General features: G+C 42.8%; 1 long non-coding RNA gene across 1 annotated transcript; it reads left to right on the top strand.

Moving 5' to 3' along the window:
- The first annotated feature begins 23,237 nt into the window (after positions 1-23,237).
- On the top strand, positions 23,238-47,841 carry LOC144338449 (uncharacterized). The gene is made up of 6 exons (XR_013412625.1): positions 23,238-23,398; positions 37,018-37,214; positions 39,306-39,426; positions 39,598-39,801; positions 47,534-47,612; positions 47,702-47,841. It is a non-coding gene; the product is annotated as an uncharacterized LOC144338449 (long non-coding RNA).
- The last annotated feature ends 24,248 nt before the right edge of the window (positions 47,842-72,089 follow it).

Raw genomic sequence — 72,089 nt, 5'->3', positions numbered from 1 at the left:
CCTGGAGATGCCACAGGTGAAGAAAGGAGACACCACCCCGAGGGGTGGAGAGGACAAATATTGAAGTGTTTTTGATGGGAGAAAAGCCAATGTGTAGAACAGGTCTCTTGTGTTACCTGTGGCAGCTGTGGAAGGTGCTGGAAGCTGTCGGCTCCAGCACTGGCACTTCTATAGACCTAGGCAGTTGGGAGCCTGCCAAGGCCGGGAGTGGGGGGGTGACATTTTGGAGAACAACACCTGGAGCCTTTTTTCCCCAAGAAATAAAAACCACATGTGTAACTAAGGGGAAGCAGACCATTCCACAGAGAATTTCCTATTCATACCTGGGTGGAATTGGAATATTCTGTGAACTTTGTTCCTGCCTCTGTGTCCTTATGCTAATGACACTGGTGTTTCATTGTTTGCAGAGGCCACAGGAAGGAACTGTTCATGCTTTGGAAAGATGGACCAGGTTTAGGCAGGGGTGAGACAAGCGAAAGGACACAAGCTCCTGGTGGGTGCAGGGAAGAGGCAGGACTCTGAACTGAATACAGGCCCTGCTCCAGTGATAGGAGCTCTGATGACATCCATGGCTTCTGCCCCTGTAGCCCTCTGCTCCCTTACTAAATGGGGCTGCCAATCTCTGACCTGACTGCCTGCCTTTTCCTCAGGGCCAGGGATCAGTCGAGGCCAACATATCACTTGATCCTGCCCTGAAATGCCTCTCCCAATCTGTAGCCACATCAGTTTAGCCTACAGTCCCTCAAAACTTGCTACCAACAAAAACCTCTTCCCACCCCGACCCTGTTATCCCTTCACACTCCCCCATTTTCAAGGCCTCTGCTGTCTGTTGCCACTTTCAGAATTCAGAGAGACTTTCTACTCCTTTTCGTAGGTGTTCTACTGCCCAGAGCCTGCCCAATTCAGTGTGTGAATCTCCTGTGGCCCAGATCCAACCTGTCCCATGCTACGGGAGTCTTCTTTCTAATTGAGGTTCCAGATGAACTGAACTCATAAGTGAATAGGCATCTATGTGCACTTTATCTCATGTCAGGCCCCCTAACCATCCTCGGAGACAGATACCATTGTTCCTGTCCAAATAACCTGGATACCTGGGGCTGAGAGATGTTAGGGCACTTGGTCATGAGCTATAGCAACCTTTCTCAAAGTGGGTTCAGTGGAACACTAATAGCATGGTGAAAAAAGAGTCAGAAAACATCATTTCACATACTATGCCTCCCAACTGGATTCAAAATGGACATACTCATTAAAGGCTCTGAGACCTGTCTCACATTTTTAAAAAGATGAATTGACATCCCCTGACCACCTCTAACATTCCAACTCTTTTTCATCTTATTTTAAAAGCACAGCATTTCTCTAACTTATTTGACCATAGAACATTTTCTCCATGTAGCTTGGAGATTAAATTACCATACAACAAAAATTCACTCCGTCTCTCTAAATTTTCATGGGAAGAGTAAACTTCCTTGTCTCATTAATGAAAGGCTTGGCCATGTGACTGGCTTTGCCCAATGGGATGAAGGTGGGGGTGATCTTGTGCCAGTTTCAAGCCTAGGCTTCAAAAAATATCACATGTTTCCATTTGCCCTTTTTTGACTTTCTGTGCTCAATGAGAAAAGCACACCCCAGGGGGCTGCTGCCTCACCATCCTGATCCCTGGAATGAGACACATGGAACATAGCTACCCCAGACAACCTGCAGATGCACAAGTGAAGAATGAATGCTGATCATTGTATGCCACTGAGGTTTGGGATTGTTTGTTACACAGCATCATTATCAATGATGCTGATACACAAATATACCAGTCCTATTTAATATGCCATAGAATTATAGCACTCAATGGAATCCTCTTTGGAAAATGCTGAGTTGAAGTCAGTAAATGGCCAATCCAGAGTTGCACTCAAGGCTTCTAAAGCCAAATTTCGAAGGCCTGCTTTTCTCACTGCATCAAGCTAACAGACATGAGTAACATCTGCCTCCAAGGTTGAAAAAGTTGCCCTGAGACAGTGTGATTTTGGGGATTTTTTAAAATGCAACAAGAAATACAGGGGATGGGGTAGGTGATGTTCATGGAGTCTCCAGGCTGGCACTCTGAGGCAGGTCGGGAGCCCTCGGGCAGGTGCACCAGAGGCAGGAAACATGTGCTGCTGTGGTCCCTCCCAGGCCAAATCCTTGGAAGCACTGCATCACAGAGGTTCTCATCTCAGATTCTTAGCACTGCTTTTGAGTTCTTTCTTTCCTTAAACCTGCAGAAGCTACATTATTTTCCAAGGTCCTTGTCAGTAGCCTAAATTCATACCAACTTGCTGAGTTGGTACAAAGTGCAGAATTGATGGTACAGAAAGACATTAAACAACCTACAACCCTTTAGACCATGTCTACAGATCATCTGTAGCCTCCACTGAAGAAACATTTCATTAAATCCTTGCAGTTTCTCCCCAAAGAGTAGGAATGCCCTTCTGTCTTTTAAAAACAGATGGAGGCCTGGCATGATTTTCATTCCAGCTGGGACAGTGGATTCACCTGAGCTAAGCTCCAGAGAGGGTCGGTTAATCTTCATTCAAGAAATACACCTTGAGTACCCTAGGCCATGGAGAAGCTGGAATACATCATGTCTGCAGGGAGTGGGTACAATCCCAGCCCAGAGGGGAGAGAGGCAGGCCAATGACAACTACACTGCAATGTGCTGAAGGAGTGTCTAAGTCTGAAGGTTCTTTGTAGGCAGAAAAGTACCTATCAGGGGCCATCCGTATATGAAGGTAATTGTGAAGCCCCCCTCCACCCTAACAAATAGTGGCTACAGGGCTACCCTCACAGATAAAGTGGTACAATGTGCATAGAATGGGACTGATTCGTTATATATGGGGTGAAGCTTCACCCTGTGATGGTGATTGGCTGACAGAAGAGTGAATGAGCTCCAAAATGCCAGCTTCAGCTGAATAGGGGTGTGCCCTGAGAGGCAGCCCTGGAATGAGATAGGAAATTAGGAAATGCTAAGTTAACAAATCAAATCCCTTGTCTCGTGCTCTGTTTGGAAAGAGACTATGAAAAGAAAGAGGCTAATCAGCCATGTAGGCCTCCGGAAAAGTGAGACCTTGAGGCAGAGGCCGGAGGGACCCACTGAATAACTCCAGGGGAAAGAGTGCCTTGGCTCAGGATCCTTGAGTGTGTTAGTTTCCTTGGTCCCTTAGGTAAGATCAGGGCTCTGGGACTTGGGTGACTTGAGCAAGGTAACCAGGACACAGCATGTTGAGGAGGCACTCACAGTCAGGGTTGTAGAAGTTCAGTGTTAGCACTCGAGAGTGAGTGCTTTCTTAAGTTTCGTGCCCTGGCGGTCTCACTGCCTCACTTGAGCCCTAGCCTTGGCAAAGAGGCTCAAAGCAGCAGGTCCATGAGTGGAAGGTGTGTTTTGAATCTAGCCTCTGCCACTTATTATTTCTGTAATCTTGAGCCAGTTCCTTAACTCTCTCAGCTCCAACTTCCCCTTCTGTGAAATAGGGATGCAGTTTCAATCTCACAAGGGGATACAGGAGGATGATGCTTGCAGAGTACTAAACATGCAGCCTCCAGTAAATAGTTATTATTGGCTTGGAAAGATATCCTCTCCACGAGGGGAGAGTCTTTATTCAGCATTATCTGAGAGATGTCTTTTAACGTCATTGTAGTGGAGGCTGTAATGTGCCACCCGGGTTTCCCTTCAGGACCACAGGACTGCTTCCTCCAGCTGCTGAGAGAGCCACTTGGCATAAAAGCCTCAGCAGTCTACCTCCTGCGGGAATTGCCTCAACTGAAGAGAGCAACTTTGTTCAAGGTCCACTCACTTCCTGGGGCAGCCTACATCCAATGACTGGCCATGTATGGGTATAAAGGCCCTGACCTCTTGCCCCAACTTGGGACTACTCTGAAGGGTCATCTCAGCTCCAAAGCCCCCAGGGTGTCAGCTGAGGCCTCTCGGTGGAGGGATTGTAGCCCAAGGTCCTTCTCTCCTCTGCTTTGCTTCCCTCGCTCCCCTGCAGGCTCTCTTCCATAAACTTCTTGCATGTCACGTGGTAACTCACCTGGGGAGTCCACTCACAGGGGAGCACAGCCTGCGATAATCATTCCACCCCTTCCTTGTATTTCTGTGCTCACCATATTAATCGGGATTCTTTTGGTTGTAAACTTAGGCAAAAAACCAATGCATCAGATTACAGAATCCCCGGAAAGTTGAAAGCTGGGGAGAGCAGGGAAACCGTTGGTCTCCTTTCCACTATGACTCTTTCTGTATGTGCATGTTACTCTCTCTCACCTGTAGACCGCTTCTACTACATGGTGAAATATGTGCCTGCTCAGATCTTCCCAATTCTGCACCTTAAATTCCAGACCACTTGAGAAACACTGACTCATTTCAAGTTTAGAAAACTCCAGAGAAGACTTGTGATTGGCCCATCTTGGGTCAGGGGTCATCCTGAACCAATTAACAGACCCCAGTGACCATGTTAAAAAGTACTCACTCCCAAGGGAAATACCATGTTTTGGCAGTTAACAGACGAAGAAAAAAAAAGAGTTTGGCCGATAAAGAGAAAAGGACCCACTAGTGGAGATTGTTGTCAGATTTTTGGTTGCCTGGCATCTGAACACCTTCTATCTGAATCTAGGTGGGAGGTAGAGCCCACCTGTCACTTGAGCAGCTAAAAATGCATGGCACTTGCTGTAGCAGACACTGTTGTGCCCACGAATAAGTGCTTGGCACTCACCACTCCTGTATATGCCAATGTAAGCACGTGTAACTCTCAATACAGACAAGGTTAGATGGGCAGGGAAGTTGACTTCGCTCGGGAGTTAATGCCACCCTCAACCAATGATGGGTGGGAACTGGTCAATCAAAACGCCAGTTTCCCTGCCTCTCAGGTAGGATAACTCCAAGACAATCTATACTATCTCCTAGAGGTCCCCAACAAGAATGAGCCCCAGTTGCCCACAGCGTTGACATGCCTACAGTTTCATGACCTGTCCTTTATCAGCTTGTCTCTTTTCCTATCTCAATACCCCACTTCCTACTGGCACTTCATGGAATAATTCCCAAGTAAATTATCCTTATCTCAGAGTTTTTACCAGGAGAAACCCAAACTAAGACACTTGCCTTCTCAATCTTCCTGGTGGTCAGGTCATGCATGTGTGACGTAGACTCAGCCAGTCAGATATACCTGCCATAGATTGCAATCGGCAGCTAGGAACAGTGGGAAATCCTTTCTGGCAGTAGCCATGGTGGCTATAACATCCAGATCCCAGCAGGCACCAGTGAACAAAGGAGTCATGTCTGTCAGCTGTTGGCAGTACAAGCTAGTGTTCTCATTGGCTTGGGTCTGCCTCCCCAGCTGCTCTCTGACCTCTACCTGCTTTTCAAGGCTTGTTCAGCAGTTTTATCAGCAACTTCGCAAATCACCTAATATTGTTTCAACAAATCCTTCAATGCTCCAATTAAGTCAGACTTTGTTCTAAAACCCAGGCTGCCATCAGCAAATATGGCCACCCATATCACTTGTTCATAGGCAGAGAATGTGAAATCAGGCTGGTGAGAAGGTCTGGCATCACTCTGCATTAGTCTGATTAGTCATCATGGCTTGCATATTTAAGTCTCTGTTGGGCTGGATGAGTGAGTTGATCCATTCTTGGGGTGCTGAGAGCATCCAGTTTCCGAGGCTGCCCGGCTGAAGATCTGACTGCCACCCACGGTGGATTCACCAAAACGCCACCTCAGAGGAGAATGAGCAGGTTTCAACCTGGTGACCATCAGATTCTTCCCAGACATCACTTTCTTGCATTCCTCAGAATCATGGCCCTTTGTATTTGAAAGAGCAGCACCAAGATTCCCCCACCATCACTGAATCAGAGCCACTCACAGGTGAGGTTCCCTTTTCAGAGCAACACAACAAGTGCAGAGAGCTAGGTAAAGGGCCAGTGGGAAAATCTGTGGATACTCTGTCCAGAGGAGAATAAGCACAGAAAGCCAAATGTGCAGCTTTGAGGTGCTACTAAAACCTCAGTGTGGGGAAGAGAGAAAAAAAAGCAGATCTTTTCTTGCTTTTCTGCGTTCTTCCTGGCCTTGATCAAATTAACATTGCTAAGTGCCAGTCTTGTCTGAACATATGCAGAAGAAACATTAGAATAGAATAGAGTAAGAGTAGAGTAGAATAGAATAGAATAGAATAGAATAGAATAGAATAGAATAGAATAACAAACTGAGTTCATGATACAGGCAAACAATACCATCTTGCTGCTTCGTGATTCCTGCTTCAGTCTTCTCTTTCTTCCATGAAACAAATGTGCTGTAACTTTACCACCCTCAAAGAGGGTGAAAATAAGCAAAAAGAAAGTTCGCTTGTTGCCTCCAGGTGACTGTGGGAGGTAGGTCAGAAAGGCCCCCTTCCGCTGAAGCCGCATTTACACACTGACACACTCCTCTCTTGTTAATATTTGCATTGAACAAGCCATTTTCTGTGCTGACATTTTGCATCTAGTTAAATGCCAGCAAATCCAGAGAGATGTGGCTTTGACCTGTGGTTCTGCCCTTTTGGACAAGCGTCTGATGCTGTGGTACTTTCATTCTAATTTCTTATATTCCACATTTTGAATTCTTTCATCTCTAATATTTTTAACTGGATGAAATGCTTCAGACTTAATATTATCTCTGCTGAATACTTAATTGAGAAATGTTGTTAAAAAGGCATTTGGCTTAAATGATCTAAGTGTATGCATAGATATTTCTTTTCTGACAGTAAAGTGGCTTTGAATGATTTTTGTTATTATTAGGAAATTTTAAAAAATTTGCCTTAAAATGTTTAGTGTAGCATTTTTTTTTTCAGTGCATGGCTTTGCTAACCATGAGAGAGAAATTGCTATTGAGGATTTCAAAAGTCTAGGGAGATAGCAGGATGTAGCGATGGAATTGTATGGACTCTGGAAGAAATAAATCTTCAAACCGGGCACCCTGTACTCACTACATCTTGGATATGAGGAAATGAAGTGCAGAGAAGTTAGGGGGCTTTCTACCTGTCACGGTGGTCCAAGGTTTTCAATGCCAGGTCTAATTCCGTGGCTTCTCCATGACTTTGAGGTGGGGATGGGGCGAGGACGCACTCCTCTTACAGTTTACTCCACAAGCCCTGCTCTGTAGTTCTGAGATCACATTCTGTGGCCACAGCTGAGGGCCAGGAGACATGGACAGTCAGCCAAGCTAAGTTCCTTCTAACATTTTGGCATTGGGACACAATGAGTTTAGTTGGTCTCCTTAGTCGGATGCTTGCTCCGGGCAGCAATAAACTACTAGTCTTATGCAGGAGTGTGTGCAGAAGCCTGGAGCCGCTAGTAGCCTGGTAGGTGAGGAGGCCCTGACCTCAGCTCTTACCCTTCCAGCTCTTGGCTGCCATTTCTTCTGAGATCTGCTTGTGCTGCATGCCCTTGAGGCCTGTGACTAGCCTCAGCTTCTTTACCTAAAGCCTCTTTCCTTTAGCTAGCTCTGGGTCTTTTATTTTCTGAAGTCAAGCATTCTCTGATTAAGTGGTGTAGTCCTCTAAATTCCAGTAGAGTTACAAACCAGACTGCTCTAAAGCAGTTCTATTTTCTTAGCAACTTTCATCCTAAAATATATGTTTTCATCAAAAGAAGAAAAGGGTTTTTTAATAGATAAAGTTTCACGTGTTATGGTTCACACAACTTTAAAATTTTGGTCAGGCCATAGAATTCAGGCTTTGGAAACCCAAGAACAATGTGGAAATTCTCCTTTAAATCTCTTTTATTTTCCTTTTCCTTTCTTGGTTCTGAAGAATTTCTACATGCTTACATTCTGGTAACTCCAAATTCATAAGGTCTGTACCTTGGCTTCCTATTCCATTCGTTCAATCATTCAATCAACCATTTATTCATTCAACAAACCCTCATTACCTACTAAGCACCTGGTATTGTATTATGTGCTGTGAATTCAGAGATTAGTAGGAAAATTTCTTCAGGGTACTCAGTTATTACGGGAAGCAGACAGGAAATTGCTGAGTATAGCAGAATAAAATGCTCTGGTGGAGGTGGTTACAAGGTTTTCTGGAAGCACAGAGAAGGGGCATGGGACATGGCAGGTACTTCACTTATCTGAGTAGAGCTGGGGGAAGGTAGGAAACACCTCCAAGAAGTGAAGCTTGAGCTGAGGTTTGATGGCTAAGTATGTCAGTTCTTCAGAATGTCAGTATGGGAAGCAGACACCTAGATGGAATTAGACACCTGTGAAGGATACATGAAGGAAGCAAGAGGAGGTGAGGAGGACCTTCAGACAGGGAGGCAGGTGTAACCCTGTGGAAGGAGAAGGGAAGGAAGAAGAGGTGGTTTGGGAGAGCCTCAGCCAGCAGCACAGCTCTGAGAAAGTCTCAGCCAGGCTGATGGGAATCCCCAGAGCACAGACTGCTCATCAGAAAGGTCCCATGTAAGGCAAGAATGACCCAGGGCTAGTCCTGACCACCTCTCCTCCCCGTGCTTTGTCATGGGTGGGAACAGCCTGGAGAGAGGGTTGCCCCCGGTAGGAATTCTGCAGTGGATCCTGAAGGTGTGGCACTCAGAGGCTGTCAGACGATTACATTACTCCCAAGGCATTTTCCACTCAAAGGAGGTCTGGCCAGTGCCCTCCCATGGCTGCCACGCTAAATGAAGCTTACCCTGGTGGAGAAGATGGAGAAAAATGTTTCCAGCAGGAAGGAATAGCATGAGCAAAGGCCTGATGGCAAGAGTGAGCATGACAAAAGAACACACAATGGGGAAAGGACAATTTTTTTAATAAGTGATGCTGTGAAGACTGGATATCCACATGCAGAAGAGTGAAATTAGACCCTTATCTCATACCATACACAAAAATTAACGCAAAATGGATGGATGAAAGGTTTCAATGTAAAACCTGAAACTATAAAACTACTAGAAGAAAACATAAGGGAAAAGCTTCATGACATTGGTTTGGGCAAAGGTTTTTTCAGTATAACCCCAAAAGCACAGGTAACAAAAGCAAAAATAGACAACTGACGTTGCATCAAACTAAAAAGCCTCTGCACAGCAAAGGAAACAATTAACAGGGTGAAGGGAAAAAACATTTACAAACCATGATCTAATAAGGAGTTAATATTCAAAATACATAAAAATGCAAACAACTTAATAGCATGAAAACGAATAACTCTATTAAAAATGGACAAAACTGTTGGGTACGGTGGCTCACGTCTGTAATCCCAGCACTTTGGGAGGCTGAGGCGGGTGGATCATTTGAGGTCAGGAGGTCAAGACCAGCCTGACCAACATGGTGAAACCCCGTCTCTACTAATAGTACAAAAATTAGCCGGGCGTGGTGGTACATGCCTGTAATCCCAGCTACTCGGGAGGCTGAGGGAGGAGAATTGCTTGAACGTGAGAGGCGGAGGTTGCAATGAGCTGAGATCGTGCCACTGCACTCCAGCCTGGGCGACAGAATGAGACTCCGTCTAAAAAAAAAAAAAAAAAACAAAGCGCAAAACACCTGTATAGACATTTATTAAAAGAAGATACACAAATGACCAACAGGTAGATGATAAAATGTTCAACACCACTAATCATCAGAGAAATGAAAATCAAAATCGCAGTGAGATATAATCTTACACTTGTTAGAATGGCTACTATCAGAATACCCAAATATAACAAATGTTGCAGAGGTTGTGGAGAAAAGGGAACCATCTTACACTGCTGGGGGGAATGTAAATTAGTACAGCCAATATGGAAAACAGTATGGAGTTTCCTCAAAAAAAAAAAAAAAAAAATAGAACTACCATAGGATCTGGCAATCCCACTGCTGGGTATATATCCAAATGAAATGATATCAGCATATCAAAGAGATGTCTGAACTTCCGTGTTTATTGCAGTGCTATTCACAATAGCCACATATGGAATCAACCTTAGTGTCCATCAACAGATGAATGGATAAAAGAAATATGGTATACATACACAATGGAATGCTATCCAGCCTTAAAAAAGAAAGGAATCTTGTCATTTGTGACAACATGGATGAAACTGGAGGACATTATGCTAAGTGAAATAAGTCAGTCACAGAAAGATTGCATGATCTCACTTGTATGTGGAATCTAAAAAAGTTAAACCCATAGAAGCAAAGAGTATAATGGTTACTGGGGGCTGTGGGATTGGGGAAATGGGGAGATGCTGGTCAAAGCGTACAAAGTTTCAGTTAGACAGTAGGAATAAGTTCTGGAGACCTAATGTACAGCATAGGGACTACAGTTAGCAATATTGCATTGTATACCTGAAATTTGCTAAGAGAATAGAACTTAATTATTCTCACCCAAAAAAGGCAACTGTGTGAGATGATGGATATGTTAATTAGTTTGATTGTGGTAATCATTTCATAATGTATACATGTATCAAAACATCACATTGTACACATTAAGCACATACAATTTTTATTTGTCAATTATATCTCATTAAAGCGAGAAAAAGAAAAAAAGAGTGAGTGTGGCAAGCTTGGGAGAATCGCAGGTAGTTCAGTGGACCAGAGGGAAGTTTGACTTTAGGCTTAATATAAAGGGAGTAACTGAAAGCTTAAAAGAAGGAGAATGACAGAGTCAAATCTCCTTGACTGGGAGTCTGAAATGTTTACTGAAGCTGGGTTGTGCAATGGATACTTTCAGTCCCCAAATGTACCATCTCTTCCTTATGACTAAAGGTGCCTGCCAACTGGATGGAAAGACTCACACATTACTATCGTATATTGAGCACCCAATATGTACCTGGCACTATGAAGCCCCAGTCCTATAGTAACTCATTTAACCCTTTCGATAATCCTGTAGAGAAAGTCCTGTTATGTCCGCATTCACAACTGTGGAAACTGAGGCACAGAGAGGTGTAGTAACTTGCCGAGGGCACACAGCTGAGAATTCTGGGACTGAGCACACTCTGTCCCCAAGCCTCCACTCTCAACCGACATACTCATCTTTTTTCAAAATTTTGTCTCTCTAGAGAGGCATGCAAGTGAAAAATTGGCCCATAAGCATCTCCCACTAGCCCCCATCAGCCTATATAAGAAAGCTGCTTAGAAATGTGAGGGAGTTATACAGATGTGTGTGGGGGTGGGGAGTCATCTGGAGGGAAACATAGTGTTTTTTCTCCTCCTAGATTCTACTTCCCACCACACCCCTGCCACCAACCAAATAGGGTCTTCAGGAGAAGTGCTCTTATCTGTGCAATAGAGCCCGCCAGAAGGGGCACCTGGTGACCCTCTTCAGAGGCCTGATTCTGTGCTGCAGAAACCTATGGACCTGCTCAACCTGTGCACTGGAATTCTAGGGATAGCCTGAGCTGTCCCTAGGAGACTGGGAGCATTCTCCAGCAGAGACCAGCAACTGCCTCCTGCCTGGAGAATCTGGAAGGAGAAAGGGGGGCTGGAATCACCTGTGATGGCAGGTGAGGGAAAGAGGGCAGAAAAGGGCAGCAAAACTGCACTCCTAGAAGTTGGAATGGCAAGGGCGAGTGAGCTTCCGGAGACTAAGTGACTTCTGTAGAAGGTAACTGGGCTGGCACTCTTTCAAAGAGTCCCTACCCAAGAGAGCTGCCTCCTGGAGTGAGGGGTCCCAGCAGAGGGAGGTTGTGAGGGTGAACCAGACTGGGCAGGAGTTGAGAGGGTGCCTTGTTACGGTACAGTCTTATAGTAACTCATGTAAACCTCACAACAATCCTATACGGAAGCTCCTGTTAGGTCCGCAACAGAGACAGTGCAGTGCTAAGGATGTTTCGAGGCCTCCCAAACACCTGTGGAAATGCCTCAGGAGGGGGCATCATTTGGGAGCCTTCCTAGAGACAGCCAATGATGGGATTATTACAGGGTGGACAGGGAAGTATGACTGTACTCTTTTCTCCCACCTCTCTGCTCAGACTCCAATGTATCAGAGAAAACAGGAAGACCAAGAAACAGCCAAGAAGAGGGACTGAGGAATGAGAGATGGAGGAGGCAACAGATTGTCCTTCCCATTGCCAAACCTTAGGCCGAGTCTGAGGGGATCAGACTGGGCAATTGAATCCTCAGAGGTTCCTGGAAGGTATGGGTGCTGAGTAAGATGTCAAGGGATAGGAAAGAGGGAGCTGGTAGTGACAAGTGCGAATGCAGATGTTGGAGCAACAGTCTGTTTCCTATTACTATCCCATCAACTTCAGTCCATGTAACAGGCTAGTTTTACATGCATCTACTGACCAGCCACATATACAATTAGTCCTTTGAGGAACAGGATACTATTATCCTCATTTCACAAATGAGGACACTGAAGCTTAGAGAATTTAGGGTACTTGCCCCAAATCTTTAAATTCAATCACGTCCTTATCGGTTAACTCCATAAATTTAGGATTTTTTATGTCATAAAATAGGAAATGACCACACTTACGATGTCAGTGCAAAGTCTAGTGAGGCTCTGAGCAGGACACCTGAGAAGGGACACCAGGCGGTGGGCCCCTCCTGTGGCAGGGGGGCTGTAAGGTTGGAGACAGTCTAATTGCCACCCTGATAACTTAGCCTCAGCTGGGGATGCGCATGTGGACACATAGAGTGATTTCACCTCTTAATTTCATGGTGACTGATGCCAGTGGGCAGTCAGTTGTGGGAGAGGCATGGCAGGGAGGGCGCTGTGTAGAATTCACAGCATGCCTGAAAGCTACCCACTCTCCCACCCACCTTAGCAGGCTCCAGAGAGAGCAGCCTTTGCCTTCCCACATTGCCTCTGTGATCTGTTATGATCCACAGATGTGCACACACACACATATGCACACAAATGCCAACACAGGCACATGCATGTATAGCCACGAATACATGAACACACATGTACATGTGCATGCATATGAGCACAAACACATGCATACATAAGTGTCTACAAACTGGCATGCACACACATGCACACATGCAAATGCAGACCCACATGCCCGTATACATGCACACACATATGCATGCAGACACATGTGCATACAGGCACACCCCAAAGACAGGCACACACACATGTGCACCCACACCCAGGAATGCACATCCATGCATAAGCATACATGCATGCATGCAAGCTGCTTTTTGTAGCAATCTACAAATCAGTTTCATGACCTTGTAGACGTACCTCCTCTATGAGTCAAGGTGGCATAGTAAGCTCAGAAGGAATATTTTCCTTCCTGAGGTAGCTGGGTTTCCCCTGAGGAAATGATTCAGAAAAATGTTTCCTTCCCAAATCAGAACAAATCAGAAGGGAAATTTTATGCCAAAATATTTGTTTTCTTGACATGGAGACAAGTGAAGCAGCCCCCTCATCCATCTGTGCCCTTGGTTCTTCTACCTCATAGTGCTTGATGCGTGCAGCTGCATGGCTCCAGGCCCTGGCTGGATGGGTGCCCTCTCACAGGGCTCCATCATGAGCCAGACTGGGCGGCCACCCTGCAGAGAAAGACCTGGACCAATGTGTATCCTTACTGAACATGGTTATTTGATCCCTGTTATAGTTCATTCCTTCTCCTGTTCTTAGGACTACTTAGGAATTGAATGTGCTGAGACTGCCTCTCAAAGAAGCACCTCCTTAAATGAATCCAGGAGGGAAGTTCTGAAGACTGTGGTCTATGCTAAAGGAATGCAGATATTTATAAATGGTCATCTGCAGTGAATGAACCAAGTCCAAATGACAGTCAAGGAGAACTGTAAACAGAGGAAAAGAGGGCTGAACCCACGCTTCCAGGGAAGAAAGAAGAGAGAGAGAAAGAGAAAGAGAAGAGAAGAGAAAGAGAGAGAGTGAGAGAGAAAGAGAGAGAGTGAGAGAGAGAGACTGACTTCTGGAATCAATCAAGGGAAGTCTGGAAATGGTGGATGGATGGAACAGAAATCCCCAAGCCAAGTGTGAACAGGTGACAGATCTCTCTCAGGCCAAGGGTCTAGACTCTGTAGCCAAGCACTGAGCACCAAATGTGAACACGATAAAGTTGTCAGTCAAAAGAAACTGCTTACCTATTGTCTAGTAAACTGCACTTTGAACAACCAGCTGGAGTGGTGGTTCTGGAGTAGCTGCCTCTTCTGGCCTGGAATGTATATAAACACCACGAAAAAGGCCCAGAGCTGGACTGGCGAGGGGTCTTTCCCTGGGGAGAGCAGACCACCCACACCATTTGGGAGACTACTTTGGGCTCATCCAGGAGGCCTTTTGATGTGTCTGTTATACTGAAGATAGTGTTCTGAGGTCCCCAATCTTTCTTTATGTTGTTGGTTGTAGTACAAAAACCAAACATCAGGAGAGAGAAAAACTGTTTTAACTCAAGTAATAGCCTAAGACTAAAAATGAAATCAATTCAGGGTTATTAACAAGAATCTATTAGATCTTCTGCAAAAAGAGAAAAAAAGAGGGAGAGAGAAAGAGAAGGAGAAGGGGAAAGTAGGGGAAGGGAGAAAGGAAGAGAGGGATGAGAAGAGAGAATGGAGGAAGGAGCGAGGGTGAAAGAGGCAGAAAGGAAGGAGTATGAGAAAAATCAGCACAGATCATCTTTGGTGCGTATTAAAAACAATATAGGAAGTTTTTTATGCCCATAAAAATTGCTTTTTCCCATTTGTGTTGACTATGTGGCCCTCAAGGTCTAGTGTTATACTCTCTCACTTTTGATAAACACATGGTAGCAAGATACAAAAACAAAAGCAAGAAAAAACCCAATATAGCCATGTGGATAAAGGACTACTAATATTTAATCTGAATGTTAAGGGCAATAGGGATGGGTGGAGACTGTGGCTGATTGGTACACATCAACCCTATCTAAAGGGGGAAGTCACCATTTGGCACCAGGCTGCTGTTGCCTTGAGTGAATGCAGAGCCTATATTGCCAGATCTGATTTTGTAAGAGATACTGAAAATTCAGTTTTATATGAAATCTCCAACTTTTAAAGTATTGAACCAGTTCTTTGTAAAGCCTATGCCAGGCTCCATTTATATTGGGGAATTCTGGTTTGTCACATGAGCTCTAAAAGGACAACTGAAATATTAAAAATGTGACAGCTATTCCTCTTCTCAAATTCTCCACTTCCCCCCCATCCCCCCCAGACATAGTAGCAGAAACAGGTTGGTGTTTCAGATGTTGGTATAATCAGGACTTTTAAATTAAGTAAAATAAGCAAAGTGTTTTTCTTTTTTAAACACTGTAGCCATGTTTAAATATATCCCCCATATTCTTTGGCACTCTTCCCATTGCACCGTGGCATCTATTATGCCCTCTCCTCTCGAATCTGGGTGGGCTTGTGACTGCTTTGAACAATTGATTATGGAGAAACTGATACCATGTGACTTCTAGGCTGGGTCACAAAAGCCTCTGACCTGATTCCCCTGGAACGTTTCTTGAATGCTTGTTCTTGGAGTGTTCAGCCTCTCATGATCCTCAGGACAGTCTCAGAACCCAGTATCTATGTTGAGAGAAGCCTGAGCCCTATGGAGTTGTCATGCTTAGGCACTCTAATGGACAGCCCCAGCTCAGCTCCCAGTCAGCAGCCAGCTACTGGTCTAGAATTGCATCCTCCTACTTTTGAAAAAGACATGATACCAAGATAAATGTTTTTCTGACTAAAATGAAAACAAAAGCAAGAAAAAATCATGGACATCCAGCCTTGTTGAACCTCCAGAAGACTCCAGCTCCAGCCACCACCTGGCTATGATGGCTGGAGAGACCCCAAGTGAAAAACACCTGGCTGAATCCACTCAATTCACAGAACCTAAGAGACAGTAACATTGTTTTAAGTCTCTAAGTCTTAGGGAGGTTTGTTAAATAGCAACAGTAACTGGCAGAAGCATCTACTCTAGTCGGTATAAGCATGAAGGGCTAGAATGAGATCCCTCTAGCACGGTAGCCTCACTTAGTGCTCGACTCATTGGTATTTGTTGTGTTCTTGCCCCAATTCTCATGGCGCTGGAGGGAGGGGCAAGGCATTCCGCAGGAAACCTAAGCCTCAGCTAGCTGGGAGGGCTGCCAAGCAGGCTAGGGGAGCCCCAGCTTGGAGCAACCTCCACGTGAGGCAATTAAAATGTGAAATGTAACCTTTAAGGAAAGAGCCTGACTTTACCTTTGCATCTTGGAGACTTGGGATGCAGAAGACCTGTCAAGTCCTGTCCTCTCCCCACCCCCCATTCTCTCCCCAGCCCTGATCACGTTTCTGTCTTATGTTTGGACACAGGACTCAGACTTGTGTACACATGGAGAACAGCGTCTGGCGCCGAGAACACAGAGTGGCTGAGAGCTGGTGTTTCTCCTCTTAGGAAAAAAAAAATGACAGGGAAAGAAAGAAAAATAGGAGAGAAGAAAAGAAGAGAGAGAAGGTAAAAAAGAGGGAGGGAGGGAAGGAAGGGGTAGGGAAGGAAAGGAAGAGGAAAAGAAGGAGGAAGAGGAAGAGATGGAGAGAAGAAAGGAAGGAAAAGGAAGGGAGGAAAAGTAAAAGAAGAAGGAAGGGAGAAAAGGAAGAAAGGAAAGAAGGAAAAAATGCAGGAGAGAGGAATGGAAGGAAGAAGGGAAGGGAAAGAGGGAGACAGGTAAAGAGGGAGGGAGGGAAATAAGGAAGAGGGAGAAGGAGGGAGAAAATGGGGAAGGAGTACAAGATGGAAGAAAGGAAGGAAAGAAGAAGGGAGGGAAGGAGGAGGGAGGAAGAAGGGAGGGAAGGAAGAATAGAGGAAATGAAGGAAGGTACAGGGAAGGGGAAAAAGGAAGAAGAGGAGGAAAAGAGGGAGGGGAGAAGGAGGAAGAAAAGGAGAGAGGAAAGAAGGAGGGAGGGAGGGAAGGAAGACAGGAAGGAAACCCAAACGTCGAGGTAGCACTGTGTGTTTGGATCACTTGCTTTACTGAAGTATTACCTTCATCAGAAGCAGATGGACTGAATCACGTCAAAGTCTACCTAGGCAGGAAGCATTGTTTTAATTTACCCAGGTCACGGCAAATATATTGTCATTCAGCATGTGAAACTGTTTGAACTTACAAGGAGTAACCCAGCAACAGCAATTACCCCAGGTGTCGGTTGTGCTCTGATGATACAAACGCAACTGGAATGGAGTCTCATAATTTCACAAAATGACAAAAAATTGAATTCTGATGTTTCACCTCCACCTGCGAATGAGCAGGGAGGTGCTGAGAGGACAGCTGAATACACAAATTCCTTGGGCCCATGGGCACTGTACGGAGGCCGGCTGTACCAGGGCAAGCTTGCCCTCCTCTCAACCTCAGGCCAGCAGCCAATGCAGAGCAGCCCCACCGCGGGCTTTTGTCTGCTGAGAGCACACCCCCTGCATTTCTTATCAGATTTACTGCGACAAGGACCGGGAGAAAAGCAAGATGCTGGTAAGAGCTCATCAATTCAGACCCCACTATTCAGAAATTTGGATTTATTTTTTTTTGTCACGGAGAACTAGAACTGATGTGAATCTTGGCACTATCCTTGAAAAAAAAATCATTCATAATAACACAACAATAATATATAACATTTACTGAGTTCTGACTCTGAAGGAGGTACTGTCTGGAGTGCTCTTCGTGGATGTCTCATTTAATCTTCAAAGCGACTCTGTGAGGAAGGTCTTATTATTCTCTCCATTTTGGAGGTGATTACTTTGAGGCACAGAGAGGTCAAGGCCTGCCCAAGGTCACACAGCTAATGAACGGGAGAGCCTGGATTCAAAACCTCAGCAGTCTGATTGATGCCAGAGCCATATTCTCAATCACGCTTTGAAAGGCAACTCCCAGCTCGGTCAAGAATTCAAATTTTTTCTACGGACCTGAAAATCATTTTAACAGTACCCATTTTCTGTTGTTAAAAAAAAAAAAAAAAAGTAACCCAATCAATGATTCTTATCCATTCATTAAGTCAAAGTTGCTCCCTGACCATCCTGTTAGCCCTTATTTCATGCATGTGAAATGAATAAAACTCCATTTTGTTCAAAAAGACCCTTGGATTCAGACTTTCTATGCTTTTAGATGGGCTTTCTTATTATTATTCAAAGTCACTGAGGTTTTTCTCGAAGACTTTGGAGACTAAACTAATCACAGCTGTCTTTGAGGGGATCACCGGGGATGGGATGTTTCAAAGCGCCATCTAGATTGGCAATCAGGGGACAGCCCGTGTCATCAGCTGTCGACTCCCAGGGCAGCTCAGCAACGGGGCTGAGAGCCCTTGACTCCCACTTCTGTTGATAGGCACAGTTGGTGGCCTCTGGCTGGAACCCAGTAGCTGGAGAGATTCTTTGAGCTGGAGATAACCAACAAGGAGCCGATGGAGAATACAGGAAAGAGCAGAGGAATTTGAGGTCCTGTAATTGGCACAGACGAGAGCTGTTCCTGGGTTATAAAATGTCTCTGGGCCTGTGTTTCGGGGCAGGTGTGGAGGAAGGAAGATGGCTCTCTCACCGTCTCCGGGAACAGATGGCTGGGCCTTCCCTGCAAGCAGCCGGCTTGCCAGCTGATGCTACAACATACTGGCTCTAAAACCCTGGCAGGGCAGGCTGAGGCTACCTGGACTTTTTAAGACCAAATTCCCCACTTCCCAGCTATGTGAAAAGGCAGAAAATTGCATTCTCTTCTACAAAAATTGCAACCACAAATCCCCCAAACCATGCACAAAATAAACAAACAAAAACACTCTGAACCAAAAACCTTTCAGAAAACAGGGATGGGAGAGAATCTGCCCATAAGCCATGAAAGGTTTCCCTTAAACCATTTTACTTTGGCAGAAAAGAGGAACGTCTAGATTCTCAGAACCATATGGTATTGGGGATCATCTAGTTTGGGGTCTAGTGTTGCCAAATATTTTTCTAGAGAACATAAATAGTCATGTTTTCATGCAAAAGTTCATGATTTTGAGAAGTTGATTCAATTAAAAAAATTTTTAAAAGCCGTGAAGGACAAACAAAACCCACCCAAGTACCTCATTTGGTCCTCAGGGCTTTGGTTTACAACTTTTGAAGAGCCCTGGCCTTTTGCAGAGATGGAGAAACTGAGATGGGGAGAGGTGAAGAGGTTGCTACACTGGAGAGCAGCAGATGGCTTACCAACATTAGGTCTGTAGCAGATACCATCAGCCCCTCACCAGCGCCCCTCCCTCTTCCCCAATTCAGTTGGCTCCCTCTAACCCTCAACAGCCAGTGTCTGCAGATCTGTGCCCAAGAATATTTTCAAAACTGTGAAAAGTGGCTTTCCCTGTGAAAGCTGGAAGCACTGAGGAAGTAATATCCCCTGGAAGCAGCTCACAAGAAGTGACTATGGGGGTTGGTGTATAAATACCCCAGCTCCCTCACCCCTTAGATGGGATAACTCTGAGGCACATGCTCTATGCCCTTTCCCAGAGCTTCCCCAGGAGATCGAGACCCAGTCACCCACTGTGGTACCTGGATTGATAATGCACCTGTCATTGTCTGCCCTCCCTTCCCTGTCTCATGGCTCCCTTCCCTGTCTCATGGCTCCATGTCCTTCCAGGTATTTCCTGCATTTCCCAAATAAACTAGCTGCACTTGAATGCTGTGTAGGGGTGTGCCTCAGGGTGAACCAAAACTAAGCACTGGTCTTATTAGCTGTGGTATGTATAAAGAAGAGAGCCTTTATCTCTGGGATGCCTTCTGATGAAAACATTATAAATTATGGAGGTGAAATATTTCTCTATATCAAGTGTCAGGTACCACATGCCCAGTGTGTGAACTCTGGGCCTGATTAAGGGTGCTTATTGGTTTCATGGAGATAAGCAGGGAGAAATAGTAGAGACTGTTTACATCTCCCCATAGCCTGGGGAAAGGCTGCCCTGGAAGAAGACATGCTGGTTCAACTGTACTCAGGAAAAGAGAATGTGATGGCCCTGCCCAGCACAAATAATTACTGGGACCATGTTTCCAAATATCACCTAAATGCAAAATAATGAGGATGCCATTTCTATTTAATAATGCTTTTATTACAAGCAAAGTTCAATTCAGTGATGTGAAAAAGCAGGAGAAATTATCTTTTCATTTCTTTTCTCCTTTTCCCTCCCCTTTCTTTCCTTTCCTTTGCTCCTCTCCTCCCCTGTCCCCACAGGAAGGACAGGCACTAGTCGCTGTGGCACCAGCACCAGCTAGATGACAGCACAGTGCTGGGGACACTATTTAACTCCTTCTTGGCCAGTGAGGATGGTGCAATGGAAAGTCTAATAGTGCATTTTCTCACCAATCCTTGTGACTTAAAGAAGTACTGATAAAACTTAGTTAGGGGTGAGTCTTAACATTTGCCATGCCATTGAACCCCTTTGGCATCTGGTAAAGCCTATAGACCTTTTCTCAGAATAATAGTCTTAAGCACATGAAATAAAATACAGAGAATCACAAAGGAAACTAACGATGTTGAAATACAGTAATAAAAAAATAGCCAGATATGTGATAAATGCATATTTACTAATGCATTAAATATGATCTGCTGGCAAGTCTAATAACTACTATAATTTCCATATAGTGCTGAGCATATTTCAAGATACCTGCAACAACTGTAATGTGATGTAAAAATATTTATGATTTCTCTTTGTGATAAACTCATAGATACCACTAATGCAACTGTGGACATGCTAAATTGCAGTCAGAGGTTAGTGCAAATAAATATGATTTTCCCCCATCCAAATTGACAGAGTCCACTCACCCAATATTAACTCCCACCCAGATATGAGGCATGAGGTGGAGAAAGTCATTCTTTTGCAGTCTTCTAATTTCTAGGGAACATGGCAGGTCTTTGTGGGAAATTGCACAATTGTCCCTTCAGTCACATTTTTAGCAACCATTTATTGAACACCTACTGTGTTCCAGGCACTTTATTTACTTTAAAAAAACCTATTTAGGCTTTCTGGCATAAGGAGGTGATTAATCATACCCCTCAGTTCATAGCACATAATAAACCCTGGTCTATGTAAGGCACTGCTTGTGTTTTATTTCCTCTCCTACCCCCACCCTACCTCCATCATCCCCAATCCTCACCTTCCTGCTCACCCCCCACCATACAAGCATCCCCTCTGTGTCCTTGGTATATGTCCTGATATATGCACGCATCCGTGTCAAATAGGCAAAGCCTTTTTGTGAGTGGGATTTTAGTTTCCATAACTGGCATAATGTTACAAATCTCATTCATTTTCTTACCTTTTTTTTCACTCAATGCATTATCATGAAGAACTATTGCCATTGTTGTATATCCATTTTGTGTGTTGCTTTTTGCTGCTGCATGGTATTTCATAAGGTACATCCACCTTACTTTCCTTATCCATTCCTTTAAGGATGGACACTCAGGTTGTATCCAACTTTCCTCCAGGTCATCACCAACAAGCTCAGTGAACATCTGCATAAAGATGTCCTTATAAACCTGTGCATGAGTTAGTTCCTCTAAGCTCTATGCCCGGGATGTGGGAGGTCACTAGATCATAGGGTAGGTACCAACTAAATTTCACTGAGACAAGCCAGATTGCTTTTTAAAAAGCCTGCACTCGTTACACACCTCACAGCCATGCACAAGTACTCCCCTCCCACATCTTCATCAACACTTGGCATGTTCACCTTTTTAGTTTTAGTTTTGGCCATTTTGATGGCTATAAGGGGTCAGGCACTTTACACACAATAGCAGATGCTTTGGGGCCCCAAGTTGCATCTTGGAGAAACTTTGATATCCACCGCAGTGGAGATGGACCCATTTGTGTGAATTCAGAGTCACATCAAGCCCCCATTGCCTATATCAAAGACTTCAGTAATCCATTTGTATTATGACTTCTCTTCTGTCCTCTGTTTCTCTCTCTTAGCTCCTTGAGGTTACCCCCAAGGAAACTACCCACAACCAAGTCCTCTGCTTTTTAGGGTACCCAATCTGAGACATATGTATTGCTCCTATCCCCACAACAACTCTGTGAAGTAAGTGTTCTTCCCACTTTAAAGAAGAGGAAATAAGCTCAGAAAGAGTAAGTGACTTTCCCAAGGTGATGCAGCTGATAAGTGACTGAGCTGGGATTCAAGCTCAAGACCATCGATCATTCTTTCATTCAGGTATGTTTTGCCATTGTGATGTGTGCTTTGAAGGATGCCAAAGAAGACTGGGTCTCAGCATCTGATGAATAATCTCACTGGGGAAACTAAACAATGTACCTTAAGCAGTCAAAGATGAGTACCGTTCTTTGTTCATTTATTCATTCATTCAACAAGAATTTACTGAATGTCTACAGTGCCCAATATTAGTGATATAGTAGTAAAGAAACACAGTGATTACCTTCATGAAGCTTATAATCTAGCAGGGGTTATAGAGAAATAATATAAATAATAATTGCAATTAATTAGCTGTGCATTCTTCCAATTACTTTCCATCAGTCTGGATTACATTTGGCTGCATAGAACAAAACCAGACTCCAAGAGCTTAAGTACAAAAGACTTTTTCTTCTATAAATAAGAAGTTTTGAAATAGGCAGCCTAGTCCTGATGCATTTGCTCAGGGAATTCGGGAATATAGACTGATTTTCACTTCTGGTTCTGCCAACCTCACATGGCTGGATAGTGGCTACTCCACCTCTCGACATTGTGACCGTGTCCCAGGAAAAATAATAGGATAAGAGTTAAGGAAAAGAAAGGGTTCACTTCTGCCAGGTCTTTCCCTTTAACAAAACAAAACCAAAAACCTTTCCTGGGAGTACTACTCAGCAATTTCACCTACGTCTCTTTGAGCAAAATTGGGTCACGTGCTTGTGTATAAACGCAGGAGAGTTTGAGAAGAAGTAGTTTAACTAAGTACATCATCACACTAGACGTAATGGGGGTTCTGTTAGTGTGAGAAGGAGCAAATCAATAGTGGGTAGTGGGTAGGCAGTATTGGGCACAATTCTATTCCGTCTCTCAATTTACATGTTGAATGAGCTTGGAAAAAGTCATTGAGTGTGAGGCAAGGAGACACCTGTGAGAACCAAAGGCCTCAACTGCTTCTCTTCTCTCAGGCTGTCTCCTCCTGCTCTCCTGGAGTATACTTGCCAACAGGTCTGTGAGATCTTGAGAACAAAGAGAGTGAGTACAGAGTAACACATTTTCAATTAAATGATGCAGAGGGGTCCTTGTCTCTTTAATTATTATCTAACGTCACAAAGATCATCTTTCTCTGGATTGTGACAATGTAGCTGATGCTGTGAGTACCCCACCCACATTCCCCTTAGCATTTACCAGTCCTGTGCATGCCAGCCTGATTTCTGACTGCAGGCAGCTGTGTCTCATAGTCTGTGGGCTTTCTCTGGCTGCTGTAGCCCACTACGCCTGCAGTAGGACTGGAGGCTTGCAGGACTGATACCCGTTCCCCAGAGCAACCCTCGACCAATGACCATCAGGAGTGGGTGGATAAATATCCCAGGTCTCTTTCCCTTCAGGTAGAATGACTCTAAGATGTATTTTCTACATTGTCTCCCAGAGTTCCCTAGTGTGATTATGTTCCACTTGCCTGTAGTGATAACTTGCTTGATAATGTACCCTTTATTGGTGGTCTTTCCTTCCTTGCCTCACTTCCTGTGATGGTTACTTTTATATGTCAATTTGGCTATTCTATAGTACCTTGTTTTTGGACAAACACTACTCTGGACGGTTTTGTGAAGGTTTTTTTTTTTTTTTTTTTTTTTTGATTGAGATAAATATTTAAATCAGTAGACTGTGAGTAAGGCAGATTACCCTTCATAATGGGAAACCCGTTATTTGGATGAGCCTCATCCAACCAGATGATGGTTTTAAAAATCCTGAGGTCACCAGAGGAAGAAGGAATGTGTGTCCAGATTGCCTTCCAACTTGCATTATGGCAAGTCCAGACAGCAACATCAGCACTTCCCTGGGTCTCCAGCCTGTCAGCCTGCCCAGAAGATTTTATACTTGCCAGGACCCACAATCATGTAAACTAATTCCTTAAAATAAATCTCTCTCTATCTCTATCTCTGTCTCTCTCTGTATCTCTAGCTTTACATACAAACATCCTATTCTGTTTCTCTGAAGAACCTTGATTAATATACTTCCTCATTTCCTTATTGGTTTTTCCTAAATAAACTATTTGCATTCAAATTCCTGTCTCAGGATATGCTTTTGGGGGAACCCAAACTCAGACAGGTCATGTGCCAACCTGTGGTCATCTCTATTATTAGTATGCATCATGGGAAAGGAGACTACACCAACACTTTGGGTAGTCATTCAGGACCACAGCTTGGTTCCCCAACAATGGCCTGGACATCAGAGCTCACTGTCTCATCTACAATAAAACTTCCCACCAAAATGCTGCTATTAATGCAACTCAACAATTAACTTACAGTTTTTGGATATCTCCATACATATTTTGAAGAGAGAGAATCTCACTCAGTTTTTATCATGTGTTTGCCCCTGGGCAAGTCATCTATGGTCAGGAAAGTAGAGACATATGGCAAAAACATGGGTATTATGTATGGTGGAAGCAAACCCTATGCATGACATGGACAATTTTTAAAGAATAGGAACTGGGCAGACACACCAATAAGCATCTGCTACGCTGATATTGAAGCAGTCTGCCAATTCTAAAACATAGTGTTATTAGCAATTATAATGACAAAGAACATGAGTGAGACTATGTAAATAGGATTGCTTATGGTTAAATCCACATCCTTATAAATGTCAAAGGACAGCTCACTGTGAGGATGGACTTGTTGTGAGGAATGATAAAATTATTGCAAATTTATTTCAAGGGAGGAGCTTCCACAGATCTGGGCTTCCTGCAGGTGAGGAAAATTAAACATATGGAAATGGAATGAAAGGTGAAGAAAGTGTTCTTTCTGCATGTGGAGAAAATATTATAAATAGATCTTAGCCAGGCAATAAGATTAAGGCATTTTGGGACTCTGAGCTTCTGTGCTTGTCATCTGTCTATTATACGATGTCAATAACATCTAGAATGCCTCTCACACCAAGTCAAGCAGGTATGGTCTTTCTCCTCTGCCTTCCATGGCGCCTCTCCTTCCTTTGAAGGTGTCCATCGTTGTGATTCTCTCATAAGGTCAACAGCTTATTTGAATTCTTGTGTAGAGGTTAAGTATTTTTGGACCTACTTTTATGCATATGTCAGTATCTCTCCCAGAGTCCCATCTGCCATTAAGGTCCCAATGAAGGGGGAAAGGTGTGTGCTTTCTTGGGAAGAAAATGGTTTTTTTTTTTTTTTTTGAGACGGAGTCCCAGTCTGTCACCCAGGCTGGAGTGCAGTGGCGTGATCTCAGCTCACGGCAACCTCCACCTCCTGAGTTCAAGTGATTCTCCTGCCTCAGCCTCCCGAGTAGCTGGAATTACAGGCGCCCACCACCATACCCAGCTGATTTTTGTATTTTTAGTAGAAACGGGGTTTCACCATGTTGGCCAGGCTGGTCTCAAACTCCTGACTTCAGGTGATCTGCCCACCTCGCCTCTCAAAGTGCTGGGATTACAGACATGAGCCACCGCATCTGGCTGAAAGAGGCTTTTATGTAGAGGAAATTCCTTCCACAGGAAGAGAACCATCTGCCCCGACAGGGGAAGCACATGGTTCAACTCTTGCTTCCCCACACTAGACTGAGATGCTGGAAGTGGAAGGGAAGATCAGTGACAGTGGGACTTTTGTGCTCTGCATTTGGAACTCAGATGTGAGAACTGCCAGACACGATGGCCCCATGATGCCCGGCTATAGCCGTATAGCTAGCAGCCAAGTAAAAGTGGCAGTGCAGTTTGATCAGGCAGTGTTCTAACTACCTACTGTTATGTAAAGAAAGCATCCCCAAATTTAGTGACTTAAAGTAAGGACCATATTGATTTTGACCATAAATGTGAAATCTGGGCAGAGCTCAGTGGGGAAAACTTTTCTCTGTTCCACAAAGCATCAGTTGGGGCAACTCAAAGGCTGGGGGCTGGAATCATCTGAGGGTTCACTTACTTACATGTCTTGCAGTTGATGCCGGCTACTGGCTGGGGCTCAGTGGGGACCGTTACCCCTATATGTGACCTTCCCATGTGGACTGGGTTTTCTCACAACTTTTTCAATAGGACCAGTTGGAAGCTGTATTGTCTTTTTATGGTCTCAGAAGTCATACAGTATCACTAAAATCATAACCATCATAATTACAAGCCTGCCAAGATCCAGCAGGTGAAAACAGAGTCCCCATTTCTTGAAGAATTAGTGTGAACTTCACATTTAAGAAAAAGATCACCTGGGGTGGGATATTTTGGTGCAGTCGTTTTTGGAAAATGCAATCTGCCACAGGCAGAGAGAGGGCAAAGAGACTGAGTTAGCACGTGGAGCCATCCTCAACTTCCTGGTGCTGTGTATGGAAGTCATAAATTCCACAGGCCCTAATGGGGACAACTGAGAGTCAATCTGGGGACCTTATCAGGGAAAGTTGCTGCTACCAGGCCAAGGGCTGAGTGAATGTCATGGCCACACCTCAAGGTGTCTGCAGCACCATCAAGAACCAAGGCTCAGTCATCCATAGGTTGCAGTGGGGTGGAGGGTGATTTAGATTCCTGGTTGCTGAGGAAGGCCAACAACACTGAGTTGGGGTGGATGTAAGAGTTAGGGAGATGCAATAGAAACAGCAGGAAGTCCAGGACTGGGGCTGGGCATTGCTAATAGAATGCCCAGAACAAATGCCAAACACTAATGGGGAGGACTGGGGAATCTGTCCTGGGCAAGACAGGTGAGAACAACACAGTTACAACAGCTTTGAGAAAAAGACGATGGGTCGGAAGCAGGGAAAGGATTCTGGTGAAAAGAGGAGCTGAACCAGTTCTCCAGGTTGAGGGATGAGGAGTCAGCTTCCTTTTGGGGAGCCCAGGAAGCAAGGAGTAGAGCACTGGCCTGTTTTCGGCATTTCTACACACAAGGGCTCCCTAAATTCTCTCTCACACAAAACTGTTGTGAGGCAGCTATGATTATCCTCGTCACACAGCTAAGGAAAAGGGAGCTCAGAGAGGTGAAGAAACTTGCCCAAGTCATTTACTAAATGACAAAGGCAGATTGTGTTCTTTCCCTCTCAGTCTTATCTAATAGAACTTTCTGAGATGATGGAAACGTTTGATGTCTGTGCTGTCCAGGATAGTAGCCACTCATCACATGTGGCTATTGAACACTTGAAATGTGCCTAGTGAGGCTGAAAATGTGAATTTTAAATTGTATTCAATTTTAATTCATGTAAGCTTAAATTTAGATAGTCACAAATGTGGCTAGTAGGTACCATATAGGTGAGGGCTGATATAGATCATTAGCAGGTCACTGCCTGCCTTAATGGAGTGGTGCCTTGCGTCTGTCTGATGGGGAGCTTTTGCACCTCTGTGTGTGTGTGCATATGCTTTCATTTTGAGAAAAAAATCAAACTTGCAGATAATTTGCAAGAGTAGTAGAATGAATTTCCATGTATTCTTCACCTAGATTCACCTATGGCCAACATTTGGCCATATTTCCGTAATTCTTTCTCTATACACATAAACATATACATATATACATTACACATACATATATGTGTTATTATCATTATTATTTTGATGACCGTAAATCGCACATATCAGGACTCTTTATCCTAAGAACTTTAGTGTGTATCTCCTAGGAACAAGGGCATTTTCTTCTAAAGCCACAGTATAATAATCAAATTCAGAAAATCTAACCTTGATACAATCTTATTATTTAATCTACAATCCATATTCAAAATTTGCCACTTGTTGCGTAATGCCTTCTGTACGTATTTTTTTTTTTTTTGGTTCCTAATCCAAGAACCAGTCCATGTGCACACATTGCATTTAACTACATCTTTTTAATTTCATTTAATCTGAAACAGTGCTTTAGCCTTTTGTTGTCTTTCATGACAAATAAGAATTCTGGATAGTAATTTTGTAGAATGTCTCGCAATGCAAGTTTGTAGAATACTTCCTCATGATTAGTTCACGTTGTGGCTATTTGGCAGAAGCATCCCAGAAGGAGTGTTGTGTTCTCAGTGCATCCTGTCAGGAGGCACATTATATCAGTTTGTCCCAGTATTAAAAGTGTTAACTTTGATCCCTTGTTAAGGAGATGTCTGCCAGATTTCTTCATTGTAATAGTATCATTTTAACTTTTATAATTAATTAGTAATGATGAAGATATATGTCAAAATTGTGTAACTATCAGGTTTCCCAGCAAACTTTCACCCAGTAGTTTTTATTATCCATTGAGGATTCTCACATGAATCAATCATTCCTCTGATGATTGCAAAATGGTGATTTTTTTTAAGCTATAATTTCTTGTAAATTTATTGGCTGATATTCCATGTGAGGAAGAACTTTTCCTTCTCCCCTGTTTTTTATTTTGCTTTGTTTGTCTATGTCAATATGGACTCATGAATTTTTGAATTCAATTTTAATTCAATTTAATAATAATTCCCTCCTGTTATTACTTGTTTTGATGTTCAAATTGTCCTAAGTATGTCCAGAAAGATCCTGGTCAGGCTGGCTCCTGTGTCCTTTTGACATCTCCCTGTCATTCTTTCAGTGCATCCTTGTGGTGCAGCAAAAAGTTCTAGGCTCATGTTGTGCTTTCCTAGCCCCAGTCCTGAAATCAGCTGTTTCTTCATAATATTTAAAGAATCCAATTCCCAAACATTTTTTAGTAACCAATATGTAGTGCATTTGTATTCCTTGGAAGCTGTTTAGAAAGAATAGTACAGAGTTGTAAATAAGTCAAATTCCTATATACCTCTTGTATTGCTGATGGTTTGGAGGAAACAACTTTTATATCAAGTCAGATTGTGACTTGAGAAACGGATCATTAGAAACGTAGAATAATTTTACATCATTAAGATTTAAGAATGTAGATGATATCCAGCAGGAGAATGACAGAATGGGCTAACTTCAGATTGTGTCAGGAAGTTACAAGCAATCTACAGGGGCTTAAGTGACACCTGCCAACATGAATTACTCTATTACTAAGATCAGGCATGATCAGTCCTCAAACACTTGGAGAGGGAGAGATGAGAAGGAAGATTTTTAAAAATCTCTAACTAGTATCATGGCTTAATTAGCCACCAAACTAGAATTTGTACAACCTAAAGAGGGTTGCCTTTCAAAGTAGGAATTGAAGGAATGTTGAGAGTAGTGGCAGCATCATCATAATCAGTATATAGCTCCCATCAATGACTTCTCTGAAAGAGAAACAGTCACTTAAAGGTTTTATTTATTTACTTAGAATTCATTCATTCATCCATCCATTTTGCTTAAAATGCAAAACCATTCTTTTTATTAACACATCTTTACTCAATAAAAATAAGCTAACCTTGCTTCATTAACAACATGAGCTCTGAGACATGCTGAAAAACAGTGGTTATTAGAAACTTTGCACCAAGCTTATTTAAAGACAACCATTTCATCCAAACATATGAAACATTAGGCAGCTCCATACATTGTACAATTTGTTCAGTGACATTTCTTGGAACTTGAGTTCTTTCTCCAGATCTTACAACCAACAGATTTCCAAAGCACTAGAACGCAGAGTCTGTCCCATTTTTTTCCTGCCACATCCAGATCATGCTATTTGCCTTGCTCAAACTTTCCCTTGTCGTAATGTTGCAGACTGATCATGGGAAAAGTATAAAAATGCTGGGACTTTGAGATTCCATTCTTGTTTTCTGAAAGGTACTGTTGCCTCCTATTTGATTTCTAGAAAGAGGGAAGGGATTGGCTGGCCCTAAATATAAGGCTACAGACTCGGAAGTACAAGAGAAATAGGTAGAAAATTAAGGCAAGGACTTAGGGTACACACAGTTGAAGACAGGAGTACAATGTAGGGGCTGAACTAGAGTTCAAAACTCAGGAGTTTTGAAGTCACGAGTGACTTGAAAACTGCGTCTAAAAAACTTAAGAAAAAAGAGAATGTGTCGGTGTATAAAGTTGGAAAGTCCAGGGGTAAATCATCAGGAATAGCTGGGCCCAGGCACTCAGTTGATGCCATCAGACTTCTGTGTCTTTCCTTTCAGTTTCGTTGCCCTCTGATATTTAGACAGGCTCTTTCTTCCTGGTGGCAGCTGTAGTCTTCTCACCTAGGAGCACAGAAACTCTGTTAGAAAGACTTTTTCTTCTCTCTAATTGTTTCTAGGGAAATTTCCGGGATTATATATCTTGTTGACCTAGCTTGGGTCACACATAGAGTCTGACCCAGCTCCTCTGGCTAGAGGGATAGAATGCTCTGATTGGCTATGTCTGGAGGATGAGCCCCCAACCCCACACCCCAGGAGTGGAGTCATCCTCACCAGAATCATGAGGATGAAGGGTGGAGGAGGTAGATCTCTAAAATAAAATCCATGTGCTCTTATTAGAAGGAGTGGTTGATGCTATTGTTGCCACAATGAAGATGCATAAGAAACTACCTTAAAACTCAGAGACTTAAAACAACTCTTCAGACTTTAGCTCATGGAGAACATCATCCATAATTGGTTACCTTCCTGTCCAAGTGTTAGAAAAGGGAACTGTATGTGCAAAGGCTTTGAGGCAGGAGAGATCTTGGTGTGTTTGAGAAACCAAAAGTCAGGCAGGGGAGGATGGGAATAGTAGGGAGGGGGTTTAGGTGAGAGACTCATTGCAGGTAAAAAGTGATTTCTTCAGATTTATGTCTTAGTAATTTCCCTCTGCCTGTTGGGTAGAGAATTGGGTAATTAGATTGGAAGGGACAAGAGAAGAAGTGAGAGGTCTGTTTCCATAGTCAATGCAAGCAACCAGCTGGAAATGGCAGAGATGGTGTGAAGTGGGCAGATTCTAATAGCATTTTGGAGGAAACGGGGTTGACAGTTGCTGATTGGGGGTGGTGAGGGGAGGGAGGAGTAGCAAAGATGCCTGATACTGGGCAGCAGTGCAATGTCAGGGAATGCCCAGGAAGCTAGTGGGTCATAGGACAATTGCACACTCCCAGGGGGCTGGTAGGAACATTAATTAGTTCATATTTGTCTGCATATTCTCAGATAAAAGAGGCTTTATAATCTTCAAACGAAGCATGAAATTTTGAACCGTGTAGTGCAAATGAAGATGGGAATGGTTGGAATGGTAGACCAATTACAAGGAGCTTGAACGTTCTTGGTCAGCATCTCTCAGACAGCGGGTACTTCTGCTGGCCACAGAGGGTCTTTTCATGACCAATCTTCTATTCCAGCTGAGATGAGATCTTTTATTTTAACCTGAAAATAAAAGCTCTTTCCCTGAAGACAGTACCTGCCATCAGGTTAATTTCTTCAAAAAGGAAGAAGAACAAAAAGGAAAGACTTACAGAGTCTTGGGAAGATTATCAAAATCATTAAAACTTCATTTGAACCTGAGGCAGCCTCGATGTAATTCAGAGATGTTCTCCCAGGTGGGTGTGCTTTAGGGAGAGGGGTAAAAAAGGGGGTCTCAGGAAGGCCTGGGGTGGGGTGAAGGTAGCAAGAAATTATTCCCAGGAAGTAATTCCAGTGGATTAACATTAGATGGTAGTTTCTTCTCTTGGAAATTTGACGTGTGTCCCTTTTTTTTATCTGAATATTCTTTCCAGGTTGCTCAGATGAAGCGTCAAAAATTATATTAAAATGCTAGTTAGGAAATATCACCCCCAACAAACCCTGTTTATCAAAATGTTAGTGGTCTCTCTGGGGGCCCTGTGTTCAGTTTGTCAACAAGCTGGAGCCGTGGAGCTGGGGATCCGTGAGGCCCAGGAGCATGATTTAATTAATATCCTACCCATAATACCTTGCTGGGTTTATGCAAACAAAGCCCTGTCACTCCTCACCTTAGGATTTACCCTCTCCTTGAAGCAAGTATTTATTTACCCATGGTTTGACCTCATGATGGTGTTCAGCAGATGTGGATCTTACTTATTTGCATTGTTTTGTGACAGTTGGAAAATTCATTAGTGGTTCAGGGATAAATCCTCTGCGGACTGCCCCAGTGATAGGTGAAGTAAGAGGGTTGTCACTAATTAATCCTCCTCTTCAACGATGCTGGATATTAATGATAACATAGTACCCCTTTCAGAAATTGCCTGTATCTGTTTGAAATTTGGGGGGCAAAAGTGACAGAAACTGCCTCTTGGCTACCTTGGGCAAAAGGGGCTGTTAAAGGATGGTATTGGGAGCTTAGATAAATGACAGGGAGGCAGGAACACCGGGTGGGAGCCCAGCTGTGTGGCAGGCACTATAGGGGCTGGTGCAGGACAATGCTCTTGGGGCAAAGGAGTGTCCTGCAAACCATCTTCTGACTGTGTGTCACTCTGCTCACTGCTCAAGGTCCTCCCAGAAGATGAGGTCACATAGCTGCCCTTTGCTGGATGAGGCTAGTGAAGGAGAGCCCTCTTTGGCTTCCATGGGGAGTGGTGAGGCCCCTTGGGTACCATCCCACCCACCCACATAACACAATGGGAAAGAGGAAATTCCTCACCAGCATAACTGGTAGTGGGAGAAGGTGTGCAGGGCCAAAGTTTGACCAATGTCCAGCATCCTGCGTGTTGTCTGTGAATCACTGCCAGTTCCCAAAGCCTGCAGGCATCAAATTTTTTGCTGCAAAATGTCATATCTAAGGAAAAATGAAGGGAACTGGGATTATTCCACTCAACAAATCAGATTTGGGTTGGAGTAGAGCTTAATGGTGTGTCACCCCACTGTCTCTCTGTAAAGCCCAAAGCACTGTTAGGCTGAGGACTTTTGTTAGCTCTTCACACCAACTCAGTTGTAAAGTGTGTGGTGTGGGGATTGTCATCCTGTTTTATACAGATGAGAAAGATGGGGCTCTCTTCCCACGCTTTTCAGTCTGCAGCAAGCTACATCTCTATGAGGAACGTTTATTTGACAAGGGCTTGCCTGGAAAATAATGGCCAGCTTGTTTTCATCTATGCTGAAAGGCAAAATCGAAGAGATGGGCTTTATGACAGACACACTGATCGGGCAACCAAATGATAAAATGACCTTATACATTCAACACACGTTTACTGCATATCTGTGATGTGCAGTCTAGATATTAGCAGGCAGAGTGTTTTATGGGGAGCATTTTAGGGTTAGGCAGGCAGAAGGACAACCTTCCCAAGTCCCTGGGCTGTCTTGGAGCAAGCACACCTTCCTCCTCAGAAGCAGTCGATCCTAAGGACAGAGAGAGTCTTATCTATAAGACTGCACCAATTGGTAGAGTGCACCAATTACTCAAACGGCTCGTCATACAAAAGTGTATTTTGGTTTAAGGGCAAAGCTAAGGATGGGAGTAGGGAGCACACAGACCTCTCTCAGCACGCTCTGTCTCCTCTCTACCTGAGAAGATTCCCTGGAATGAAATAAAGCTTCAGAAGCTTTGGGGGCTGGGTGTGGTGGCTCCTCCCTGTAATACTAGCACTTTAGGAGGTTGAGGCAGGAGGATTACTTGAGGCCAGAAGTTCAAGATCAGCCTGGACAACAGAACGAGACCGCATCTCTACAAAAAAATTAAAAATGAACTGGGAGTGGTGCCATGAGCCTCTAGTTCCAGCTTCTCAGCTGAGGAAGGAGGACCAACTGAGTCCAGGAATTTAAGGCAGTAGTGAGCCATGATTGCACTACTGCCCTCCAGTCTCGGCAACAGAGAGAGACTCTGTCTAAAAAAGAAAAAAACAAAACAAAACAAAAACAGAAAAAAAAGGAAAAGAAACAAAGGAAAACAAAACAAAACAAAACAAAACAAAAAAGAAGAAGAAGAAGATGCTTTTGGGCGCATAGAAGTAAGAAGAAATAGAAGATAGCTTGGAGGGAAGGGGGTATTTCCTTAAGCTTCCTAATATGCTCCCGGGGCGTCTAGTACCCTGGGCATGTTGATAACTTCCCTGTTATCTCCTGGCCAGACCAATCTTCAACTCCAGGTTTGCATATCCAATAGTCTCAAAACTGCCATATCCACAATTAGGCTCTTGATTTTCACCACCGAATTTGTTACTTTACCCGCAACTGTTATCATCTCAGAAAAGGGCAAATCCCTCTACTCTGTTGCTCACCTTTGATACCTTACTTCCCATCACCCTCCTTCCTCCAAGATCTAATCAGTCGCTACTAAGTACTGCTCATTCTCCCTCCACAAACTCCCAGGACATCTCTTCCACTGCTTTCCATTCCCGAAGCCACCAAGCTAGAAGCAGCCCACTCCAGCTATTCCCTTGATTGACTGCAGTTTCTCATAACTGATATTCTGGCCTCTCCAATCCATGCAGCAGTTAGAGTGAATTTTAAAAACCTCTCAGCGTTATTTCAATGCACTTAGGATAAAACTCCAGTTCCTCCTAAGTCACGCATGGTGTTGTAGTTCACGTCTCATTGCCAGAATTCTCCCTTCCCTCTCTGTGCTCCAGACAAGCTAGGTCTTCCTTTGGTTCCTCCAGTGATTGTGATGAGCTCTCACCTGCCTTGAGGCCTATGGAAGGCTGGATTATCCAGAAAGATGGCAATGCAGATTTGAAAAGTTCCTGTCAGCCTAGTGGCAGCTCTGAGCAAAGGGTGCCCATGAGAGCAGCCCTTTGTTGGGCAGAAATGGCCAGCCGAGAGTACCACCTCCTTGCTCAGCTGCTGGCCCAGGGCCGCTCTGAGAGGGATGTGACCTCAGCTTAAAAGCTGAGGCTGACCCTGCTGAAGCCAACAGCTGCAGGCTGTCAGCTAACTGCAATTCTCGTAGTTGGGCAGCAAATCTTTCCCTGAAAGGGGATCTGGACAGTGCTTCCTCATATGTGCCATAGGAAGTCCACACATCTCTTTCTCTTACTCCCACCTCTCCCATTGATATCTGTCCCTCCAGTAGACTGCCAGTTCTATGAGGGTGTGCATCCAGTGCCTAATACAGTGCCTGGCACACAGTGGGTACTCAATAAATATTTGTCTAAAAAAAGTGAAAAAGGTAGATAGGGAGGGAAGGAGGGATGAAGGCAGAGAGGGAAAGGAGAAGGGATGGAGTGATGGGGAAAGAAATAAAGGGAGAGAGGGAAGAAGAAAGAGAGGAAGGGGAAAGGGGGAAAGGAGAGGTGCAGGGAACAAATATGTGGGTAACTGAATGGGATCTAAGCTCATAATGGCCATCCTTTACCTCTTTCCCCTTTGTATCTGCCCTAAATTTCTATGTTCTCCCACCTCTGGGCCTTTGCATGTGCTGTTCTTTCTTCTTGGAAGACATTAACCTGCACTCTTTGTCCACTCACCATTCAGGTATCAGCTTATTCTCACGTTTGTAGGGAGGTCTGCCCCTGAACTCCTTTATCTATTAGGATAAGTTTACCTGCAAGTAACAGAAGCTTAATATAACAATGATTTAAACAAGTTAGAGGTGTGTTTCTTGCTCACACAAATGCCCAGAGGTAGGCAGTACAGAGTGGGTTTGGCTATTTTGCTCCAAAAAGTCTTCAGTGACCCAGGCTCCTTTTATCTTGTTTCATCCCTTATGGTCTCCATTCCCAAAGTCACTTGTGATCCAAGACAGCTACCCTGATTCCAGTTATCACATTCATATTCTGGCCAACAGGAAAGATAAGGGGGAAAGAAGGGCACTTTCCGGAAATTGCATACACCATTTCTACTTATAGCTATTGCCCAAAACTTAATGGCCATAGCCAGCAGCAAGGAAAGTTGGAAACTGTTGTCATTATCTGAGGTAGCCATTGTTCAGCTAAAATTTAGTATTCTGACTAATAATTAAGGAAAGGATATTGGAACACAACCCCTAGGAGCCTTTGCAATAATCCTCATGTAAATGAGTTATTTATCTTATTTGTTCCCATAGCTTCATCCACCCCTCCTTTAATTCATTCCAGTTATATATGTTTAGAGCCTATTTTCGACTTTTGAGTTACACGATGACAGTGATCTGTCCTATTTTGTTTTTCTCTTCATTTCCAATGCCTATGCACATAGTAATATGAAGTAGATATTTGTTGAATGAATAAATGAATGAATGAAAAATGCCTCTCATATAGGTTCCCATAGCACTGGGAACACACTTATGTTACAGCAACCATTATATTGTAGTACTATGTGTGTATGTGTGTAAATTTTTTTATTGGCAATATAAGAGATGGGTTAGGAAATATTACCTTGGGGTATGTTCATTCTAACCTCCCTGAGATGGTTTTTACAATGTATTGCAGGTCCCCTTCAAATACGAAAATCCTTGGATGCTCAAGTCTCTTATATAAAATGGTACAGTATTTGCATATAACCTATGCTTATCCTCCATATACTTTAAATTATCCCTAGATTATGTATAATACCTAATACAATGTAAATGCGATGTACTGTCAACACTCCGTATCCACAGTTAAATCTATGGATCAAAAATACATTTAAAAAAATTTGTAAGAAACAGTAAAAAATAACAATATCATAATGAAAAATAATACAAATTATAAAACAATACATTATAATAACTATTTACATAACATTTACATTGTCTTAGGGATTATAAGTAACTAGAGATGATTTAAAGTCTCTGGGAGGATGTGTGCAGGTTGTATGCAAATACTACACCATTTTGTATAAGGCACTTGAGCATCGAGATTTTTGGTATCCACAGGGATCCTGGAACCAATCCCTGTGGTTACAAAGGGACAGCTGTAAATGGCCGTTATACTGTATTGTTTTTCTAATTTGTAATATTTGTGTTGTTCTATTGTTACTTTTAATTCATTTTTAAACATTTACAATCCCTGGTTGGTTGAATACATGGATGAGAAACTCGTGGATAGAGAAGGCTGATGGTATTTTTAAATTGGAATTTTAAATTTAAAAATAATACATGCTTATCATTTCAAATTAATATGCAGATACTTTACCATAAAAACTGAAGCCTTCTGGTGTAGATTAGATTATTGGACACAATTCTTCACCCCTTCTGTATCCCTCTCTACCCTTTGCTCTGTCCCTTAACTTTGGAGCATGGCCATATGACATGCTTCAGCCAATGGGATGTTAGTAGAAATGAACCAAGCAGCACCTTGCCATGTGCTTATGTGGCTGTGTTTTACCTCTTGTGTCTCTGCCAGCACCATGAGATTATGGGCTGGGATCACTGGGGACTGTTCTCCCCTGGAAATGGCCACTCGTACTTGTGGGTCCATGACTAGCTGACCTGAGCCCATTCCATGGTGCAGACCCAAGCCCAGCAGATCTGCAGCCAAAACCAAAGTTGCTCAGTGGGGCCCATGCCACATAAACCAACCCATGGTCAACCTGAACATAAGTAAGCAAGAATTGTTGTTTTCTAATCATTGAGGTGTGGGGTTCTTTGTTACAGCAGCAATAGCTGAGTAATAACGTCTCTTTCCTCTCCCTCAGACCTTTATTCTGCTTGTGCACACATATTTCTGTGCAGGTATATGACTAGACTACGAATTTCTTGAAAGTGTGGATTGGGTCTTCTTCATTTTTATCTTTTCCCCTTAGAATAGTGATTGAAAACACCGTGGAGTGGGAAGACAAGTCGTAGCATATGACATTTCCAATCAATAACATACTGCTGTGTGACCTTGACTAAGCTGTGTGATCTTCCTGTGCCTCACTTTTCTTATTTATAAAATGGGAGTATTAAAATCTACCTGACATGGCTGCAGAGAGGAAAGTTTGAATCTCCTAGCAGAGTGCCTGGCATGAATGTGCATTACAGACCTGGCATCTTTCATAGTTGGTACAAAATACATGTGTGTTGTTGCTTAGGTAGATGTGCCTGAGATGAATAAGGAACTGATGTGAATAATGAGGTATCTCAGAGTGCCTTGGTGACAAGTCAGTGTCCACCCTTTAGTACCTTCCTTGTCTTGTCATTGTCCTTTGCTTTGAGCTCATTGAACCTCACAGCCAAGTTTCCTGGGAAGACAGACAAGCATCTTGTCCTTTGGATGTCAGCTGGTGGGGTGAACACGAGCCAAGCAATCAGAAGCCCTAGATTCTGAGGGCTTCTTCAGTCCATTAGGTAAACCATTCAGCCATCATTGCCTGGGCCCAATACCAACCATGAGCCAAGGAGATTTTAGTATTCCCATTTTGCAGACAAGGAAACTGAGGCATGAAAAAATGTAACGACTTACCCAAGAATGAAACATGAATTACTGTCTGAGACAAGGGTAGACTCTTAATCTAGTGCTTTTCTTCTATACCCCACTGCCTCGCAGACTGTCAGGAAAATGATGTAATCCACTCCGAGAATTCCCCTCTGGAAGCTCCCCCAACCCCAGCCCTCAGCCTGTCTATCTGAAGATAAAAACAACCACAAATTCAGTTTACATCTTCTTTTACTCCCTAGCCTGTTTGAGCCAAGGCTGAATGGTGCCAATTTGCCTATGGTGGTTTTTATGATGTGGGCTGGGATCACTGGGGGCTGTCCTGAAACCATCAAATTCATTTCAATTAGAAGTGTAACTTAATGTACAATTTTCAAACCAGATTCCCTAGGTAAAAGAAGGCCATTTTGTTTTCTGAGCTGCCTCAACCCAATGAACAGTATTTCCAGGTACCAGTTATGCCCAATTGTGCACCCTGGTTGGGGCATTTTCTCCAAGTTAATAGGAGGCACAACTCAGTCGAAAGGAGGGGTGGGGGAGTCCGCATGGAAAATGGCGGCGGGGTGGGGGGATGTGTGTGTGAAATTTGAGCCAGTATAGATCAATTCCAGAACACTGCCCAGGGATTCCTAAAAAAGAACCCAGGGAAAAATAAATACATCTCATCCTTATTAACACTCCAAGCCCTTAAATGAGTCCCGATGTTAATCCCTAAGAGATGCCTAAATGCCTATTTCAAATTGCTGCCCCACTTGTCTTATAAAACAACTTGTACTTCTTTTTATTCTCTCCATGTTCAAAAATAAAGGAAATTCCTTTTGCAGTCTAGGGCCAAGGAACAACCCAGGCCTGGCTTTGATTACTGAAAGCCGGAGAATTTTGAGTGAAAGCTGCAGCCGGCTGCCAGCCTTGTTATTAGCAATAAGCATCAAGCCATTCTCAGGAGAGCAGGGGCCTTTTGAGAATGTCAGACAGCAGCCTGCACCTTCTTTTGACAGCACCTGCAGTCACTGCTGGAGGTACAAGCCTGTCCAGAACTCCATTTCCCCTTGGCTGAATCAGCAGCCATAATCAACAGAGAAATAACCCCTTATATTTATATAATATCTACCTACAAGCAACTGAAATTGCCATGATCCTGTTTAAGATTCGACAATGGCTCCCCATTGTCCCTCAGACCAAGTCCAAATGCCTAGGCTTATTATTCCAGGTCTTGTGACAACAGAGCCCACCTTAGTTATGCAGGAGCTTTTTTATTTTCTTTTTTAAAACAGATTTTTAGCCAAGACATTCTTTTGCAGCCTAAGAGGGTTATTATGGAAAGGTGGAGAGATCTCCAAACCTGGAAGGCTTGCTTCAAACCCTAGCTCTACTCCAACTACAGGATTGGGGCAGGCAAGTTACTCACTCTACCCAGGACTCAGTTCCTTTCTCATTTATAAAATGATGCATTCAGAGTAGATGATCTAATCTAACATGTCCTTAGTGAATCTGAAATCTTATATATTTTTTGCTCTGTTAACAGCCCTTTCCAATCCTTTTCTCCCCACTCTGCTTCTATTCTAGAGTCTGGAAGAGCTAAAATGTTCATTTCTCAGCCTCTCCTTCTGCCAGCAATAAGACACTGGGAGGTCTGTTGATGTGGCAGATGGCTGTGGCGTGCCCTGTGTCCCATGCCCACAGTCTAATCACCTCTGACTTCAGTCACAGCTGTGGTGGACAGTTCCGTGTGTTCCAACTCACCTCATGCAAGACAGCATCCAATCTCAAGTATGTGCTGTGCATCTTCCTGCTGTCTGCTCCAGGGCCTTCTCTGACATTATGAAAGCCCACTGTGCCTGCACAAAAACAAAACCTGAAAGTGTGGGATTCATGCCCTTGGGATCGACCCTCAGTCGATGGAGAACATGGCCCAGTAGATAGATGCTCCAGTTACCTGTCCTTTGGGGGTACACTCCTGGGAGGCATTATGTACAGTTATTGGGAGGTCTGGGTGCAATCGAGCCTCTGGGGCCCCAGGCAGCAACCTTTTTAACATGCCTTTATGTTGTCATTTTTGTCTTTACTCTCTCATTCTCCTTGCTTCCTCTTGTGCATCCAGGGATCAGTTACCAAATAAGCTATGTGCACTCAAAGTTTTTGTTTGGAGCTCTGCTTTTGAAGCTATTTAAACTAAAAGAACTGGCATCACCTTCTCTCTGTCTTCTATCTTCACTGCAAATATAGATGTGATGGCTGGAGCTAAGCAGCCCTTTTGGGATCAGCATGACGGAAAGGCTACAAAAGTGTCAGAAATGCCATCTCTGGCATTTTTGAGTGACCAAATCTGCAGCAGCAACTGCCAACTTTTAGATTTCTTGCTATAGGAATTTAACCTCTATTTAAGCTATTGCTACTTGGATATTTTCTTAATTGCAACTGAACACAATCCTAACTGATGTATTAATTGTGCTCTAACATGCTAGGATCATTTTTAATCTCTTTGCCTTGTCCATGTTGTTCTCTTTACCTGAAGCACCCTCTCTACTCCTTCTGTTGCTCAAAATGTTCTTGTTCTTTCAAAAACCAGATCAATATTCACCTCCTCCTAACATGTTCCCTCCAAAGAACCACGGTCTTTCACACTTTACAAAATTATTCAAAACCTTTGTATGTGTCGAGAAAAATGCAATCTTGTGTTCAGCACTAAGTAGACCCGGGATTGCTCCTAGGCATGGTCCTTAGGTTGATCTCACCTAAACCGATAGTTTCCCAAAGGCAAGGCCTGCATTGTCTTGTGCGTTTTACAACCTCCCACACATGATAAAGGGGACCGTGGAGTGACAGGGCACACGTTTTACTTAAGCAAATTAAACCATGGCTATATGTGAGTGAGTGTGAGAGGGAGAACAATTTAGGTGGGGTGGGTGACTCCACACTGATTGCCTGGGATGGGAGAGATTCTCTTGGTTGCTCTAGGCTCCTCTGTTTCTATGTATCCTGATGTGACTGTCTCCTTCCACTGCATATGACTTTAATATTAAACATAGCTTATTATTATTATTATTATTTTTCAATATAACGTGCCCACACAGTGCAAGCCAACTACCTTCTCTAGTGGCTCACAGAAGAAAGAGTGATCTATTTGGACACCACGGGGATGGTGGCTGCTCTCTAGTGTGTTGTGCCTCCGTGAGAGATTTTGATGGCTTGAACTCCTAGGCTTAAGCAATCCTCCCACCTCGACTTCCGAAAGTGTTAGGATTACAGGCGTGAGCCACTGCACCCTGCCCCTTAATGCCCTTTCTAACTGCTTCCTTGCTGCCCTTCTTGGGTCACATCAGGCTGCCCTATTCACTCCCAACAAGTTACCCTTCTAAAGGGTGTTGCTGAGCAAGACATTCCCTTGCTGGGGAACTTTCAGTGACTTCCCTTTCCCCATGGAATGAAACTCACATTGTTCATTTTATTTTTTAACTAAAGGGAATCAACCACTATTGTGAGAATATATTACTTACAGAGCACCACATTTGGTTTATGCTATTCCTCCCCTCCCCCATTAAATGCCACTCCCCCACCTCAAGCTTTGGAGGTTCTCCCCTCCTTCAAATGCCATGTCTGTCCCTTGAGACTTTCCAAATATCTTCAAATTAAAAATTTCCTCCCTTTCTTCATCCAGAGCAGTGCATACTTCTACTATAGTTTTCATAGATATGCTCTTGCATTGTATTGATTTTTGCTTGTGGACTGTCTCCTTACTAGGGTGTTACTCATTTTGTATATCCTGGTGGTTTGGGGTAGAAAGAGAGGTGATGGATGGTGTGGTGGCAGTGGTGAAAAGACCAAGCCTGGGTGGCAGCATGCGAGCTTCAGCAACACCAACTCACAAAGTGATTCCAAATATTTGAATTCTACATGTGAAGAAAGTTAAGGCTCATTACCTCAACCAGTTAATTTCAAGTATATTTTCCTTTGCACAAGAGTGCTGTATCACACAAATCTGTATAAATACATTTTAAAGTACTCTTTTAATAACTATACAATAAAAATTCTAAGTGGCATGAAAGCATTGAGTTATAATTTAAATGGTGGCATTTTTTCCCCTGATTGATACATAAAATATTGGGAGGTCTTATATTGATGGTTCTAAGATTCAACGAAATATCCCTGCCACAAAAGACAAAAGACAAGCAATGGGGCTCCTGACCCTATCTTGGCCATCGGGGAGGGTTTTCCTGAGGAAGTGACATTAAGTTAGGATCCATGCAAAAAAGGACACTAGGAAAGGATTCTTCAATTCTCTTAGGTGAAGGAAATAAAAATATAGCACCTGTTTCATCCTGCTTTCATGAGATTTCCCCCACCAGAGGCCCATAGCTCCTCAGCAGGCCTGATTACCAGCTCCCTTAGATGTAGTTCAAGGCTGATTGTGCTGCATTCAGTCCCTGCCTCTTAACCTGTGGATGAATGACACTGACTGAGGCAAGGAGTATGCAACTTTTCGGGGAAGGCAGAAAAGTCAACAGCCTGTCCCTCCAGTGTATGATGTCCCCATTGCTGCTATGTACATTGCCAGATTGTGACACTGATTTTTCAGATCTCAAACCTTTCTTTGGTTTGGGGTTTCATTTATGTGTGTTCACCACCTTGAAAGGTAACACTAGAAGAAGGGTTTTTAAAATGCTGCCTTGCAGCAAGGGGAAGGGATCGCTTATCTTGGACACACACAGAAAGAAGTAAACCAGAGTCTTTGGAGGTTTCCAAAGTGTACTTCAAACCAGGAGCTAGATGAAAGTGAAATAAACAAAATGCATCTTTATCATAAATATAAGCCAACAGGTTAACCAATAAACAGATTTGGCAGAGATAGTGATATCTACTTCCTTCCTTCTGGAAGATTTGGCTAATCGATCACGGAACTGTCTCCTACTATGTCCAGATTGAGCCTCAGAATTCTTCTCATCACACTGGTGCCAGGTAACCTCTGCCAGTCAATTAGGAAACTGATTGATTAGGGCTTCACTTCTGGGGGAAGGAGCACTGGAATCCCAACCAGGAAACCTGGCCAGTATGTCTAGCTGTGCTTCCAGCCAGCTATGTGGCTGTGGGAAAGTAATTTAATTTCTCCGAGCCTCAGCTTTCTCATCTGTAAAAGGAGGGACTTGATCTGAGTTCTTTTCTAGTTCTCACATCTTAAAACTATGAAAAACAAATAGTGGTAACATTGGAAACCCATGTGGGCTTAGAAATCACATCAACATTTTGAAGGTCTACTAGATGCTCAGTGCGGCTGTTAAATAATCTGTAAGGAAACAGAAATGTAAACTTAAACAATCAAGAGTCCACCAGTTAGGTCTGGGAAGGGACACTTGTGAATATGAAAGAATTAGGATAGTGAGAAACTCTGATACAGAGACAGCCAATGGGAATTCACAGAGAGAGACTTCAACTTCTTTGAAGAAGTCCATGGTGATCGAGTGGTCAGCTGTGCATTTTGTGAAACGTACCACCTTGTGTTCATTTTCCTTTTTTCCCTGACTCACTTCTTTCCCTTCACTCCTACTGTCCTGTCACTTGCCTCATACAGCATCAGCAAGTTGGCCTCAGCCTCTGTTTTCTTGAGGACACCAGCTATGATACCAACCAAACTTCACTTACTTCTATAGTTTGACTTTTCCAGTATATAAATGCAGGGGAAGGGGGCCTCAGATTTACTGAGAGATTTTATTATACAAAACTTCCTTCACCTCAAATGCATAGACACTCATGTAAAATGTCATTTGGATTTACAGATGAGTTTCCAGTGAGGCTACATTAGGAAGGAACACTCATTAAGAATAGATCATTGGCCAAGAGATATAAGTCACTGAGCCAACTAGTCTGAGTTTAGAGCTTAGTCTGAAGACTAGCTCAGGACAAAATTGCAAGGCGGTATGAAGACTTTCCTTGGTGTCTCCTTGCCTGTCATTATAAAGAACCTCTCCCCATCTTCCTACCAAAGAGACACTTTTCTTTTTATGTTCTAAATTCAGGCAGCGACTGAGGCCAGGAAGAATACAATAAACGTGGATTAAAGTGATAGCTTATCACAACTTGAGGTCTAACTACCACTCAAGGTAATTTCATTTTGATAGGGAACCCTTGAAAATAGAAGATCATCTCTACAAAAATCTGAATATCTAATAGTAGGAATTCAGGCACTCTAACAACCGGCAGGTAAATTACTCTGTGGTGAGCTTTTGCTTATTTGACTCTACAGAAGTGACTCTTAACTGCCACTTTTTGCAAGGTGAACTAGAAATGGTTATCTCACCAGGAAACTGAGCCTCAGAGAGGTAATGAGACTTTCCCAAGATCACTTAGCTGACTAGTAGCAGAGTTAGAAATAGCTCTACCTCTTCTGCCAGTACTCTGGGAGAGATGAAGGAGATCGAAACTTGGGAAGCCTTTCCTGGGATACTGTGCACTTATGAAAAGTTTCTTTTTGCAGTCTGATGGATTAAGAAGGTCAGCAAATGGAGGTCAAGGGCAGGTGGGCTCAGAGAACTGTTCTGTCTAAGACTGCCCCTGAGAAGGGTTCTAGCATGGCTGCCTACACCAGGTACATGATCAGTCCCTTGAGGATCTTCCCAGTCCCAGGCAGAGCTGCAGCTGGAGTGGTGGCATCAGGAGGTTAAAGACTTGCTTCTGAGTTAGAAAGTCCACAGCATGCAGGCCGTGCACTGCCAAGAGCAGGGCAGAAGGGCTCTAGCTAAAGAGGTCGTTTCCTCCGCCAAGGTTCTAAGCAGTCCAGGAAAAACCCTTTGGCTTCTCTGAGCCTTGGTTCTCTGAGAAAAACAGAGGCAAAACCTGCTTTCCCTACCCCGAAGCATTGTTGTCGTGCCACAAGGAAATTTTTTTCTAAATTTTAAGTGCTGCATAAACACAAGATGCCAATGGCAGAGATAAACTTCTTACCACAGAGCATGCAGTAACTTGACGGAAGAAGCCTGTATTCATTTCTTGTTGCTGCTGTAACAACTTACCACAAACTTCGCGACTTAAAACAACACATATTTGCTCTCTTACAGTTCTGGAGGCCAGATGTCTAAAATCAGTCTCACGAGGCTTAAGTTAAGGTACCAGGAAGGATGGTTCCTTCTGGAGGCTCTGAGGGGTGAGCCCATATCCTTGCCTTTTCTAACTTCCTCACATCACTCCAACCTCTTGCTTCTGTCATCACACCTCCTGCTACAGACTCTGATCTTCTGTCTCCTCTTATAAGCACCCTTGTGATTACATCCAGTCTACCCAGATAATCCAAAATGATCTCTCCAACCCAAGGTCCTTAAATTAATTACATCTGCAAAGTCTCTTTTGCCCTGTAATGTAATGTATTCACAGGTTCTGGGGATTAGAATATCAATATCTTTGGAGGTAATTATTCAGCCTATCATAAAGTCCATTCTCCCCTCTCTAGCATAGCTACTTTCTGCACTATCCCCAGAAAGTGTCCTACTGTGAGCTGTCAGTATCCCAACCATGCTCCTACAGTACTTAACATTTTTGTGTATGTGGGTTGGACTTCCAACTGCCAGCACCTGCATCTCTGCCTAAGGACTTTTGGTCACTGGAGCCTGCTCTGCCTGTGCAAGAGGGAGGTGCCAGGGAATCGAGGTCCTCATGCCCTCCCCATTTCCTGGGAGGAGTCTTTAACCAATGTCTGATGGGATCTGGTGGATACATACCCCAACCCTCTTGGCCCTTGGTTTGGATAACTGAGGTGTGTTCTACATACTGTTTCCCAGAATTACTCTCCAGTTGCCCACAGTGGTAACTAGCTTGATAACACACCCTTAGTTGGCTGCCTGCCCTGTCTCTTTTCCCCTACTCTTCTACATAAAGAATTATTGGGGCTGGGCACGGTGACTCATGCCTGTAATCCCAGCACTTTGGGAGGCCAAGGCAGGCAGATCACGAGGTCAGGAGATCGAGACCATCCTGGCCAACATGGTGAAACCCCATCTCTACTAAAAATACAAAAATTAGCCAGGCACGGTGGCGCGTGCCTGTAGTCCCAGCTACTGGGGGGGTGAGGCAGGAGAACCACTTGAACCCGGGAGGCAGAGGTTGCAGTGAGCCGAGATCGCACCTCCGCACTCCAGCCTGGAGACAGAGCAAGACTCTGTCTAAAAAAAAAAAAAAAGAAAGAAAGAAAAAAGAATTATTGGGAGATAACTTTTAGAATTGTCTCTCAAATTAACTACTTGCACTCAAATCCCTACCTCTAAACTAAGACACAGGTCTTGCCAATATTTCTTCTAAGCCTTGTTCATGATGTTTTCTTGCCTGAAGTATCCCTTTTCTCCTCCTGCCCACCTGTTTGTTTTTCCAAGCCCCTCTTCTCCCTGGGGTCTTCCCCAGCACTTCTGTGAGCTCAGCAACCTTTCCTCTTGCTGTCTATCCCATGTGGTCCCAATAGGTTGTTATCTGTATCAAATAATTGGGAGAGACAGTGCAGCATACAGGTTAAGACAACGGATTCTGAAGCTAGACTATGTCGGTTCAAAGCCTCCTACACCACTTACTACCTGAGCAATAGTGAGCAAGTTACTCACTCTCTCTAAGCCTCAACATGGGGATGGTAATAAAACCAAGCTATTGAGCTTACTGTGAGAAATAGATGTTAGCATAGACAGTTTTCTTAGAACGGTGCTTGGCATATAACAAACACCCCATAAGTCATACCCATCATTAGTCTCTTTAACAGGTTAGTAGACAGTGCACTTATAGCATTGCATGAGCCTCTTTCATATACTTATTTAACCTGCAATTAAGCAATTAATTTTTGTGGGTTCAATATCATTTTCTCCTCTAGACTATAAGCTCTTTGAGAGCAGGGACTAGTTCATGTTTATCCCTGCTTAGCCTCAATGTCTAGAGCAGTGAATTGGTGTTTTATAGTTTTTTTTTTTTAATGAATATTATTTCCTCAAGGAGAGATAGAGAAAGAAACAGGGTCTGATAAAATATGGAAGGAAGAAGAGGCCAAGTGGGAAAGAAAAACAATTTCTATGTAGTCCTGCCTGGAGCTCAATGGATGCCTGAGTGTGTCCAGATAGGAGGCTCGGAGCAGTCAGCAAGCCCTGGGCAGCACTTAGAAGCACTTAGGCCCCTGGGCCTGTGATAGACAGATGTACTTCCCAGCTTCCCCTTCAAGGAAGGCCTCCCTGCCCAGCTGCCGGGAGCATGGTCAGCAGGCAGCCTTCAGCGGTCAGTTCCTTCTGGGGAGCATCTAAGCTGCTGGGAGCTGTCTGGTCCTAGGTCATACCTTTCCCTTGGGTGGTCCACGTCCCTCCACTAAGCAGTGGGGGAGTATAAAGGTCTAGCCATTTCTCTGCCCAACATGAGACTTTCTAGACGCGAATTTTGTCCACAGCACTTCACTGGGTTGGCTAAATCTTAACCAGGCGTGCAGGGCAGCTTGAATCCCACTCCTTGCTGACCTCCGCTCACTCCTACTTCCTCTCCCTCCCCTTCACAGGTGTGGACCTCTAACAACCATTCTGTATCACAAACTTCATCTCTGCTTCCAGAGGGCACAGCCTGGAACAGGAACAAAGGTTCGACCTCCTTCCAAGTTCAAGTTAATATTTGAGGCTCTGTTTAGAATTTCAGAGACCCAGAGCCACATTATATTTTTCCTCTCTAGGGATTTAACTCCTCAGTGACGTTAAGTATCCTGACTGAAGCCTGGGAATGTTCCGTACTCACTGTCCTGTGGCTCAGACAAATGAGAGCTGTTTATCTTTCAACTCCACTTAGAACAGTACATTTTTAAAAACTCATTAATTCAGACTGTTCTTATTTGGAATTTGTGATGATCCAGAGAGGGGCCCTCTGGGTGTTTGTTTACTTCTGCATTATCAGGGCAAAGGAGCTCACCAGGCAAACGGAGAATGTAAGCAAGATTGTAAGGGAACCATCTCAACAACTTTAAAGAGAGGAGAGAAAACTTTTATCACTTTAGAAGCACCAGTTTACGGTCCCAAAATTCATGTGACATTCTTATCAGTTTATTAAAGCTCATATAAAAATATTTTTATTTTTATTTTTTTTTGAGACAGAGTCTCACTCCGTCACCCAGGCTGGAGTGCAGTGGCACAATCTTGGCTTATTGCAATCTCTGCCTCCTGGGTTCAAACAATTCTCCTGCCTCAGCTTCCTGAGTAGCTGGGACTACAGGCACACACCACCATGTCCAGCTAAGTTTTGAATTTTTAGTGGAGACGGGGTGTCACCATGTTGGCCAGGCTGGTCTTGAACTCCTGACCTCAAGTGATCCACCCACTTTGACCTCCCAAAGTGCTGGGATTACAGGTATGAGCCACCTCTCCCTGCAATCAAAATACTTTTTAAAGCAACCCATTGGTGGTCTTTTGGCATTACTCTATGAACTTAAGTTCAATCTGATGCTCACTGAACCCCTAGTTCCTGCAGAGCATGAGGTACCCACAAGGAGTTTACAATCATAGTGGATGCTACCACCACACTAAAAATTTGCCTGCCTTTCTTTCTTTCTTTCTTTCTTTCTTTCTTTCTTTCTTTGAGACAAGGTCTCACTCCACTGGCCAGGTTGGAATGCAGTGGTGCAATCTCAGCTCACTGCAGCCTCGACCTCCTGGGCTTAGGTGATCTTCTCACCTCAGCCTCTCAGTTAGCTGAGACTACAAGAACACCTCACCTTGCCTGATTATTATTATTATTATTTTGTAGAGACAGAGTTTCATCTTGTTGCCCAGGCAGGTCTCAAACACTTGGGCTCAAGCCATCTACCCTCCTTGATCTCCCAAAGTGCTGGAATTACAGGCGTGAGCCACTGTATTGGGCCTTTTTTTTTTTTTTTTTGCATTTCTTTTCTAACGTTTAAAAATGCTTCCTAAATATCTAGCCCCGGCCTCCAACCTGATATATATAAGTGAAATTATGTATAATGAAACCAATTTTTTTCCTATTGTTATTAAAAATAACATTGAGCTTATTCAAGGACCTGCTGTATGTCCTTTCACTTAAAGTCAATTTCCAAGACCCTATTGACAACATTAAGTGAGGACTTATGGTACTAGTTATACAGTGGCTACTTGTTAAATGAAAGAATTCTAAATCAACTTGACCTCTTGCAGTCACTGATCACCCAGCGACTGAACAATTTGGTCCCTAGAGCTCCAGCAGGTTGTATGTTCACTACTGTGGTACTTTGGGATGCCCCAAACAGCACACACACTCTCCCAAGCCTGTATATATCACAGAGGAAATCCTCACCCACAACAATCAGCTGTGATCTAAACGTTTTTGAAAAAAGACCCTGTTTAAAATGGCAGTTGTGACCTTGGCTCAGCGTGCTTCCCGGGGACAGAGCTGGCTGGGTTTCTGGCCTGCGGCTCAGCCTGCAGGCATCCAGAACTTCCAGACAATTACCATTCCCCTGGAATTGCCCTCACTCCTGATTGCCATTGGTTAATTAAAGAAATTTAGGCTCCAGACTATATTACCCCCCCATATGTCACATCTGATGTAACTAACGAGTTCTCAGCAGTGCAGGATTTTGTGTGTGTGTGTGGCAATGTTGTTAAATCTGATGCACTTCCACTGCCAGCGTGCTTCTCTCCATAGAGAGGGTTCCCCTTCTCCCCTGTGACTTTTCAGTGCTGTGCAAAAGCTTGAGCTCTGCCACTTGTAATTCTGTAACTTTTCTCGAGTCATCCATGAGGTTTTTAACCTTAGTCCTGGTGTCCCCACTTTGTGCTTAGTAACTCCTTCTCATTCAAAGACCCTCAAACACTTCCTAAACTCTTTAACTATTACCAGTCTAGGGAGACAGTCTTTCTCCCCTTCTGGCAAAGTAGACTACTAAAATGGCTGGTTTAGGGAGACTTATCTAGTCAGAATTAAGTTTCTTCTATTTAATTCAATTCAACACAATCCTGTCACCAATCTGGGTGCTTTGGGGACAGTAAACAAAGATAGGGTCCCTGCACTAAAGGTACAGTCTTGTCACAGAGATAAAATGAGATTCTGATAGCATTTGCAGAAACATACACTTCATTCATTCATTTAACAAATATTTATTGAGCATTGTATTAGTTAGGATAAAGGCTAAGCCACTGTAACAAAAGATCCCCTAGTGCAGAGGCTTACAAAACAGAGAAATCCATTTGTCTCTCATATAATAATTCTAAGGTTAGTGGTCCAGGTTTTCAGGGCAGCTCAGCTCCACGTGGTTCTTCAGGAATCCAAGATCCTTCAGTTTTGTGCTCTCCTATCTGTTAGAGTGTTGCTGTTATCAGTAAGGTCAAAGGCAGGCCATGGGCTCACTTGTGTTCTAGGTGTGGAAAGGTAATAGAGGAACTTCAGGACGAGTAATTTTTAAAACAAGTGAGGCAAAGTTGCACATACATCTTCCACTTTCACTCTATTGGTGAAAGCTTAATTGCATGGCCACATCTAGCTGCAAAGGAGGCTGAAAATGTCATCTCTATGTGGGAGGTTGGTGTGTCCAGAAGGAAAAGGGGAATGGATTTGAAGGAGCAACAAAAAGTCTTCCACAAGCATCTACTATGTACCAGAGACTTCCAGATCCCATGGTTACAGCAGTGATCAATAAGACATAGTCACTGTGTTAGTCTGTTCCTGCACTGCTATAAAGAAATACCTGAGACTGGGTAATTTATAAAGAAAAGAGGTATAGTTGTCTCGTGGTTCCACAGGCTGTACAGGAAGCATGGCTGGGAAGGCCTCAGGAAACTTATAATCATGGCAGAAGGCAAAAGGGAAGCAGGCACATCTTACATGGCTGGAGCAGGAGGAAGAGAGAGAATGGGAAGGTGCCATAAACTTTTAAACAACGAAATCTTGTGACAACTCTATCATGAGAACAGCACTAGGAGGATGGTGCTAAACTTAGAAACTGCCCCCATGATCCAATCACCTCCCACCAGGCCCCACTTCCAACACTGGGGATTACAATTGCACATGAGATTTGGGCGGGGACACAGATGCAAACCATATCAGTCACCGACCTCAGAGAGCCTAGATTCCAGTGGGAAAGAGAACAACTAACTCCTTCTATAGTTGTGAAGCAGGAGAGACCCCAGATCTGATATCAAGACCTACATTCTTAGGCACTGGGCTCTAGAAGTCCTGGACTTCAAAGCTATATATATATCTCTCTCTCTCTCTCATTCTCTCTCTCTCTCTCTATCTATATTTAATTTTTGGAATTAGTAAAAAAAATTTATTTTAGGCTTAGGGGTACACGTGAAGATTCGTTACATAGATAAACACAGGTCATGGATGGGGGTTTGTCGTACATATTATTATATCACCCAGGTATTAATCTCAGTACCCAATAATTATCTTTTCTGCTCCTCTCCATCCTCCCATCCTCCCTCCTCAAGTACACCCCAGTATCTGTTGTTTCCTTTAAAGTTATATCTTTTAAGCACTCTTCCACTTAACTTTGCCAAAGACTTCCCCCAGTCTCAGGACAAAAATCTAGATTTTTGTTAGTATTACCCTGGGAGAGCTGGTTCCTGCCTGCCTTAGTTTAGGTTCCTGCCTAGCTTAGTTTTCTGGGCAGATTTTCCTTATGCTCTTGGCTTCAGTCATGAGGAACTACTTGTAGTTTCCTGAAAATAAAGCATGCTTTCCTCCTTCTATGCCTTTGCCCAGGCTTTCCCCTCTGTCTATAATATTCTTTCCCCAAAGGCCAGATGCCCTCACTCTATCCCTTTACCCTTACCTGTCCAGTGGCTTTGAAGTTCAAGCAACTGGACTTGCTCTTTCCAGAAGCTCTCCTTCCATCACAGCTGGTGCAAATCTTAGTGAGGCTTTGAGCCACTGTGTGAGGTGGTAGAAAACACTCAGGCTTGGGAATCAGACAGGTCTGGCTCTGAATTCTAGCCACTCACTAGCTATGTGGCTTTGGGAAGATGTTTGTCTTAGTCTCAGTGGGTTGCTATAATAAAGTTCCATAGACTGGGTGGCTTACAAACAACAAAAATTGATTTCCCAGAGTTCTAGAATCTGGGAAGTCCTAGATCAGGGCACTGGCAGGTGTGTCTGGTGAGGGCTTGCTTCCTGGTGCATAGATCGTATCTTCTCACTGTGTCTTCACATGGTGGAAGGGATGAGGAAGATCTCTTAGACCTCTTTTATAAGGGCACACTTCCATTAATGAGGGTTCTGTTCTCATGATCCAATCATCTCCTAAAGCCCCCACCTCTTAAATACAATCACCTTGGGGGTTAGATTTCAACATATAAATTTCATGGGGACACAGATATTCAGTCTATTGCAGTACTGAATTATGTACCTGGAGATAATACCGTGAAGAGGGAGAGTTAGTTAAAACTGATTTTTACTTTTTTAAATCCAGTGCCCAGAGCAGAGAAGCTGCTCAACAAAGGCCAGTTCTGGTATGGCCATCATATGTCTATCTCCCCTAAGAGATCATGAGCTTTTCAAGGCACAGACTTCACTTTGGAGTCCCAGGGTCTGGAGAAAAGAAGGTGCTCAATATCTGTCTGTTAAAGGAGTAGAGGGGTTGATTGTGTTAATTCATGCTAAGATGTAAATGAACTACTTTCATACTGTCTCCTTCAGGGGCATTTACATAGTTTAAAGGACCATAGAAAGGTAGAAATATTTAATCCAAATATACTATTTCCTAGTGGAATTTAAGACAAGTTTTCAGAGCAGAAGCACCTGGGTTCTTGCAAATCCTGGGAATTAGCTAGCTACTCCTTCCACCTATTAGTAAGTCCTGTCTCACCCAAGCAACCAACATCTATCTCTCCCAAATTGTCCTCTCCTCTTTCCTACCAGGGAAATATCTAACTGGTTGGTGTCCTGCCCACAGTCAGAGGATAGAAATACATCAGGATAATTAATTTATACAAAGCTACCAAACACTAGGGCCTGGCAAAAGGACAACTGGGGTTAGGGGAGTGAGAAGACCTGGGTGTCCTACTACCTCTGTCTTTCCCAGCCGTGTGACTTTGACCAAGCCCTCCCCAGTCTCTCAGCTTCACTTCACTCACTTGCATATTAAAAGGCTTCCTTGGGACAGCTGATATTTAAGGTCCAGGAGGACATCCCTGGTCCCACAGTGAGGCTGTGTTTATATACAAGAAAGCATACACAACTTGACCTATTTCCCAAAGAGTAACAATAGTTAGATTCAAAAGCTCAGTGATGCTAAGAGTGCTCTAGAGACTGCAACCTTCCACAGCCCAGACTTGCAGAGCAACAGCTTGGCCCTGCCCTGCCCTGTCCTGCAGGCCTCCTCTTCACCTCTCAGCCTCCCCAGATGACTCTGGAAAAGGCCAGGGGTCTCTGGGTAAGACTCTTACTTTTCTTTCCAATGAAGCCCCAGCCTTGCCTTCTCAGCCCATGGCCTGCTAGCAGACACTGTCCTCTTCTGCAACTCTTTGTTTAGGCCCATGTCAGTCTTGCTAATTATTATTCAGTCCAAACACCTCTGTCATTCTGGCATTTTCATTGATTCAAATTAAGAGCCAGACTAATAATTAATGCAAACTGTCCTCTCGTCCTCACCCCCTGACTGATGGATTTTCAGTGTCAAAACATTAACCTTTAGGTTTGGGACCTTGATGCATTCAAACCTCATAAGCACCTGATAAGCAAGCAAACTATAGAATCTTTCCCTAAATCAGCTCTTTCTATCTCACCAGCACTTATTTGTCTATGCAAAAATATATTTATCTTGGGAAAGAAAACAAACTTATATTCACAAAGACACACATACAGAGAACCAAACTAACCATTATTACTGCATTACTGCAAAGGTGGAATTTGAAAGCTATTTAGCAGTTCTCCTGGCCCACCACAATGGGATTGAAGACACTCAACTGAATCCCCAGAAGAAACCCCATGAGGCAGTATGGAGACTCCCCTTAGGAATTCTTTCAGACCCAGGGAGTTGGACCAGACTCCTCTGAGCATAAACAAGGTGTCTTAGTTATCTACCACCCTATACATTAGCCAAGTGCATCAAAGAAGGCTCATCTCTGCTCCATGTGGCATCCACTGAAGTGGCTCAACCTGGGGTGGAGGATCCACTTTCAAGATGGCTCACTCATGTGGCTGACAAGTTGGTGCTGGTTTTTTGCTGGAAGCTCTGTCAGGGTTGTGGTTGAGAGCCTTAGTGCTCTGCCACGTGTCCTCCTCATGTGTCTTGGGCTTCTCCTAGCATGGTAGCTGGGTTCTGAGAGGTAGTACTCAAAAACTGAGTGTACAAGAGGACAAGCCCTAATGTGCAAGTGATGATTAAGCCTTGACTTGCTTCATGCTTGCTAGTGTCCCATTGGCCAAAACTAGTCACAGGGTCAATCTCAAAGTCATTGTGAGAGGGGACTTCATAAAGAAATCAGTACTACGAGACATGGTTCATTGGGGAAGGAGGCGAGGAAAATGTAACAGCCTGCCACAGATGACAACTGAGATGAAACACTAAGATGAACTTTCTTTAAATACAACAACCACATACTGTATAATTGGAATTTTTTTAGCAAGTGCTGTACAATAATCTCTTTTAAACAAGAAGAAAAAATGGGACCACTTTTAGTTCTTTCTAGTTTTCTTGTTTATAACATGAAGGAGTCCAGTGGCCCTAGAGATCTTTAAGGTTCATTTTGATTCATTTGTGCCATGACTTCTTAAACCAGTGGCTCTGTTCTTTGCTTTCAAATTTCCTGTCGGCTCCTACTCTGGGATATCTTTCTTATACTGCAGCCTCAAGATATGCAGGAGAATAAACTTGCTGGGTGTTTGAATTAAAAACAGCCTCTTAATGCATGAACTCAGAGAACTGGAAGGGAGCCAAGCCATCATTTGGCCCTCTCCCTTCATCTAAGAGATGGAGGAAAAGCTGAGGACCTCTCCTTGGGGAGGAGCAGGGAAAGATCTAGCCTAAAACAGCTATAGAGGAGTCCACAGAAATGGGATGGGACCCCCAGAGGTCAACCATTCTCCAGAACCCTTTTTGTCACACCTAAGTCTGGACTTTTCTACAAAGCCAAGGATATCAGACACATATCAAAGAAAGCAAATGTAATGGCATAACAATTAGTAATTTCAAAAAAGCCAGAAGATGTACTTGGCAAGTTGATAAATATTGTCTTGAATCCTCATTCTGAGGACATACTTGTGTTTTGAGTGAATAAGAGCATCGTTTATCTAAGGCTCTTGAAGCAAATTTGTTCTTTTTTAGTAGGTCTGGATGGATACTCATTGAATAGAGATCTGAAAGGAATCTCTTCTGCTGCTAGAAAGAGTGGATTGGTGTGGTTAACAAGGGCAGATTTCACAGTCAGCTCAGCCCCTAATCTTTAAAAATGAAGTGCAGGTCTCTAGTAGAAGTAATGAACCTCTGAAAGGCATTATCCTAGGGTACTTGTGGGATAAAGAGTAAGTTTCTTAATTTTTCTAGTGGGTCTTTTCGCAGCAGTTTGTAACGAGTATAGCTAGATACTTTGCTTTCCAAACATGCAAAGTAGGCCCTAGCCTCTTCTGTACAGTGGCAGTCCCATGATTTGTACTTGCCATGAGGTGGCCTGAGCAACCCCAGTTCCTGCTCTTCACAGGAGCTGGGAATAATTGGGACCCTCTCATTTCCATCAGGATGGAAGAACTGGATCTTGGTCTACATTTCTAGAAAAAAAAAGCCCTGAATAATGTGGCCACCCTTGGTTGAGATCTTGGGCTTTCTAAAGTTAACTGTCCTCTCACTCTCCAATGGGCCACTTGTCTGTAACTTGCTCAGCATCTCTCTTCTTGATTTGGTAGCGGGGACTGATGGCTTCAGGGAGATTGAGGGAGGGATTGCAACATCCACCAAGCTTCATGCTTCATGCAGTGGTTGAAGCAGATACCATCACATGTGTATGACTTACTCCATTCATCCATCAATCAATCCATCCATCCATCCATCCATCCATCCATCCATCCATCCATCCATGCATCCATCCATCCATCTATCCATCCATTCATCCATCCATCTATCCATCCATTTAACTTGTATTTAGTGATCAACAGTGAAATTCAAGGCACTATATTTAAGAACTTGAAGACAAGCTCATATTCCAGTTGAGGAGAACACAAGGAGAAGTAAAAATTTACAAAAAGACGATAATGTTTAAAGGCAGCACATGGCAGTCCAAATATAATTGATTGACAAAAATTTCAGATTATAAGAACTGGTGTTTAGAAGAAGGTGAGAATGGGAGGGGTTAGGAAAGGGTCATGGACTCAGCTGGACTCACCTGCATATTCCTTACTTTGAATTCTCCCCCACATTTTGGCAACATATAATACCTCCACTCTACAAATGAGACATCTGGAAGCCAGAAATTTAAGTGACTTTAAACAAAGCTATGTAGTTTGCACACAGTGGAGGAGGAATTAGAGATCAAGTTTGTTTGGATCCAAAGGCCCTTGTGTCTGTTACACCATGATGCCTCCTTGAAACAAATGTCAAACACGCTCTTCTCATCTACTGCATGCTCCAGCCTGTGGAAGACCCTTGCATTTGCAAACATGTTAAAGAGACAGGCATCTGGGAATAAAGCCTGGTGCTCTCAGGCCATGTTTCACAATTAACTGTAGTGGGTTAGGCCCTTGCTACTCAGAGTGTGGTTTATGGACCAGCAGCATCAGCATCACTTGGGAACTGGTTGGAAATTCAGAATCTCAAGCCCTGCGCAGACCTACTGAATGAGGCTTTGCATTTTAACAAGATCCCCAAGTGACTCACATGTACATTAAAATTTGAGAAGCACTGGTTTCGAAGGCATACAGGTATACTTCAATTTTAGTAATTTTACAGTAGTGAATCAAGATCCAGCTTATAATAAAAGATAAATGAGAAAGGAATTCTGTGCTTTAAGAAATTCACCACTCAGTTCTGTTAAGCATTGATTGTCATTATGGCATTTAAATTAGGATGCCATGTGTAACTTCTCAGGAACCTATCTTGCACCTACATTCATACCTGGGCAGAGGGAGATAGCTTTCATCCACTAGGGGAGAGGATGCTTAAATCTGACACAGAAGACATAAACTAGCAAAAGGAGAAGAATAAAGATAATGTGTGCTAAGGAAGTTTGGAAACCTAGATGTAAAGAGGGTCTACATGTGCCTCTGGGAAGGACAGGACACCGATCCTTCTGGATTGCAAAGCCTCCTCTCTTCTCCTCTGCTCCTGACACCCCAAGGACTAGTTTGTCCTCAGATACAGGGCAGGAGACCCCTATCTTCAACTCCTCTCCCTGGTAGGCTGAGGCTACACAGAATCCCTTGCTCCCAGGAAGAGAGCAGGTATGTCCTGGGTGGTACACCACCCCCAGATTCATCTCCAACTATTGTGTCTGGCTTGATCCAGCCCAGCCTGGTTGCAGAGAGCAGCCAAACTTTCTCCCTTGCTTCTTAGGAGCTGCAGGAGTTCCTCCAGCATGTCACCAGCACAGTGGCACTGCATTTATAGTTGGTGATTTTCTATGTTTGAGATTCCTGCCCCCATCCCTCCATGCCCAAAGGCATCTTCTTGGGCTTCTCCTTGTCTGGCTTCTCTCCCAGCTGGTGATATCTGGTTTTGGCCTGCTGGTGTTCTCTCTCCACCTCTTTACCCTGCTATGTTCCTGTTAGCCTCTTCAAGCCATCTGCTGGAGCAGGTGTCCCCTTTTCTAATCATGTGCCGCTGAGAGGGTTCCACAGTTCGGCTTTGTCCCTGTACTTGCCAATGCCAGACTGGCTCCAGGTCTTGGCCCTCACTGACTTGGAGACTCTCTGCAGCTCAGCCTACATTAATACTAGTGGTTTCAACGTACGGGTGAGCATTCTGTGAAAGGGGCCAGGGGAGACTGTGCATGAGAGGGGCCCTCTGGGAAGGGAGCTGGAGGGAAGGAATTCAGCCCCACTCCCTGTGGTGGGCTCAATGGAACCCAATTTTCCAATGAGACTGGGCCCGGGAGCTCTCTCTTTCCCACCAAAGCTTTCCCTCTCTTTGCCTTGGGAGCCTAGGTGAGAGTTTGTTTTCACTGTTCTGTCTGGAGTAAGTTACTATAGTTTCTGGGATCTGATGATAAAGAATCAGGGTAATTTCTAAAGAAAATGTTTGGATTTGAAGAGCGGTTCTGAAGGAAACTCATTTCTTCTTTACCATTGTCGAGCTTCTTTTACTGTCTGGACTCCCAAGTTCAACCTCTGTCTCTCTCAGCCTCTCTTTCTGTCTCCTTGTCTGTTTCTAGGTCTCTGCCTGTCTCCCTCTCTGTCGTTCTTTGTCATGTCTGTCTCTCTGTTCTGTCTGTCTGTCTGTCTTTGCTCCTCTGTGTTTCTCTATTTGTTCTTCATATGTCTTGCTCCGTCTCTGTCTCTGTCATGTCTGTCTCTCTCTGCCTGCTTTTTTCTTTCTCTTAGTGTTTGTTTTCTCTCTCTCTATGTGTGTGTGTGTGTGTGTGTCTGTCTGTCTGTCTGTCTGTCTGTTTTTTCTCTGTCTCTCTTTGATCCTGTCTGACTCACATGGTTTTGTTCCCTCTTTCTGTGTGGATGTCTCCGCATGCCTCTCCCTGTCTCTGTGGGTATGTGTGTATATGTGTCTATCTCTCTCGCTTTCTTCTCTCTGCCCTCTCAGAGTTTCATGATCCCTGAGCTGCTCTCTGGCAGAGCATCTTCTCCTGTTTCTGTGTCTATGCTTGGCCTCCCTGCACAGTTTGTTCTCAGATCATGACACAGGGTCCCTGCCCTGCCAGCTGCCAGTGTGTGGCTCTGGGCCTGTGTCTGGCAGTTCTTCCGTGGGCAGGCTTGGTGCTCACAGTTGCCTTGTCACCCAGACCCTGCCCACACTGGCAGAGACAACATTATTGGAGGGCCAATGGCTTGCATGGGCACTCAGTGCAGAAGCCCAGTTTCAACTGGGAGGGCAGAGATCACACACACGCACACCATACAAGTACACTCACACAGACACAAACACTCACACGGATGAATTTTGGTAAACACACTGACAACATATTCAGATGCACCATCAAGGAAGGACTTGTTTCCCAGCTGCTGGGAGTGTCATCAGTGGACACTCTCAGCTGTCAGCCCTTTCCAGGCTGGCCTCAGTGGCAGAAAGAACCTTGCACCTTCTTGGGGAAGCTCATATCCAGTGGGTGATTTCTACAAAACTGTAAAGGCTTGGCCATCTTGACCTGTCTTGGAAGGACCATTCTAGCTCCACAGCTCCCCATGGGGTTTACCCTGCTTCCCAGCAGCTGGTGAGCTCTGTCTGGCCATTCCAGCTTCCTTCCTCTCATTTCCCAGATGTTGATCCCAAGGTCCCTCCTTAATCCACATCCTGCACACTAACCTCAGCCTCAAAGTTTGCTTCCCAGGAAACCCAGCTGGTGACAGACACACACATTTATATTCTCGCTTTTTTCTCTCCTTCCCTCTCTCTCTCTCTCTTTTTCTCTCTTTCTCTTTCTTTCTCTACACACACACACACACACACACACACACACACACACACACACACTCCACTTAATTTTCTTTCCTCCCTGGGAATTAAAACTTACCTTTTCCCTTGGCTCTCTCCTTTGTAACGTACTGAAGTTTTGTTCCCAGGAAAATCATTATGTCCATGTTTCTTGCCCCCACTGGCCCCAGCTGCCTGGTTTAGACCTTACAATTGTCTCTTGGACTGTGCTAGAATCTTTGGCAGTTCCTTACTTTGCATTTTCTTCATCAACACAGTGGGAAGAACATAGGTTTAGGAGAGACGAGACCCAGTTTGTAGTCCTAACTTCATCACTAATCAGCTGTGGGACCTTGTGAAAACCATTTTCATGCCTATGCCTCAGTTTCCTTGTCTGTGAAAGGAGTTCCCATGAAGTCTACTTCACAGAGCGAGAGATGGTATCTGTGTATGTACTGTGATGTGCTACACAATTTTTAGTTTTATTAAACACATCAGGTGATTTAAGTTGTGTGACAATTTTTCCCTTTATTCTCTTTCCTGATTTTTTTTTTTGGTTCTTTGATTGTTCGAAGGTAGCAGAGCCCTCATCACCACAAAACAAAACAGCAACTCTACTATTTACTGAGCCCTTACTATGACTATTCTTTTTAATGTCTCATTTGGTTCCCACAGCCCCCTTGTGAAGATGGCTCTATTATCCTTTCCTACAGATAGGAACACAGAAATTTGGGAGGTTGATAACTTGAGAATTTATTCAAGGTTACATGGCAAGTGAATGCTGGTGCAAGATTCACATTTAAACTTGATCGTGTCCAACATACTTAAGGAAAAGGGGCAGAAAGAGATATTCCATGCAAATAGACAACAAAAGCAAGCAGGAGTAGCTATTCTTATATCAGACAACACAAATTTTAAGCCAACAGCAGTTAAAAAAGAACAAGAGGGACATTATACAATGATAAAAGGACTAGCCTAACAGGAAAATATGGGTATTATATAATCATAAAAGGACTAGTTCAACAGGAAAATATCACAATCCTAAATATATATGCACCTAGCACTGGAGCTCCCAAATTTATAAAACAGTTACTACTAGACCTAAGAAATGAGATACACAGCAACACAATAATAGTGGGGGACTTCAATATGCCACTAACAGCACTAGACACGTCATCAAGACAGAAAGTCAACAAAGAAATAATGGACTTAAAATATACTGTAGAACAAATGGACTTAACAGATATTTACTGAACATTCTACCCAACAACTGCAGAATAAATATTCTATTCATCAGCACATGGAACATACTCCAAGATAGACCACATGACAGACTACAAAAGAAGCCTCAACAAATTTAAGAAAATTAAAATTATACGAAGTACTCTCTCAGACCATAGTGGAATAAAATTGGAAATAAACTTCAAAAGGAATCCTCAAAACCACGCAAATACATGGAAATTAAATAACCTGCTCATGAATGATCATTGCATCAGCAATGAAATCAAGATGGAAATTTAAAAAATATTTGAACTGAACGATAACAGTGACACAACCTACCAAAACCTCTGGGATACAGCAAAAGCAGTGCTAGGAGGAAAGTTCATAGCATTAAATGCTTATATCAAAAAATCTAAAAGAGCACAAATAGACAATCTAAGGTCATACCTCAAGGAATGAGAGAAACAAGAACAAACCAAATCCAAACCCAGCAGAAGAAAGAAACAACCAAGCTCCGTGCAGAACTAAATGAAATTGAAACAAAAGAGATACAAAAGATAAATTAAACAAAAAGCTGGTTCTTTGAAAAGATAAATAAAATTGATAGACCATTGGCAAGATTAACCAAGAAAAGAAGAGAAAAGATCCAAATAAGCTCAATTAGAGCTGAAACTGGAGATATTCACAGAAATACAAAAGATCATTCAAGTCTACTATGAACACCTTTACATGAATAAACTAGAAAACCTAAAGGAGTTGGATAAATTCCTCAAAATATAAAACCTATTTAACCTAATAAACAACAATCTATTTCTTCCTAGGTTAAACCAGAAAAAAATAGAAACTCTTAACAGATCAATAACAGGCAGCAAGATTGAAACGGTAATTTAAAAGGTACCAACAAAAAAAGTCCAGGACCAGATGGGTTCACAGCTGTATTTTATCAGACATTCACAGAAGAATTGGTACCAATCCTATTGACACTATTCCAAAAGATGGAGAAATAGGGAATTTCCCCTAAACCATTCTATGAAGCCAGTATCACTGTAATACCAAAACTAGGAAAAGACATAACAAAAAAAGCAAACTACAGACCAATATTCCTGATGAACATAGATGCAAAATTTCTCAACAAAATACTAGCTAACCAAATCCGACAGCATATCAAAAAGATAATGCACCATGATCGAGTGGGTTTTATACAAGGGATGTACGGATGGTTTAACATAGGCAAGTCAATAAAATGTAATACACCACATCAACAGAATTAAAAATGAAAATCACATGATGATCTCAATAGATGGAGAAAAAGCATTTGACAAAATCCAGCATCACTTTATGATTAAAACCCTCAGCAAAACTGGCATAGAAGGGCCATACCTTAAGGTAATAAAAGCCACAACCAACATTACACTGAATGGGGAAAAGTTGAAAACAATCCTCCTGAGAACTGGAACAAGATAAGGATGCCCATTTTCCCCACTTCTATTCAAGATAGTACTGGAAGTCCTAGCCAAAGCAACCAGACCTGAGAAAGAAATAAACGGCATCCAAATTGGTAAAGAGGAAGTCAAACTATCACTTTGCTGATGACATACATGATCATTACCTAGAAAACCCAAAAGACTCATCCAAAAAGCTCCTAGAACTGGTAAATGAATTCAGCAAAGTTTCAGGATACAAAATTAATGTACACAAATCAGTAGCCCTGTTATAAAACAACAGTGACCAAGCTCAGAATCAAATCAAGAACTCGACCTGTTTTATAACAGGTGCAAAAAATAAAATAAAATACTTAGGATTATACCTAACCAAATAGGTGAAAGACCTGTACAAGAGAACTGCAAAGCACTGCTGAAAGAAATCATAGATGACACAAACAAATGGAAACACATCCCATGCTCATGGATGGGTAGAATCAATATGTTGAAAATGACCATAACGCCAAAAACAATCTACAAATTCAATGCAATTCCCATCAAAATACCACCATCATTTTTCACAGAACTAAAAAAAAAAAATCCTAAAATTCATATGGAACAAAAAAGAGCCTGCACAGTCAAAGCAAGACTAAGCAAAAAGAACAAATCTAGAGGCATCACAATACCCAACTTTATACTATAAGGCCGTAGTAACCAAAACAGCATGGTACTGGTATAAAAATAGGCATATAGACTAATTGAACAGAATAAAGAACACGAAAATAAAGCCAGATGTTTATTCCCAACAGATCTTCAACAAAGCAAACAAAAACTTAAAGTGGGGAAAGGACACCCTTTTCAACAAATGGTGTTGAGATAATTGGCAAGCCATATGTAGAAGAATGAAACTGGATCCTCATCTCTCACCTTATACAAAAATCAACTCAAGATGGATCAAAGACTTAAATCCAAAACCTGAAACCATAAAAATTCTAGAAGATAACACTGGGAAAACCCTTCCAGACATTGGCTTAGGCAACAACTTCATGACCAAGAACGCAAAAGCAAATGCAACAAAGATAAACAGATGGGACTTAATTAAACTAACAAGCTTCTGCACAGCAAAAGAAATAATTAGCAGAGTAAATAGACAACCCACAGACTTGGAGAAAATCTTCGCAATCTATATTTCCACCAAAGGACTAGTGTCCAGAATCCACAAGGAACTCAAACAAATCAACAAGAAAAAAACAGATAATCCCAGCAAAAATTGGGGTAAGGACATGAATAGACAATTCTCAAAAGAAGATATACAAATGGCCAACAAACAGATGAAAACATGCTGAATATCACTACTTATTAGGGAAATGCAAATCAAAACCACAATGAGATACCACCTTACTGCTGCAAGAATGGCCATAATAAAAAAATAGTAGATGTTGGCATGGATGTGTTGAAAAGGAAACACTTTTACATTGTTGGTGAGAATGTGAACTAGTACAACCACCATGGAAAACAGTGTGGAGATTCCTTAAAGAACTAAACGTAGATCTACCATTTGATCCAGCAATCCCACTCCTGGGTATCTACCCAGAAGAAAAGAAGCCATTATACAAAAAAAAGATACTTGCACATGCATGTTTATAGCAGCACAATTCGCAATTGCAAACATATGAAATCAGCCCAAATGCCCATCAATCAATGAGTGTATAAAGAAAATGTTGAATATATGTACCATGGAATACTATTCAGCCATGAAAAGGAATGAAGTAATGGCATTTGCAGCAACTTGGGTGGAACTGGAGACCATTATTCTAAGTGAAGTAACTCAGGAATGGAAAATCAAACATTGTATGTTCTCACTCATAAGTGGAGCTGAGCTATGAGGATGCAAAGGCATAAGAATGATACAATGGACTTTGGAAACTCAAGGGAAAGGGTGGGAGGCAGGTGAGGGATAAAAGACTACACACTGGGTACAGTGTATACTGCTCGGGTGATGGGTGCACTGAACTCTCAGAAATCACCACTAAAGAACATATTCACGTAAAAATAAAAATAAACTTGATTGTGTCAAAAGCCCATACTGCACAAAGAGAGATAAGTCTCCTGGATGTCATGATTGACTCAGTGGAATAGGATGAGATCAATCCATAGATCTAACAGAAATCCTAGGGAAGGGATGATGACCTTGATACTTTCTTTTTCTTCCTTTGTTCTTTGTTTATATTTAGATGTTTATTTATTTTTATTTTTTCCATAAGTTACTGGGGTACAGGTGTATTTGGTTACATGAGTAAGTTCTTTAGTGATGATTTTCGAGATTTTGGTGCATCTATCACCCAAGCAGTATACACTGCAACATATTTGTAGTCTTTTATCCCTCGCCCCTCTCTCACTCTTTCCACCAAGTCCCCGAAGTCCATTGTATCATTCATATGCCTTTGGGTCCTCATAGCTTAGCTCCCACATATCAGTGAGAACATACGATGTTTGGTTTTCCATTCCTGAGTTACCTCACTTAGAATAATAGTCTCCAATCTCATCCAGGTTACTGCACATGCTGTTAATTCATTCCTTTTTATGGCTATGTAGTATTCCATTGTCTATACCACAGTTTCTTTATCCACTCGTTGATCGATGGGCATTTGGGTTGGTTCCACAATTTTGCGATTGTGAATTGTGCTGCTACAAACATGCATATACAAGTATCTTTTTTTGAGTAATGACATCTTTTGCTCTGTGTAGATACCCAGTAGTGGGATTGCTGGATCAAATAGTAATTCTACTTTAATTCTTTAAGGAATCTCCACACTGTTTTCCATAGTGGGTGTACTAGTTTACATTCTCACCAGCAGTGTAGAAGTGTTCCCTGTTCACTGAATCCACACCAACATCTACTGTTTATTTTATTTTAGTTTTTTATTATGGCCGTTCTTGCAGCAGTTAGGTGGTATCACATTATGGTTTTGAGGTTTTGATTTGCATTTCCCTGATCGTTAGTGATGTTGAGCATTTTTTTCATATGTTTGTTGGCCATTTATATACCTTCTTTAGAGAATTGTCTATTCATATCCTTAGCCCACTTTTTGATGGAAGTGTTTGTTTTTTTCTTACTGATTTGTTTGAGTTCGTTGTAGATTCTGGATATGAGTCCTTTACCAGATGTATAGATTGTGAAAATTATCTCCCACTCTGTGGGTTGTGGTTTACTCTGCTGACTGTTCATTTTGCTGTGCAAAAGCTCTTTAGTTTAATTAGGTACCAGTTACTTATCTTTATTTTTATTGCATTTGCTTTTGGGTTCTTCGTCATGAAATCCTTGCCTAAGCTAATGTCTAGCAGGGTTTTTCCAATAGTATCTTCTAGAATTTCTGTAGTTTCAGGTCTTAGGTTTAAGCCCTTAATCCATCTTGAGTTGATTTTTGTATAAGTTGAGAGATAAGGATCCAGTTTCATTCTCCTACAGGTGGCTAGCCAATTATCTCAGCACCATTTGTTGAAAAGGGTGCCCTTTCCGCACTTTAAGTTTTTGTTTGCTTTGTCTAAGAGCAGTTGGCTGTAAGTATTTGGATTTATTTCTGGATTCTCTATTCTGTTCCGTTGCTCTATGTGCCTATTTTTATACCAGTACCATGCTGTTTTGGTGACTATGGCCTTATAGTATAGTTGGAAATCAGGTAGTGTGATGCCTCCAAATTTGTTCTTTTTGCTTAGCGTTGCTTTGGTTATGTGGGCTCTTTTTTGGTTCCATATGAATTTTAGAGTTGTTTTTTTCTAATTCTGTGAAGAATCATGGTGGTATTTTGATAGGGATTGTGTTGAATTTGTAGATTGCTTTTGGCAGTATGGTCATTTTCACAGTATTAATTCTATCCATGAATGGGCATGGGATGTGTTTCTATTTGTTCATGTCATCTATGATTTCTTTCAGCAGTGTTTTGTAGTTTTCCTTGAAGAGGTCTTTCGACTCCTTTGTTAGATATATTAGTAGGTATTATATATATTTTTGCAGCTATTGTAAAAGAGATTGAGTTCTTGATTTGATTCTCTGCTTGGTCACTGTTGGTATATAGAAGAGCTGCTGATTTGTGTACATTAATCTTTATCTGAAAACTTTGCTGAATTCTTTTATCAGTTCTAGGAGCTTTCTGGAGGAGTCCTTAGGGTTTTCAAGGTAAATGATCATATCATCAGCAAACAGTGACAGTTTGACTTCCTCTTTACTGATTTAGATGCCTTTTATTTCTTTCTCTTATCTGATTGCTCTGGCTAGGACTTCCAGTATTATGTTGAAGAGGAATGGTGAGAGTGGGCATCCTTGTCTTGTTCCAATTCTCAGAGGGAATGCTTTCAACTTTTCCCCACTCCATATTATGTTGACTGTGGATTTGTCATAGATGACTTTTATTACATTAAGGTATGTCCCTTGTATGCTGATTTTGCTGAGAGTTTTAATCATAAAGTGATGCTGGATTTTGTCAAATGCTTTTTCTGAATCTATCAAGGTGATCATGTGATTTTTGTTTTTAATTCTGTTTATGTGGTGTAGCACATTTATTGATTTGCATATGTTAAAGCACCTCTGCATCCCTGGTATGAAACCCACTTGATCATGTTGGATTATCTTTTTCATATGTTGTTGGATTCAGTTAGCTAGCATTTTATTAAGGATTTTAGCATCTATGTTCATCAAGGATATTGATCTGTAGTTTCCCTTTTTAGTTGTGTCCTTTCCTGGTTTTGGTATTTGGGTGACGCTGGTTTCATAGAATGAATTAGGGAGGGTTCCTTCTTTCTCCATCTTGTGGAAAATTGTCAAAAAGATTGGTACAATTTCTTCTTTGAATGTCTGGCAGAATTCTTCTGTGAATTTGTCTAGTCCTGGACTTTTTTTGTTGTTGGTAATTTTTTAATTACCGCTTCGATCTGTCTACTTGTTATTGGTCTGTTCGGGGTATCTAATTCTTCCTGATTTAAGCTAGGAGGGTTGTGATTTTCCCAGGAATTTATCCATCTCTTCTAGGTTTTCTAGTTTATGTGTGTAAAGGTGTTCATAGTAGCCTTGAATGATCTTTTGTATTTCAGTGGTGTCAGTTGTAATATCTCCTGTTTCATTTCTTAGTGATGCTATTTGGATTTTCTCACTTCTTTTCTTCATTAGTCTTGCTAACGTTCAATCAATTTTATTTATCTTTTCAAAGAATGAGACTTTGTTTCATTTATCTTTTGCATTTTTTGTTTGTTTGTTTCAATTTCATTTAGTTCTGTTCTGATCTTGGTTATTTCCTTTCTTCTGCTGTGTTTGGGTTTGGTTTGTTCGTGTTTCTCTAATTCCTTGAGGTGTGACCTTAGATTGCCTGTTTGTGATGTTTCATACTTTTTCATGTAGGCATTTAGGGCTATGAACTTTCCTCTTAGCACTGCCTTTGCTGTATCCCAGAGGTTTTGACAGGTTGTGTCATTATTGTCATTCAGTTTGGAGAATTTTAAAATTTCCATCTTGATTTTGTTTTTGACCCGATGCTTATTCAGGAACAGGTTATTTAATTTCCATGTATTTGCAAGGTTTTGAAGATTCTTTTTGGAGTTGATTTCCAGTTTTATTCCACTGTGGTCTGAGATAGTGCTTGATATAATTTCAATTTTCTTAACTTTATTGAAGCTCGTTTTATGGCCTATTGTATGGTCTGTCTTGGAGAAAGTTCCATGCTCTGTTGAATGGAATGTATATTCCGTGGTTGCTGGATGGAATGTTCTGTATATATCTGTTAAGTCCATTTGTTCCAATGTGTAGTTTAAATCCATTGTTTCTTTTTTGACTTTCTGTCTTGATGACCTGTCTAGTGCTGACAGTGGAGTATTGAAGTCCCCCACTACTATTGTGTTGCTGTCTGTCTCATTTTTTAGGTCCATTAGTAATTGTTTTATAAATTTGGGAGCTCCACTGTTAGGCACATATATGTTTAGGATTGTGATATTTTCCTGTTGGACAAGACCTTTTACCATTATGTAATGTTCCTCTTTGTCCCTTTTAACCGCCGTTGCTTTAAAGTTTGTTTTGTCTGATACAAGAATAACTACCCCTGCTTGCTTTTGGTGTCTTTTTGCATGAAATCCCTTTTTCCACCCCTTTACTTTAAGTTTATGTGAGTTCTTATGTGTTGGGTGGGTCTCCTGAAGGCAGCAGATAGTTGGTTGATGAGTTCTTATCCATTCTGCGGTTCTGTATCCTTTAAGTGGAGCATTTAGGCCATTTACATTCAATGTTAGTATTGAAATGTGAGGTACCATTACATTCATCATGCTCTTTGTTGTCTGTGTACCTTGGTGGTTTTTTTTTTGTTTGTTTGTCTTTTTTTGTTTTGTTTTGTTTTTGCTTTTTAACTTGTATTTTTGTTTTGTAGGTACTGCGTGATTTATGCTCTAAAGAGGTTCTGTTTTGATGTGTTTCAAGGATTTGTTTCAAGATTTAGAGCTCCTTTTTAGCAGTTCTTGTAGTGGTAGCTTGGTAATGGTGAATTCTCTCAGTATTTGTTTGTCTGAAAACGACTGTATCTTTCTTTCATATATGATGCTTAGTTTCGCTGGATACAAAATTCTTGGCTAATAATTGTTTTGTTTGAGGAGGTTGAAGGAGGGCCCCAATCCCGTCTAGTTTGCTGAGGCTGCTGCTAAGAAGTGTGTTGTTAATCTGATAGGTTTTCCTTTATAGGTTACCTAGTGCTTCTGTCTCATAGCTCTTAAAATTCTTTCCTTCATCTTAACTTTGGATAACCTGATGACAATGTGCCTAGATGAAGATCTTTTTGTAATGAATTTCCCAGATGTTCTTTGTGCTTCTTGTATTTGGATGTCTAAGTCTCTAGCAAGGCTGGGAAAGTTTTCCTCTACTACTCCTCCAAATATGTTTTCCAAGCCTTTAGAATTCTCTTCTTCCTCAGGAATACTGATTATTCTTAGGTTTGGTCATTTAATGTAATCCCAGACTTCTTGGAGGCTTCATTTATATTTTCTTACTCTTTTTCTTTGCCTTCTTTGGGTTGGGTTAATTTGAAGACCTTGTCTTTGAGCTCTGGATTTCTTTCTTCTACTTGTTCAATTTTATTGCTGAGACTTTACAGAGCATTTCACATTTCTAAAAGTGTGTCCAAAGTTTCCTAAATTTTTTATTGTTTTTTCTTTAAGCTATCTATTTCCTTGAATATTTCTCTGTTCCCTTCTTGTATCATTTTTTGGATTTCCTTGCATTAGGCTTTGCCTTTCTCTGGTCCCTGCCTGATTAGCTTAATAACTAACCTCCTGAATTCTTTTTCAGGTAAAACAGGAATTTCTTCTTGGTTTGGATCCATTGCTGGTGAACTAGTGTGTTTTTTTTCAGTGGGGGGCGGAGCTGTTGAAGAGTCTTCTTTTGTCATATTACCAAGGTTGGTTTCTGGTTCCTTCTCATTTGTGTGGGCTCTGTCAGTGGGAATGTCTAGAGCTGAAGGCTGTTGTTCAGATTCTTTTGTCCCACGGGGTGTTCCCTTGATGTAGTACTCTCCTCCTTTTCCTATGGATGTGACTTCCTGTGAGACGAACTGCAGTGATTGTTGTCTCTCTTCTGGGTCTAGACACTCAGTGAGTCTTCTTGGCTCTGGGCTGGTACTGGGGGTTGTCTGCACAGAGCCCTGTGATGTGAACCGTCTATGGGTCTCTCAGCTGTGGATACCAACACCTGTTCTGTTGGAGGTGGCAGAGGGTGCAATGGATTCCATGAGGGTCCTTAGCTTCGGTGGCTTAATGCTTTATTTTTGTGCTGGTTGGCCTCCTGCTAGGAGGTGGCACTTTCCAGAAATCATCAGCTATAATAGTGTGGAGAGGTATCACGGTGGGTGGTGCCCTGGAACTCCCAAGATTATAAGCCTTTTTTCTTCTGCTACTAGGATGGATAGGGAAGGAGCATCAGGTGGGGGTGGGGCTAGGCATGTCTGAGCTCAGACTCTCCTTGGGAGGGTCTTGCTGAGGCTGCGGTGGGGAATGGGGGTGAGATTCCCAGATCACTGGAGTTGTGTACCTAGAAGGATTATGGCTGCCTCTGCTGAGTTGTGCAGGTTGTCAGGGAAGTGAGGGAATGCCGGCAGTCACAGGCCTCACCCAGCTCCCACGCAAACTGATGGGCCAGTCTCACTCCCACTGTGTCCGCACCAACAGCCCTGAGTCTGTTTTCAGGTGGAGGGCGAGAGGGGCTTGAAAACGTGCCTGAGGATATCTGCCTCCCAGCCAAAGAGGAGGGCTTTAGTTCTTCCTCACCTGTGAAATCTGCATGCTGTATTAGTGCCCTACCCTGAGTTCTGGCCAGGAGGCTTCTCACCTGGTTCAAATTGTTACTAAGTTCAGCTAGAGAATTCCTTCTCCCTGTGGAATTTTATCCCCTGTTCCTCTGGTCACCCTCCCAGTGGATCCCTGTGGTGCCAAGCAGGACTGGGCTGCTTGGGGGCCCAGCAAGCTCCCAGGGCCTTTCTGCTGCTTCCTCTACCCCTGTATTTTGCTTGGCTCTCTAACTTGACTCAGCTCTAGGTAAAGTTAGAAACTTCTCTTGCAAACAGACCTTCAGCTTCTCCAGTGGGAGTGTGTGTTTGGGAGAGTAGGGTCTCCCTTTCCCACTTCTGCAGTTGGGGCACTCACGGTATTTGGGAGTCTCTTGGGTCCTGCGGGAGCAGTCTGCTTCCTTCAGAAGCTCTGTGGGTCCTCTTGGGATTGGTGGTTTGTTCTTGCAGTCAATCTGGAGCTAAAATTCACAGTGCAAGCCTCCCACATACTGCTTCCGGAGCTGCAATCTAGTCCTGCCTCCTGTCTGCCATGATCCCAGGAGCTCCCCGACCTTGATACTTTCTTGAGAATTTGCCTCTAGTCTATTTATTACCCAAGAGCCAGGGGCAAGCAAAAGAAGCTCTGAGGCCAGGAACACTGAGATGTAATCCAAGTTCTGCCTGAATTAGTTGGGGGGGCTTGAACGAATCTCTTAAATGTGGCAGGTTTTCACTTTGTCATGGGGTACATAGCTGCATGATTTCTGCGGTCTTCTCTTGCTTTCAAATGCTGATCACTCACTGAAATGCCTACTTTCTACTCTCTTTCTAAATCCCATCTATCTCTCAGACTGCAGCCCAAATCTTATCATCCCACAGTTGTACCCATTGACTTCAGCCTGCATTGACCTCTCCATTTATGGATGCCCATGGGCCCTAACTTTTTCATATTCATTTAGATGCTTATTCATGTGCCACGGGACAGAGGACAAAGAGCTTACCTTTGGACTGAGACAAACATTTAAACCTAGACTTTGGAATTTATCTGTGGTGCAACTTTGGGCAAGCCATCAACCTCTCTGAACTTCAGCTTCCTCTTGGTAAAGTGGTGATGGTGCTTACTTTACAGAGTAATTGTGAGAAAATGATATGATAATTTTATGCATGGGAAACTTCAAGGTATTAGATCAATCTTAGTTTAAACTATCAGTATTATGATTAATCAGTAGTTGATTTTCAATTTGATGGAGCATTTCTGGAAGGCTGAGACTTTTCTCTTCTGTAGTATCTAGAACGTGTGTGTGTAGTTGGCACTAAAGACTGTGACTGGCCTGAATTGAGCCTGATATCCAGGAAAAATATCTGGTGTATTCTCTGTTAAGCAATGCATGAAGATGGTTAAATTTTTGAGAAACAGGCAGCACCTCTTCCAATCTGATCTCAAAGGTGAGGAAATTAACCTTGGATTCTATAGAGTACGGGACCACACATTTCCTACAACCACTCTGTGGTATATGCCACAATATTCACCTTGTCTTAAGATCACAGAATGCAGGCTAGATGCTTCAACCAGGGCAACTCTACGTAACAGGCAGTTGCTATATTGGAAACACAGTATTGGAGCTTGTG

This window comes from Macaca mulatta, chromosome X (genome assembly GCF_049350105.2).
Source record: "Macaca mulatta isolate MMU2019108-1 chromosome X, T2T-MMU8v2.0, whole genome shotgun sequence".
NCBI lineage: Eukaryota > Metazoa > Chordata > Mammalia > Primates > Cercopithecidae > Macaca > Macaca mulatta.
This window is presented reverse-complemented; position numbering and strand designations above follow the sequence as displayed.